This window comes from Martes martes (assembly GCF_963455335.1).
Source record: "Martes martes genome assembly, chromosome: 10".
Classification (NCBI taxonomy): Eukaryota; Metazoa; Chordata; class Mammalia; order Carnivora; family Mustelidae; genus Martes; species Martes martes.
This window is the reverse complement of record NC_137898.1, coordinates 91,107,742-91,177,826: the sequence shown is the minus strand read 5'-3', so window position 1 is coordinate 91,177,826 and position 70,085 is coordinate 91,107,742. Positions and strand designations below refer to the sequence as shown.

At 48.6% G+C, this 70,085-nt stretch overlaps 2 protein-coding genes and 2 pseudogenes across 4 annotated transcripts in view; 1 reads left to right on the top strand and 3 right to left on the bottom strand.

Annotated features, from left to right (window-relative positions):
• The window catches only part of ADAMTS8 (ADAM metallopeptidase with thrombospondin type 1 motif 8), a gene marked incomplete at its 5' end in the record, with an annotated part of 20,648 nt that extends 11,477 nt beyond the window's left edge, over positions 1 to 9,171 (bottom strand). The window contains 2 exons of the mRNA XM_080817729.1: positions 492 to 731; positions 8,374 to 9,171. Of these exons, the coding sequence (XP_080673855.1) occupies positions 492 to 731; positions 8,374 to 9,171 (1,038 nt within the window). The remainder of the gene's footprint in view (positions 1 to 491; positions 732 to 8,373) is intronic.
• Positions 9,172 to 16,147: 6,976 nt separating this feature from the next.
• Positions 16,148 to 18,183, bottom strand: LOC308350931 (small ribosomal subunit protein eS24-like; annotated as a pseudogene). Its single transcript has 2 exons — positions 18,162 to 18,183; positions 16,148 to 16,548 (listed from the first exon to the last, which is right to left on the bottom strand). The product of its transcript is annotated as a small ribosomal subunit protein eS24-like (transcript).
• Positions 18,184 to 26,415: 8,232 nt separating this feature from the next.
• On the top strand, positions 26,416 to 51,550 carry ADAMTS15 (ADAM metallopeptidase with thrombospondin type 1 motif 15). The gene is made up of 8 exons (XM_080816929.1): positions 26,416 to 27,944; positions 39,107 to 39,239; positions 39,941 to 40,108; positions 40,345 to 40,628; positions 45,853 to 46,030; positions 47,048 to 47,229; positions 47,335 to 47,510; positions 49,385 to 51,550. The coding sequence occupies exons 1-8, from the start codon at positions 26,988 to 26,990 to the stop codon at positions 50,157 to 50,159; spliced, it is 2,853 nt and encodes a 950-aa protein (XP_080673055.1). The 5' UTR covers positions 26,416 to 26,987; the 3' UTR covers positions 50,160 to 51,550.
• An 8,409-nt stretch (positions 51,551 to 59,959) lies between these two features.
• Positions 59,960 to 60,714, bottom strand: LOC308351270 (large ribosomal subunit protein uL30-like; annotated as a pseudogene). The gene has a single exon. The product of its transcript is annotated as a large ribosomal subunit protein uL30-like (transcript).
• Between the last annotated feature and the right edge of the window lie 9,371 nt (positions 60,715 to 70,085).

Below are 70,085 nucleotides of genomic sequence, written 5' to 3'. Positions count from 1 at the left end.
GCTTGTTGTGAGGACTGAAGGCGTCAACAGGGCTTGGCACATGTTATTGGATTTTCCAGCCTTCGGGAAGCTATCTGTTTCAATTGCACAGCTAGGAGGACAAGCCTCCTTGTTTGGAGAAATCTCGAGGGTGACCCCCAGTTCCCTGCCTCTGTGTTTAACAATCATTGTGTTGGACCTCCTCTCTTCATTCCAACTCCAGATTTTTGCCTGGGCAGTTTGAGCCCATTTCCTCTTATTATGACCTCAGCAGACAGCTGGTCACAAACTTTTGGAAAAGAGCCCTTACGAGATTCCTCTCCTTCCCTTGCAAATACCTCACACTTGTCCTCATGACCTCCCCCTCATCATTCCACACACGAGGCTCCTGGCGTCCAGCTGGGGCCAGCAGGGAGACATTTCCCATGTTTGGGCAGGCCCTGTGGTCCTCCCTTTGATCCGCCCATCCCGCCTCCCTTCCTGCCTGGGCTCTCTGGAGCCAGCCCACGGACCTGTCTGGTGAGCAGAATGGCCGTGTCGAAGTGTTCTGGGTGCCGGTCACTGGGCTGGTTGAAACGCCGCTGCCAGCTGCAGAAGTTGCGCAGGGTGAGCCCCCCATTGTCAGACACTTCCGGGCCCCACTTTTCATCCTCCACGATCAGCACTTTTACCACCATGAGGTTGATGGCGTTTTTAATGCTGGGGTGCTTGTAGATACGGGCCGCCACGGACATCAGTGTCAGGATGTGGTTCTGTCGGAGAAGAGGGAGCAGGGGGAGGGAAGGGTCAGTCTCGCAGCCCATGGTCTTCAGCCTGTTGCCACTGCCCCTCAGTGTGCCAGGCTCTGTCCGGGGCACTGGATATACGGCGCTTGCTGAAGACTCACAAAACCCCAGAGGTCCTGGCCTGATTTCCCTTCATTTTACATATAAGAAAATTGGAGGCTCAGTAAGTGGCCCAAGATCACATAGCTAATGAGTGCACAGCCAACATCAGAACCCAGATGGCTGGGCTCCAAAGCCTGTGCCTTTAATGTCTCGACCAGCCACATGTGGCTGCGTAAAATGGAGTTAGTTAAAATTCAATAAAATTGAAATTACAGTGCCTCCACCACACTGGCCACGTTTCAAGTACATCAGTAGCCACCTATAGGTCAAGGCTTCTGTATTAAACTGAGCAGACAGGACATTTCTAGCATCACCAGAAGGTCCCATGGGACTGTACTCATTATTCTGCTTAACTCAGACACCCAGCGCCTCCCTGCCAAGCATCCCCATCCCCTCTCTGTTCTCAGCCCAGAAGCAATTACTGGAGTGTTCAGGATTAGTAGAATGTGTCCCTTGGAAGCCAGTGGAGCCTCTTCCTGGTGCCTGCTGGGGAAACTTCTCTTCAGGATGGGCCCTGTTAACCTGAAATCATTCCAACAGGCACCACTCACGGCGAGCCTGCCCCTGTCACCAGACCCACACCTCATTAAATGGGCACGCTCACTCTGTGAAGTAGGCATTGTCATCCCGGTTTTATAAATGAGGGAGTAGAGAGGTTCACACGAGTTAAATAAGCTGTCTAAGGTCACACAGCTCTGAAAGCCAGGACACCAGCCCAGGCACGTCTGTCTCTGAGGCCTACACTCTTCAAATGAAGTTTCCCAGCGCTTGACTGCTGGGTTTCTGGACAACCACGAAAGGTTTCTTCCTTTCTGCCAGGGGCTTGAGAGGAGGCAGTGGGCCTAATGAGAGCCAGGCGCTGAGGATCACACCTGCTTCCAGTTTTGCCCAGGCTGGCTGAAGGAGTTCACATCACTGTTTGGCCTCTGTCCTATCCTTGGCCTGCCAACTGCTCCCAAGGCTTTGGAGGCGGCCAGATGGAGCTCACTCTCCTGCCTCAGGGACCTCTAGAAATGAGTCCTCTTGGATTGTTTTGCAGAAGAGAAAGGGGCAGAGGCACGCATGCCTTCAGCCGGGAGTGTGGCCAACCGAGCTGCCATTCATTTGCCGTGCTCCCCGTTCCCTAGGGCACCATCTCCCGTAAGCTTTTTTTTTTTTTTTTTTTTTCCCTCCTGTGGTCTGGAAGGTAGGAGAGGAAGGAGGGGCAAAGAGGGTGAAAGGCTAAAGAGGGACACTCCGTCGGTTGAGGCCACGTGTGGGAGTTCCAGACGAATCCTATTATTTGTGAATGGGATCTGTCTGTTCACCTCACGGGCAACAAGCCAGGTATTTTGTAAGCCCTACAAACAGGGGTTGGCAGGTTTCTTAGCGTGTCAAGCACTCTCGCTATGTTTAGGCTGATGTAAACATCTTATCAGCAAAGCTGAAACTTGGCGCTTGCTCCTGGAGCTGGATTCCTGAGGGAGAAAAGCAATCACATCATTATGCAACTGGGGGTGAGGGCTGAGGAGTGGGAGCTTGCTGAGGCTGCTTCCTGGCCAGACCTTCACTGCTTCCAGGGGGCAGACAGAGTCTCCTGCTCTCTTGCCCCAGGAGAGGTCGAGTCTGATGGGCCAGCGACCACGCCCTGGAATTTCTTCAGAGATAACCTGCACCTCTCCGCACAAGATCTCTTCGCTTTGAGTCTCAGTTTCACAATTTCAGAATTGGGAAGATGATGTTTTACCAAGAAGTTGTTAACCCAAGAGATGCCGGGTGCTCAGCATCAGTCCTGGAAGGTTTGGGTTTAAGAGGACTCAGCGTTCTCAAGTGACCAGACCAGACTGAGGTTCTGGGGCAACGTGGCTGAGTGGGGACCATGCACCCCAGTGCCACAAAGGGTGTCAATTTCTGCACAAAGGATAAGGTGAGGCATCAGGGGATGTTTCCCGACACTCAGATTTTCAGGGAGTCTCCTCTGCAGGTCAGGGAGCTCAGAGCATCTTCTTGACACTAAATAACCATCAGGCGAGTGGGCTTCAGAGCCATTTCCTGTCAAGGCAGTGGGTTAGAGTTGGGAGCATGTGGATGTCCTCTGGTTGCTATTTCAGAAGACAATTTTCATTGCAAGAGAACTGCAAGGACTTCGCAGTCCCAGTGTTTCTGTTAAAATCCCCAATCCTGGTTCTACTCACCTCCCCTTTTGTCTTGCCTTGCTGAGATTTTGGAGGTGGGAGGTACTACCATCCCCACTGTTAGCTCCTCTAAGAAACCATGGCAGGGATGCCTGATATTTGCAGAGCATCTTATAGTTACCTAGGGGGAAGGACACGGGGAGGGGGGCAGTGGCTGAGGGTCTGTGAGCCTCGGAGTCTTGGCCAGTACCCTGGGCCAAAAGGCCAAGCCTGACTTAGAGATCCACGGAGAGAGGGCTCAGGAGCTAGTCAAGGAGAGGGTCAGATGGTCCACTCCACCACCTGGTGTCTATTTGTGCGTCTTTGTGCACCACCCAGGTGTGGGCTGCTTGCTGAAGAATGTGAACAAGATGGCACCCCTAGTGGACCAGGGGCCCTACCATGGCAGACAGCCTCCAAGAATTATGTCGGGTTGGCGGGAGCCCATGACCAGGGGTGGTCAAACAACCCTGCTCTTGAATGACGTGGGGACCTCATGCTCCTGATTCTCATTAGGGAAAGACATGATATTATTTTAGGGAGTCTCCTTCTTCATTGGTGCCCCTACAACCTAAAGAAGAGAAAGAAATGGCCTAGGCAGCTGGGCTGGGACACAGCCTCTTTGATTCTTTGTGATACAACTCATGACATTCCTCTGCCAGAGCTCCCATGGCAGCCAAAGCCAATTGCTGTGGGAGTCTAGAAGTCTGGGCCTGGGCCAAATGCATTTCCAGCAGCTCCTCTACTCAGAGTGTCATCCCTATGCTTTGCTCATTTGCTCTTCATACCGTGGTTCTGTCACTTCTTGCAGCACTCCTGGGAGAGGCAAGGAGAGGAAGAGCAGCATCATGGAAACCCTCTGACCTCAGCCACTGGTGCCATACTTTTCCTACTGGGGGGTCTCTCTGGGGCCCGAGACTGCTGAGGAGGTGGTGGAGAAGCAAAGAAGGGCAAAGAGGCAGTTGGAGAAAAGAGAGGGTCCTGCACTGATGCCCTTCATCTCTCCTCCTCCTGAAAACAGCAGGGGGCAATGTCACCTCTCCAAAACTACACTTAGCACAAGGAGCCAAGCTTAAACACTCTGAGCGGAGCAAGCTGAAAAGGAAGGCCTCCCTGCCGCGTGGGAAAGCAGAGCTGACGTGGCAGTGGATTGACTGCGAAGGCACATCCTACCCTGACAAACACAATCACTAAAGGCAACTTCAGTATTAGCTATGCTTTGTTGAGCACCTACTATGCACCAGGCACTGGGTCAGGTGCTTTCCGTATTTTATTGTATCCTCAAGGCAATGCTGGGACATTGGTATAACTGTTCCTATTTTGCTGGGGAGGAAATCAAGGTCCAGAGAAATTGGTAACTTGTTCAAGGACACTCAGCTTATTTTGATGATCCTTCAAAGTATATGCTCTTCATGACCCCACCGACTGCCACCTCTCCTCGCTGCTACAAGGACAGCCACAGCATAGCCAAAACAAACCCAAAGCACGCCAGCAAGCAAGCCTACCCTGGCATTGTCTATACTTGCAGAGGCAGAAGTGGTCAGTCAAAGAACTTTGAATATTAAAGCACTTTCTTTGGGAAAGACTTCTTATTGTTACTCATTCTGACTGGAGCAGACAAAAGAGATGCAAAAGACTCATTCGCTTGCCAGGAGGGGAACACAGTTCACATGTGGACACAACACATGTCTCTCCCCCTTGAAGACGTAGGTAGCTACAGAGCAAAAGGGGCACGTGTCTGCTTCGGTTATTTTCCAAACCAGGATGCTTTTGAGAGTGAAGACGATGCTATTAATAATCATGCCAGAACAGGCCTACATGGGGACTGTGCTGGGATCTGTGATCACTTTAGTATTAGGGCTTGTGGAAGACATTTTCCCAGAGGTTATGGGTAAGGGGGAGAAGGAATGGCTGGATTTAACCCTCTCCTGAAATCACTTGCGGGTAGCCTGACATCTTGGGAATCCTATGGTTTCCTCTGGGGGTGAGGAGTGCCCCTCCTCAGACCCTCTCTGCTCAGCAGAGAATTTAGAACTCGGCTGGCAGGTGATACACTGGCCGGTCAGAGTTCCAGTCCGAGCGTGGGGCGCGGCTCTGCCCACCACACACTGCTTTCCCTGGGGCACGTTTGTCCAGGCAACGATCAGCGGCAGCCGGATGCAGACAGAGTTAATGGCCTCTTCTGAGGTGGTCCCTCCTTTCAGAAAGCCCCCTTTGTCTGAGCTCATTAACTCTGAAACCAGATAAGAAGGTGGGAGGCAGGGGCCCCTTCTGTCAAGGGATTAAGTGAACTCAAGTGTACAGAGTTCTGGAAAACTTCATTGTCGCTTCACAGTGTGACCAGCCCGGAGCTTGGCTAATTCTTTCTCTTGGCCTTGAAGGTGGTTTCTTCCCAGGATAGGGCCTCCCACTTTGGCTGGGCATCTTTGGACTGCTGGATTCCGTGACCCATTCCCACAATATAGACAAGTGTAGGGGGTAAGCTGAGCCACAGTCACAGGCCCTCCTTCGGCTAAAGAAACCTCACGGTACAATAAGAAAGAGCACTGCCCCCAGATTCAGGAGACTTGGGTCATGACCCAGCCCTGCCGCTTACCAGCTGTGTGACTTTGAGAAAGTCACAGATTCCCTGTGAGCTCTACCTTCCTCCTCTGCCTCTCTCACAGGTATATCTGCTGAGGTGATGCATGCAAACCATTGTACAAACTGAATGCTCTCAGAGAATGGCTTCCCCACCGAGTGCTAAACTTTCTAGAAGACTCAGCATGAAGTAGCCTCACTGATGCTTGCATTAGTCCTGATGACCTGGGTCTGGCTTCACAGATGAGGAAATGCACCCTCAAGGAGGTAAAGTCTCTTCATCCTTACCGAACACCTCAAGTTGCTAAGACATCCCCAAATTGCCTTTCATCCATGTCAATGAGGTCTCCAGGAGACTCCCTGAAGAATAAAGAACTGATTCTATTTCAGGGAGACGGGTCTGGGCAGGGAAGGTCTTGGGGAACTAGAACTTGACATTCATTCTTGTCTTGACTGAGCTCATGGACCTGTTTAGGAAGCTCAAGGGACTGAGTTGAGAAGTTCAAGTCTATTCTGTGGCATCTCCACAGCCGGTAAGCAGTCAAAGCAGAGGGGTCAGTGGGAGGTCATAGGAGCAGCCGTCCCCCAGCCCCCGCCCCATCCGAGCATGGTGACAGCAAGGGTGTGAATGGGCTGTGACATAATGAGACCAAGGAGGGGGGGTGATGGAGCTGGTCCAGCCGAGAGCACTTCTCCTTTGGGTGTAAGACCTGGAAGTTGGTACCCTATGGAAAGGACCTCAGCCTACACAGGGGCCTGATGTGCTTTTCTGACCTACGTAGGCTGGCTGGGTGCAAGGTGTGTGTCTGTGAATGGCCCAGAAATGGTGTATGTGGGGGGGAGGGGATGGGATAAGCATGCCCTGGGTCATCCAGCCAGAAATCTGGGAGTGCTCCTGGGTGTCTATGTGAAGAGAACCTGGGGCAGACCCAGCCCAGCCAAATACATTCTTGAGGCAAATACTCAGTATTTTAAGTTACTAGGTGATGGTGGGCTGAGAGAGCTAGATGGTAGGAAAGCACTAGAGAAAACATTTTGGCTCTGAAATCTGAAAAGCCATTACATTTTCTGATGCTTCTTTGTGTTCTTGTCATCTTTCCTATCTCCTGGTTCTTAGGCCGAAGTCAGAACCCGGTTCCTGCATAGGGACGGGCTCAAGCATCTCAGCTCTGGGATTGCAATGATTGTACTCTCAGCCTCTCTCTGGTAGAGCTGCCTAGTAGCCAGGTGTGGTCATCCTAACCTGTGATGGGAGAAGCCCCGCTAGCCACCCTCTTGAGGACTTGCTTGGGGAAAAGGAGTCAGAGGAGTCAGCTGGTGCCTGCCCCTGCTCTCAGGGTAGTCAGGGAAGTGGATATTCAATCCTCATAGTCCCGAAGTCCATTGGGAAGACCGCACTGATGGCTCAAAGCTGCCTTAACGGTGCTCTGGGAGAAGCGTGCAAAGGTGTGCAAAGGCGCCTGCTCCTGCAGGAGCCAGGGAAGCAGCCCATGGACCTCTCACCCCCAGCTCTCCCCAGCCTTCCATCTAGAAGCATTTCCCAGGGATTGCAGATTGATAAAGACGGCATGCATCATCTAGATTGTTCTGTACCATTGATGCAGAAGCACTCGGTACCCCCAACAGTCAGGCATAGGCTGAGCCTAGAAGAGGGCTACTGGCCAAAACTGCCATTATTGAAAAGGCATTAACTGAGCTGCAGCAATGGCCCGGATCCCTGTGGCAAGCATCTCCAACCTCTGGGCAGATCAGGTGTTCTCTACCTAGCACACCTCTGGTTTTGTGCTCCCCAGGGGAAGAGAAAGCTCAGCTCTCTCCCGGAACTCTTGTACTTTACCGGGTTCTTGGGGAAGGTGTTGGGACATGGGGTGACACAGACTCCTCCTGCCAGGGCTGCACCACCTCTGAGTCTAGTCAGACATGGTTTGGCTACCGGAGTTGTCCCCCGAATTCAATTTTCCTGCCCAAGCTCAGTAGAGAGCTGTGTCTGGGCTGAGAGCCGCTGGGGTGGACCAAGGAACATTAACTGAAAGAGCTCATATCCCATCCCCTCCTCCCCTCCCTTTTCCACTGAAGCTTCAGTTTCCCAGGCTGAGCCCCCAGGCAGAAATTCTGTTCCCCTCCCTTTTTTGTGCTGATGTGGGCACTGCCAAGTTCGGGCCAGGGCTGAGTGCCAGGTTGGCAAGGTAGTCCATGCCCCTTGATCAGAACCAGCTGGGCACACAGAAGTTGGGCAGCCCCTTTCCAGGTTCAACTCCCTCCAAACAATATCTTTTACTTATGGCAATCTCAGTTCTGTCTGCAAAGGGAATGAAATAGACCCATCTTTCTGTCCCAGCTGACTATCCTTGGGAACCTCTCAGGTCTGGAGACAGTGGAGGGCTGAGAAATGGAGGGTGGGGTGGATGCTCTTCCAAAATGTTCAATTTTCATCTCTGTTGGGAGAGGCAGGTGCCTGGGGGAGGGGGTGCGCTTTAAAACCCACTTTAGTTCAGTTTGCCAAGTGCTGAAGGAGATTCAGGATGGAGGGGTGAAGGTGGGCGGCAAAGGAGGAAGCACCAGGACCTCTACTCTAAACTGCAAGGGCCTGGGGCCGGGAGTTGGGGGGGTGGTGCTGTAGGTGGCCCAAGTGTCAGAGGTTAAGAAAAGAGTTTTCGCACTTTCTCAGGAAAGAACCTTGTTGGGGTCGGTCTTGGGAGGATGAGGAACTGTAAAGAGATGATCTGGGAGGCTCTAGGAGGTGGCTGGGGGCCTCCAGGCAAAGTGAGTCCTACCTGTAGGTCGGCTCCATAGAAGGCAGCCATGGACGCATCGGCCACCAGCAGCGTTTCCACGAAGCGAGCCTCAGACACAAACCGCTTGGTCCTACTCGCGGCCCCCAGGGGTGGAGGTGGCTCGCCGGCGCCTTCTGCCTCCTCTTCTTTGCCCCCTGCCTCCTCCTCCTCCATCTCCTCCTCCTCCTCCTGCACCTCTTCACTGTCCCGCTCCTCGTCTCCTCTCTCCTGCCTCTGATCCTCTCCCTTCACCTCCCACTCAGGTCCTGCGGGGAGGGGGTGGGCTTCAGAGGCGGCGAGCCCGGGGGTCTCACGGCGCGCCCCATGCCCCCAGCGCTGCAGGCGGTGCGGCTGGCGCAGGGAGCTCCCTGCGCCCTGCGGCTGGATGGTGAACTCCTCGCCGTCCAGCAGGAAGGAGCCGCTCAGCCCGCGGCACAGGCTGACCGCCGCCAGCGACTCGGGCTCCCCATTCACCGTGCCAGAGAAGAAGCAGTCGCGCAGCTCCCGCTCGCCCCCGGCCGCTGGGCCGGAGCCCCCGAGGCGCTCGATCTTGAACTCGGGCGCCAGGAAGCTGGCGTCGGGCTCCAGGCGCAGCACGAAGCCCTTGCCGAAGGCGGACAGGTGGAACGCGAGCTCGCCCGCGCTGCCCGGCAACCGCGTGGGCTCCACCAGCTCCGAGGCCTGCCCCCGGGCGCCGGGCCGGGCCGGGGCGCCGCGGGCGAGCGGCGGCGGCGGCGGCAGCAGCAAGAGCAGCAGCAGCGGCAGGAGCGGCGGCCACCGGGGGGCGGCGCGGGGCATGGGGGCTCCGGCTGCGGCGCGGGAGAGGGAAGAAGGCGACCCGGCGCGGGCAGGTGTTGGCCGCGCGAGCGCAGCCCGGCCGCTCTCTCCAGGAAAAAGCAAATCAATCAGCTCGCTGGCCGACTCGGCCCGCGGGGGCCTGGCGACGGCGGTGACGGCGACAGCGGCGGTCCCCAAGCGGCCCCTCTGGCTGGCGCAGGCCGCTCCTCCAGCGCCCGCCCGCCGAGCCGAGCGCGAGCAACTGGCGCCCCGGCCCGCGTGCGCCGGTCCTCCGCCCCTGCCCCGCGCGCGGTCCCCGCGCAGCCGCCTCCTGCCTCCTCCCCACCCCGGGAAGCACCGAGTGGGCTGCCGAGCCCTTCGTATTTATACTTCCTTCCCGGCTTTGACATAAGAGGTTTATTTTTGATCTCTCACTATTCCCGTTTCCCCTCCCCTGGGATCAGAGAGAGAAACTGAAAAGAGGGAGCAAGAGAGGAGAGAAAAAAATTTTTGGATGAAATGTAAAACCAATCAGGAGTCAGCAAGACTCGCCCCCCCCCCCCCCGCAAGTGTCAACTCCAACTTTTTTCCCCTTCCCTTTACGCGAGGTCCCACATTAACTCCTCCAATGCTGGACTGGCTCTTCAGGCAGAGTCCTTCGGGAGGCCCCAGTCGCTATCTCCTTTAAGGCCAAGTGCCCAGAAAACAGCCTCCAAGAGGCTTCTGCACTGCCCCCAGAGACAGTGTTCCATCCCTGCAGAGTCACTCTGGGGATCTGACTGTCGTAGATCTGGTGCTGGGGATCCGATGTGTAGAAGAGGCGTCTCCGGAGAGGTTCCAGAGATTTTCATTGTAAAGCAAAGGATGGAGGTAGGAAAGGTCATACTAAAATCCTGCTCCCCACGAAAACCCACATTGTCACCACCAGCTGCCGTTGAGAAAAAATACCACCAGGTTAACACAACCAAGGACTCAGTTATTTGCTTTATCCAGCAGCTGCAGGGCAGAGCCCAGCACAGTGGTTAATTACCAGAGGTGTGGCTGGCAGCAAAGCAGAATCCGGAGGAATTCCCAGAGGGAAGGTGAGCAGTTCCCTACGAGGGCAGCAGATCTTCAGCAACTGCCCGTTGGGCCCTGAACTTGATCTGAGTGCTGCTCTGTTCCCTGGGGGGCTTCCTGAAAGGTGGCAAGCTCCCTCTCATGGCACTGCCCACAGCTGTGGGTGCAGATGTGTGAGAATTGATTCTTTCTGTCCCACCCTGTCATCTCCTCCTAGGACGATAGGGGACTGCATCCCAGAGAGAGAGCGGAGTGGCATGAGCTACAGTCTCCACGAAGGACCACAAAGCCCAGCCGTTCGTGGCACCGCCATCTTAATGGCACAGCTCTGAATCCGATTCAGTGTCCTGTTCTCTCTAGGTATAGGCTTTAGAGTCGCCCCTCTCTGCCCTTGTTCTGAGTTGTCAGTGCGGGAGATTCACAGGGACTGGGACCTTTAAGTTCTTAGCCAGCTCCCCTATACCCAGCTACCCAGTTCTTCTGCCTGTGTTGGGAGTACTGAGGGTTGAGATCCTTCTTGCTTTTTAGCCCATGAACTGATGGCTATTCAACAAGCATGTGAGACCCTCAGCACTTTGTCATCTCCAAAGAGGAGGCTCTCACGAATGCAAAAATACTTCTGTGACTACAGAACCGGGAGGAAACCCTGCCAAATTCCCTCCAAGGGTCCCCTCTGTCTACCTTCTGGGAAACACAGAAGGATGGCTTTCAGTTAGATGCAAGGATGAGCTAGCAGCTGTAGGATTGTTTTTTTCCCGGACAATTTACAAGACATGAATAACTTGAGTCTTGGATGTTTCGGGGAAACACTTCTGGAGAGAGGGATATGGAAAGAATTGCACCTACAATCCTTTTCCAAAAATGAGCAAAACACTGCATCCCAGCACAATGGCATGATAGTCCTGGGAGAGTCTGACCTGGACAGGCAATGAGCAATCCTATTTACTTCAAGCCTGTTGTAACTTTTCCGTCATTGGCCTTTGCTTCTTAAAGCCCCTTATCACCATCTCCCAAGAGTAAAACTCCTGATTTTCAGTAGCAGTTATATGCTACACATTTCCCTTCTTTTTCCTTTGTAAGCATCTGAAAGGAGAGGGATGGGGCCGTTGTGTTCCATACCCCGTTCTCTCCTACAGAATGTATTAATAACTGCAGGCGGAGACTTATCCAGACCAGGGAAAGTCTTGCATGTCCTTGGAGCCTTCTGGTCTCATTTGGGAAGGCTCTGGAAGTTATTTATTTTTTCAATAGTATGAAATGCCCCTAAAGACAGCCCTTTGGAGAGTGAAGTCAGACAGTGATCTGTGGACTTTATCCTGCCCCATTTCAACAATAACAACAGCTGCTGAGTGGAGTCTGCAAGGCTGCCACCTCCTGGATTCATTACTTCCCAGAAGATGCTCCTTGCTAGTCAATTTCGGGGGGGGGGGGGCACCTGCCACTTGCAGAGCGACCTCAAGGTGTCAGGCTTGCCTTACTTATGCTTAAATCCAGTGCGTGCCCTTGCCCTAGGACTGAGAGGTCCCTGGTTTGTGGTGAAAACCCTTAGGAAAATAGTAGATGAAAACAGTACAACAAAACAAACACCGATCAACCAACCAGTGCAAATCCTAAAGGGGTATTCTGCTAATTCTGGATTTCCTATATTATCACATTCTTTCCCAAAGTATGTAATCACAGCAGGGGATGGCAAACTTGGGCCCATCAGCTAAATTCTATACTCCCCGTTTTTGTATAGTCCACAAGCTAAGAATGGTGTTGACGTTTTTTAAATGGTTGAAAAAATGAAAAAAAATCATGACACTTAAAAACAGTACGAAATTCAAATGTCAGTGTCCACGATTACTGATTTATTGGAATGTAGTCACAACCATTCATGTACACATGGGCTGTTCTTGTACTGTAAGGGCAGGGTTGAGTGAGCCTAAAATATATTTACTGTCTGGTCCTTTGCAGGAAATGTTTGCTGACTCCTCATTTACAGTAAAGCAACATTAGTTTGGAGTCCTCACATTTGGAATATGGGATTATTTAAATTCACTACGTGACTTTTACAGAATGAGAGGCTCAAAATAATTTCTTGGTTTTAACTTTAAAGGCAATTATATGAAAATTGAAATTAAAATATCCATGTTTGTGCTTGATTCTGTATCTAGCAATTATTCATTATTTAATCAGCTCTTAAATAAATAAATAAAGACTTTTATGTCTATGGTACTTTATACTGTAGGTCTATTGTGAATTTTAAGTTTTTAATTGTACTGTTGGTCACTAGTTATTTCTTAGGTCACAACTGGAGTTTTACAGAGTGTATATTATACACTTATTGTGTATACTTAGCTCCGGTATTGTCTAGAACCTCCTTCTAGAACCAAATTGGAAAACACGTGAGTCGTCATCTAATCCACTTTACACCCATTTTGCAGAGAAGAAACAGAAATGCAGAGGTTTCAATGACTTGCCCAAAGACGCATGGTTAGTGGTGAATTTTTTCCCAAGATAACTATGATACCCCCTGTATGAAGGCAAAGAAACTGCATTACTGTCAAATTTCATTTGCAATTCCTACCTTTTATTAAAATTGAGTGCTTTCTCTGGGTCAGGCATTGTTCTAAAGGCTCATTTTAAATTTAATTTTCATTTACTCCTCAGTAAATGAGAGCTTCCATCTTTTAAGAGTGCTTGCTGGGGGCGAGGCACTGTGCTGAACAGCTCACAAGCATTATTCCACTCTGTCATTAGGTTAGACCTCTGAAAAAGGCATCTGACAGATAAATAGATTGAGAGAAGTGAAGTAACTTGCTTAGGGTGGCTCAGTTAATAAGTAGTGGAGACATTCACTGGTCACATTCATAAACTACCAATTAAACATATTATTTTCTGGTGACAGTGTCCTGCACTGAATTAGTGTTCCTTTGTTTGCTTAGAACCAAGGATTAAATCATGGCATTACAGAGCTGGAAGGGATTCTAGGATTCATTTTTAGAGATCCCAGAGAAGGGAATAAACAGATTTTCTCAAAAGACTGTTATAGCACTTAAATATAACAGAGTTCTTTCTTTCTAAACAAAATAATACTCTTTTTGCCATAATTTGTGTTTGTTTTCTATAATTTTGGCTATTGTGTAATGGCCATAACCCTGCATTGCCTATAACAGAGAGACAATTCCCTGGTTTTTATCTGTCATACTACTGAGCACCTATCACAGGGAGGTTATGTTTGGCTCCTGACATCACATTTGTGGTGACATTCACCTTATTTTCCCCTTGACGTGCAAGTTTTTGTGATTGTCACCTGTCAAGTACCCAAGTATTCCTATGTATTTTTAATCTGCCTAATTCTTTCTTAGTTCTAAATGCTCTATCTTTTGGAACCTTTGGAACTTCATCCAGTATTTGGGAAAACACTAATTCATACTCTTGAGGCTACTTTTAAAGATTTATTTATTTATTTATTTGACAGACAGAGATCACAAGTAGGCAGAGAGGCAGGCAGAGAGAGAGAAGGAAGCAGGCTCCCTGCTGAGCAGAGATGTGGGGCTCCATCCCACGATGCTGGGATAGTTACCTGAGCCGAAGGCAGAGGCTTTAACCCACTGAGCCACCCAGGAGCCCCTGAGGCTACTTTTAAAGTTCAAGGGCCTAACTTCTGTAAAGCGCTAGCTACTTAGAATGCGTTTCTTACCTTCATCAGGTCATTCTGGTGCTTACAGACACCCGTTCGATGGATGTGCTCCCAATCCTATTATCTCTACCTTTGAGAACCAGATCTAGCACAAACTTTAGTGTAATGGTGACACTGACTTGCTTGCTGACCAGATTGTAATGGATTTTAATACACCAAGAAGCACACAAATAAGCCTTTTTATTCCCGCTGTTTGTATTTTCAGTGACTTACTTGCCAAGTTATTGGGTTCAGTGTTGGGCACCCCACATATAAAGTTGCTCAAGATTCCATGTGCTGTGCGTTAGTGAATATTACCCTCTTACAGGAATATCAAAGGACGTTGTGATACTAAGTTAAGGTCATACTTGCTTTACCACATGATGGCCAGCAGGTGGCATTGTTGCAATTTGATATTTATCCTCTTACAGCTCTCAGAGCAACCTTTTCAAAACGGTTTCCAAAGTTAGAAATCTCTATCATGCCATAGAAAGTCTGAGACAGCAATTATTCAAAACTGTACAAAAAAGAAGCTGAGTGTTTATTACGTTTCTTATACCCCGTCACTGGGGAAGGTTGGAGGAGGTGTCGTGCGGTTGTCTTGTTTATCATAACGTGTGCTTCTCTTTCCTACTGTCCTTTTCTCACCTTGATTTCCGGTCTTCATCAGTCCAGTGTCTCTCAACTCAGATTACAGGCAGTCTTGGAGAGCTGGCCAAGTTGAGATGTCTCCAAGGCCTGGATGGCTTGGTCTCTGCACATCCAGTTAATTATTAATGCAAATATTAGGTTGCCCCCAAATCTTCATTATTGATTCTAACCACTAGATGGAAGTCTTGTCACATATATCTTTTATAGCTGCTCCTAGGAGGTTCTAAAATCTCTAGTAACAATGGGTTTATTTAACCGCATCTGATAACACACACATAGACACAGACACACACACAAATAGATTTATAGTTATTAACTTGCAAAGCTGCACCCTTTCTCCCTGTTTTAGAGGGAAGGAAAGACGGACGAAAGAAAGGAACTAGGATCTTTGGATGGAGGGTAATTTCTCAGAGAGGTAAGGTACTTACTCAAGGTCTTTATTTCAAGAGACTTGCTGTAAAAAGGATCTGCTTTGTAGAAATGTGTTCACAACAAGTTGGAATGTGAAGCCCTAAGAAGAGCGGCTAGCACATACGAAGCACACATCAATGTTAATTTTTATCATCGTCATCACCATGCATTCCGACCTGCCCTTGCAGAATAATTGTCAAATATCTGGAGTTTGTCTCGGCATTGTTTCCCCTCATCCTCAGTGTCTCCCTTCTTTTAGAATTGCCCAGGGTGCTCACCTGACCTTCTGCTCTCATGAACAGAAGGGGATTCTCTAAATCATGAACACTTTGGTTTGATAGCAAGTACGACCAAGAGTGTCTGAATTTTAGGAGACCAACAGAGATAAACAACTCATGGTACAATTTCAGACACTGTGGTTCTACCATGAGAGGGAAAGGTCAGGGACACATGCCAGGGCTCCCAAGTAATTGCCCTGTCACCTCTTCCCGTGTGCATCTCTGCAAGACTTTGCCAAGGTAAAAGCTTTTTGATCTTTGGATTTGTTCCAGCAACAATAGAGGGTACCTGCAGGAGTGTTACAAGAGGATTCTTGAATTGGGTGGGAGAGGAGAACTTTAAGGCCTCATTCATTTTATTTTTCAAGTGTTCTTGAGTAGCGGAGGCAATGGGCATCCTTTCGATTCTGGATTTTAAAAAAACCCAGTTTTTTTTTTTTTTTTAAAAGACATCTCGGCCTAGAGCAGATTGTGCAGCTGTCCACTGAGGCCCCTTCCTGAAGTTAGGTGAGTCCGTCCTTCCTTCCTTCCTACCTGCCTTCCTAGAACATTCTTCCTTACAGTCTTCTCTGTCTGGAGTTTTATCAAAGTCATTGGCACTGCAGGATTTTGAAGGGACACAGACGTCAGAGGCGGAGAGTGGGAGATCCTTTTTCTAACTTCTCACTTTACAGATGGGGACATTGAGACCTGCGACGCGAGCATTTTCCCAGAGATTCAGGACTAGAATGAGGATTCTCAGCCCAGTGTCACATCTAATCCCACTGTTCCCCTGCAGAGCAGAACCTGAGCTCATACGGTTTATGTGACATCTGTCACCCACTCCCAGCCAAGTTCTCTCTCCCTCTTTTTTAAAGTTCTTAGTTTATTAATCCTCTAATGAAAAATCTGCACAATCACCACAGATAAAGTCCCTGAAGAACCTTGACTCCTGCTATCCAATCTCCAGCTCACTTTCTGCCAGCACCCACATTGGCTTTTGCAGTCCCTCTGAAGAATAACCTCTTCATTCTGTTCTTGTGTTCCTTTTGCTGTTTTCCTGATATCTTTTTTCTTCTCATCCAGGCCATGTCTTGCAAGTCTATGTTTGGGTTCATTTTTTTCACATACTCCAAGGACTCCTGAATCATGCCAGGACCAGGTGTCTTGCCATTGCCAAAATGGGCTCCGAATCCAAATACAAAGATGGTATCTGGGTGGTCTTGTACATTTTGGCTGGTTTGCCCCAAATTTCTGTCCTAGGTACTGTTGCTTTTCCGGGGTGATGAACCCCAGTGAGCATTTGTTTCTGCTGAAGTAGTCAGTTGGCTATGAACTTCCTGGTCTGGATTGTTACTTTGTTGTTTACAATGGCGGCCGAGCTTCAAGCCATGCTGTCTTTCTCTAAACACACACACACACACACACACACACACACACACACACGCACAGGTAATTTCACATTTGGGAAAGTGAGTCTTGCAGGTTTGTAGTGTAAGGTGCTGCCCAGGAGTGGCAGGCAACGAAGCTGGAAGAATCAGCTGGGCTGGCGTGAGGAGGGTGTGTGTTTGTCCCCCTGGGGGGCGAGAGCTTTTTCCCAGAGGTGATGAAGACTCCCTAAAGACTTAAAGCAGGGAAGTAGCACGATTCCATTTATCTTCTAGAAGAGCCGCTCTAACAATTATGTAGACTGAGGACTACATGAAGAGAGGGATTGGAAAGATGGAGACCCATTGGGACAAGCTTTCCAGAAATGGTGTGGGTCTGGACTAAGGAAGTGGTGGTGAAGGAGAGGAACACATGGGGACCTCTCTGAGTTTGCCCTGGGGGAGTAGTGGGGGGGTGCAGACGCCAGGGTGGGGAGAAGATAAGGCTGACTAGTTGAGGGGTGAGATGGACAGACATGCCTTTGGCCAAGTTGGGGAAAACAGGAAGAAGAAGGTGTGCACGTACGTGTATGTTGTGTAGGACATTTGGAAAGGAGGGGTTAATCAGTTTAGTTTTAGGCCTGCTGGAGCCTCACTGAGATATCACGGAAGCTCAGCAGTGACGGGGATGAGGAGTTGCCAGTTGGGAGTCAATTACTGAGACGTGTAGTTGACGCCGTAAGAATGCACTCAGCTGGGTGAATGTATGTGAAATTAGCGGTTTTCTTTCAAATTTCTACTCTTCAGTTTCCCCACTCCTCCACTCCTTTCTTTTCACGCTTCCAAGAGCCCAGTGAAATCTGCCTGTCCAATCGCTAATCTTGCTTCCTCCTCTCCCACATCTGGGACCCTTCCAGAAGCAATAAGCCCTCTTGGTTTTCCTTTACAAAAGGCGGTGATTCCCACCCAGTGGCGCTCTGTGTCTGCAAGTGTCTTCCAGTTGGTCTGTTGGCTGATTCGCAGTGTCAGGATGGGGTGTTCTGAGGGGAAGGAGGAGATTCCTGGGTAGCTGGGAGAGAAGGAGGGGAAAAAGGGAGAAATCTTTACTTGGAGTAACTTGATATTTGAAGTCTCGTCAACCACAGCTTGAAAGTATTGGACAAACTGAGGGGCTGCTTCCGTCAGGTTGGCTAGGAAATGACATCACCATGTCCCTTCACCTCTTGGTGATGTCCGCAGTGATGAGGGAGGCTGCATGGAGGTGCGGGAAGGAGGAAGCAAGGGCAGGTGAAGAACAGTGAACGTTCATGAAGGAGATAACATCTGGCTTCTCAGCAGAGCATTGGCACCCAAAGTGGGAGAAGAGTGGGGTCTGCTGGATGCCTTGGGCTCTGCTCTTAGACCCACACGCAGGTGGGAGGTGGGTCTGAGCCCAGAGAGCTGGAAGCAGCTTTTCTTCTCCCACTAATCTGGGTTAAGGTCTAGTTTTATGTTCTACTGTAGTTAAATACCAGAGTTTTCTGCCCTTTAGTTTCTGATGTTCTTGAGGATCAGAGAAAACTGGCACCTATAAACCTCATGCATATTAGGTTGTGGACTCACAGTTGGAAATCTTCTCTGCCATTCTGGGCTGACTGCTCTCACCTTGGTGAGAGAGCTGCCCATGGTGACATCCATTGCTCATTACCCATTGTCTGCTCACTGCACTTCCAGAGTGAAACAGAAACATGACATGAGGCAGTGAGCATTGACTAGCTTAATAAGAGATAGGGAGAGATGAGGTAGCAATTCCACAAAGCATTTGTAAATGAAAAGCCAGATGAAAAATTTGAGGGCAGTAGCTTACTAAGTGGAAGTCCTCCCATCCTGGGAGATTTAGTAAGAACCCTTCCAACCTGTTGGGTCCAGCAATAAGTATGATGAGTGAGTGTAAGGTGAAGAAATGGAATCCATTTCTATGCAGGTGGTTTGTTTCTTGTATATGAGAATTGTGCCCCCTAGTGCTGGGCTATGTACAACCCTCAAAACCTTAATGGTGACCTTGCCTGGGAAGGTCTTTGTGAGACTCCTTTCTTCCTTTACCCCTCTTCAAGACCCTGCCTTGTTGGTCCTGTCTGAAATTCCACCATCAGAACTGTGTTTTGAGAAAGACTCTGATGATTTTTAAGTGTAAATATATGTGAATGGGGAGCATTTAAAAGCTGTTATCAGCTGTGTTTCACCTGAGCGTAAATTAAGCCGCAGGCAGCAACAAATTTTGAGGAAGGGAAGTGAGGATCTATGAGAAGAATTAGAGAGAGAGCAGAAAGCAGGGTGGGGGCTGGGGTGGGGTAGGGAAGAAAGGGAGTGTAGCAGGAGGAGGGGACGGGGCAAGAATGCTTGGAGGAGACAAGAGTGGAGGACCCTGGTGCCGACAGGAAGGGTTGGTTGCCGTGGATTTCCACAGGCTATGTGCCTACCCCCTAATTTTACCTACACGCAGGGAGCAAGAGCCTGCAGCTCACCTCAGTATTTTCTTTTTTTTTTTGGCAGAACAAATCAAATAAATTGCAAACTCTGGAAGTGAGAACTGTATCATACTTTTTAATTACAAGAGTCCCAAGTAATGCTACTTACTCTGTGGGCTCATTGTGTTCTTACTGATGATAATAGGAATATTCTTGCTCTTTCATGAGTGAGGAATTCGAAGTTCCCAGAGACCGGGTCATTTACCAGCATCCCCAAATAATCCAACATCAGACAGAGCTGGGGCTGAGCCCTGGCTTGAAGATCTGCAATTTTGGGCAGCCGGCTTGACTGTTCCATGCTCCTGATCTCTCAGTGGTAGAAGGGCTGGTGTTTTAGGCTCAGGTCCTGGAGAGCCATGTCTGATTTTCAAGTATTTTAACAACATGTGTAAGGACAGGCTTCTTTCTGTTTGGGCATGGGTGGGACTTGGGCTGGGGAATGGGCTTCTGGGAGTACAGATCTCCCAAAGTTATGGGCCAAATTTTGAGTGTATGTACATGCCTGGGTATTTTTCACAGATGAGGTTTCACAGTATTTATGATGTCTCCACAGCCTCCAAATGGTTAAGTATCACATTAGAGCAAACTATGATGTCTGCTGACTTCCAGTGAATTGAATCTCCTTCGTACCGTAGTGTGGAGGGAGGAAGTGAAGATGAATGAATGCAAGAGAAAAAAAAATGTTCTCGTAAGACAAATTAAATAATGCTCCTCTGTTATGAGAGTTCGCTGTGGCTTTTCATAAAGGTTCCAAAGACAGTAGACCAGTCACACTGGGGCCATCAAGTCAGTTGTTGATCCAGAGTAGGGCTCAGCTTCCAGGCAAGTCACTGTGTTCTAGTAAATCCCATTTAAACTAGCTTGTGAGCATGTGTCCCAGGAGTGTGAGGAGTGTGTATATGCAAGGAAGATGCGGGGAGAGCTGCGCATGGTGGGAGTCTATGACGGGACAGCAGGGCTGTGGCCGCGATGGGGGCGAAGAGGGTCCTAGGCACACACGCAGATGGCAGGTCTTGCTGGAAGAGAGACAGCTGACTGAGGTACAGAATAAACAGCCTGGGCTGGGACTTAAAACCAGATGAGTGTTTCAGCCTTCCTTTGTCTAGTCACTAACGAGATGACCTTTGCCTATTCCCTTAACCCTTTTAAAATCTCCCTTTTACTTGCCCAAAGAAGAGATGTTAATAATTCCTGTACTACCATTCTCTCTCCCCAAGTGTTTCTGTGAGGATAAAGTCAGACAATATATAGGAACTCATTTTACAAACCATACACTCTTTCGTGTATGTCAAGTATTTTTATTTTTAAAAGATTTATTTATTTAATTTTATTATTTATTAATGTATATATTTTTGAGAGAGAGATGGAGAGAGAGAGAATGAGATGGAGAGAGAGAGCACGAGCAGGGGGAGGGGCAGAGGGAGAGGGAGAGAGAATCCTATGCATGCTCCATGCTTAGCACGTAGCCTGTTGTGGGGCTCCTGAGCCAAAATCCAAAGTTGGAGGCTCAACAGACTGAGCCACCCAGATACCCCTAGATTTGTTTATTTATTTGAGGTGGAGGGGAGGGGCAGAGAGAGAGAGAATCTCAAACAGACTCTGCGCTGAGCGTATACCCCGTCTCAGGGCTTGATCTCTCGATCCTGAGATCATGACCTGAGCTGAAAGCAAGAGTTCTATGCTCAACCAACTGAGCCACCTAGGCGCCCCTCAGGTACTTTTATTAAAAAGAACACACGGATGGACGAAAACACAGCCTCCTGGAGGAATGATGCGTTTTATTTTGGAGACTTGTCTGACACTCTGAAGGGTGGAGGGGATGCTTTACTACAGATGCTGGTACATGGCCTGAGGCTCGAGTTCAAGCTCACATCTTGAAGCTACTATTCCGCATGCTGATGGTGATGGGAAAAGGGTGTACTGGGAGGAGCAAAGGGGATAGAAGACTGGCAGATAAAACTGCTCTCTAAACCCCAGACAGGAGTGAAGGATTTAGTGTTCATTTCCTCTCCCCTAGTCCAGATATTCTTCCTCCACCAACCTGAATGCTAGCTCTGTCCTCAAGACCCAAAAACTCCAAAGTAATTTATATACGCGCGTGTGTGTGTGTGTTTAAATCTATAGAATGAATTGTTAAATTGGGAAGTCTGGGATCTAAGGGTAGTGTCTATTATTTAAAATTGTATAAGGAGGGATTCAGGGTATAAGCAGGAGGCAAACTGGAACTATGATTTGATGCGTTTCCCCAAGCCAAGTCAGGACCCTTTGTTCTAACTTCCTAGTGTCCAAGAGAACAAATACAGGACTTAAGTACCAGAGGGCCTTCCATGAAATACTTGGCTCCAGAGAACAAATCAGAGTGGGTGGCTGAGAGGGGAAAAATAGAGTTAAACATTTCCTCTGAGCAAAGAAGAATGGACCCAGGCCCAGGGTTGTAATTCATGGGGCCTCAGATGAATCTCCAGCTGCTTCAGCTGTCTCCACATCTGGGAGAAGACTGGCCAAGGAATTCAGCACTGGTGGAAGCCCATGGATGATGCAGCTCAGTAGGTCAACACTCCCCGAGTCTTCCAAGAAGCTTCCTTGAACCCATGCCTTTTCTAGATGTGGTATGCTTTGCCCATCTCTGTGGCACAGTTTCCACAAAGAGCACTCCAACACGTCGGGGGCTTTTAGAGATCTGTGACAAAGAATGCTAAAGACATAAAGCATCCCAAATAGTAAGTTCTTAAATTTATTTTCTGTGACAACCTAATCTGAATCCTAACATGATAAACCAATGAATTAATACTGTCTGATCTGGGGAATGGGAAGACTTCCTTCAGTCCCTTCCCTCCCCATTAAAATATTGCCTAGACCATAGAGCTTGTTTCTTATTTCTTTGACTACCCACTCTCTTTCTCCTTGATTTTTTTCACCCATTTGGAGAGATAGTCCAGGATGCTTGGTTTTCCAGGTAGTCCAGGACCTTGACTGAATTATTCAGGTCCTCACACTGAATAATCACAATCTGAAAGAAGTGAAGTCTAAGTCTCCAAAACGAATCCTTGTAGATGCGTCCATGCCTCCTCCCTTTGGGCTGATTTTCTTACTGGAACCTTCTGCACCCACTTGACTCAGCCAAGCAGTCAACACCTTTTCTGGGGACTGTCATGGAGGCTGACATAAAAGTAAAGGAAGCCCTGGTTTTGGTGAGTTTCTAGTCTAGTCCTGTGTGGCCATAGCCCAGTCCAAGAAAAGGGTTTAACATTTGATTAGCAAAAGACAAGTTCGAATAGAAATTCTTATGCTAGAAATGGAATAAGCATACACTGTAGGAATTGAGAAACAAGGAGCAAAACTGTGTGGTTTGAGTTAAATTAAGTGGTTTCCTGGACGAGGTGAGAGTGAAATACACAGGCTCCAAAGAGACTGAGAGGACATCCTAGATGGAAGAAGTTATGCATGAAGTTATGCATGTTGAAACCACAGCTTCTGGTCAGAAGAAGGCAAGCTAGGGGCGCCTGGGTGGCTCAGTGGGTTAAAGCCTCTGCCTTCGGCTCAGGTCATGATCCCAGTATCCTGAGATCGAGCCCCACATTGGGCTCTCTGCTCAGCAGGGAGCCTGCTTCCCTTCCTCTCTCTGCCTGCCTCTCTGCCGACCTGTGATCTCTGTCTGTCAAATAAATAAATAAAAAATTAAAAAAAAAAAAAAGAAGAAGAAGGCAAACTAGCTAATTTAGCTAGAGCCATATTTTTGTGTAAGGGGTGAAGAGAAACGAGTTTATGACCTGAGCAAAGCAGCTGGCCAGGTAGCCTTAGACAAGTAACTATCTCTCTCGCCCTCATCTGCCTCAACCAGGAAATGAGTGGGTTAGGTGACTAGGGCACTGGGTGAAGGTTTCCATCAGAGGTGAAGAGAGTTAATAATTATGGGAACAGTGTGTCAGGTACTCTAAACCCTCCTAAAATTTCGTCTTACCCTCCCCATTTCAGAGACAAAGTATCTCATCCAGAGTTTCGTAGACTGTGAGTGACCAAGCAGGGACTAGGGTTGAGTCAATTTCTTTATCCACGATAAATGAATAGCTTCCATTTGCCAAGAACTGAACCAGGCCCTGGGAGACATAACAGTGAGTGGGACAAATACAGTTTCGCTCTCATTCTACTTAGGGTGTGGGGGGGAGGACAGTCAATAAAAAAAGTAAATATCCAAGTGAATAAAGCAGGTTTAAATAGAAGTACACGCTATGGAGAAAATAAAATATGGAATCATGGTCATGATTTGGGGCCTCTTAGGTCAGGTGGCCTAGGAAGGTCTCTCTGAGGAGGTGGCAAACCTGGGTGGAGACTGGAAGGGCACAAAGAGGTCTGCCTAGTTGGCAAAGGGCAGAACTGGCCAAGCTGAAGTATTCATATTTGACAGTATGGATGAGGTCCCCAGTCTTTCTTCTGGAGAAGGAGTTGAAATTATTTTCCAAAGATCTTAAGATGGTGGAGGACAGGGAAAAGCAAGAGGGTGGCAGCATCAGAGTCCTAATATGGAAGTGGGGTGGCCAAAGTGACATCGGAAATTTCTGAGCAGGGTTGGGAAAGGTTGTTTCCATTCACTTCCTTCCCTTCCCATTAGCAATACCAGAAGGCTTCAGAAAGTGATGATGACAGTCATCTTGGAGGGCCAAGTAAGGCTTGGTAATAATATTAATATTTATAATAATAATAGTTAATAAGAATATTAAATATTAGATAACATTTAAGGAACTTTTTTAAAAAAGATTTTATTTATTTATTTGACAGAGAGAGGTCACAAGTAGGCAGAGAGAGAGATAGGGAAGCAGGATCCCTGCTGAGCAGAGAGCCTGATGCGGGGCTTGATCCCAGGACCCTGGGATCATGACCTGAGCTGAAGGCAGAGGCTTTAACCCACTGAGCCACCCAGGCACCCCATTTAAGGAACAATTTAAAACAGATTTATTTATTTTGGAGATAGAGTGCATGAACGGGGGGGAATGGCAGAGGGAGAAAGAGAGGGGAAGCAGACTTCCTGCTGAGCATGGAGCCCATGTGGGGCTCAATCCCAGGACACTCAGTTCATGATCTGAGCTGAAACCAAGAGTCAGACGCTCAAGCAACTGAGCCATCCACATGCTCCAAGAAACACTTTTTATGTACTAAGCATGTCTGAGCACTTTTAAAGCATTAACTTATTTAATCTCCATAGTAACTATAGGAGAAATATAGTATTATTATCCTAATTGTAATAAAGATGCTGAGGTTTAGGGAGGTACGTCACTTACCCAAGATTGCACAACTGAGATGGGTAGAGCAAGGATGCACATCTGGGTCCTCTGAGCCTAGGCCCTTGATCATCCATAGGCTTCAAACAGTCATGTAATATTTGATCTGGAAGTGATCTTAGATATCATAGAGACAAGAAATTTGTAATTTGGTTCTCTGAGAGAAGACCTCTGATTTAGGATAATCCCTCCTCTTTTGACAGAGGAGAAAATTAAGAGTATCAGATTAGTGATGGAAATGGAGGGTTGATGCTGAGATCTGACTTCTGCTTGAATGCTCTTTGTAATCTGCTCCACCGTACCCCTAGTTACGCAGATCCTGGTTAGGAACCCTGACAGAAGTGATTGCACAGAGTCATAGCCTCCAAGAGGGGAGAGACAAGCATGAAATAAGATAATGCACATAAAATTCTTGTTTTGGGCCCAGCACAGAGTAAGGGCTCAGTGCATGCCCATGCCTTTGAGAAAGTCCACATGGCTGGTTTCTGTGCCCAGTGGCAAGAAAAGCTGGGCCATGAATGGGGAAGGGGAAGCAAGAACACAGGTGGAGAAGGGCTTCCTCTCCCTGAGCCTGCCATCTTGATTGATGTGCCACAGTCCTTACCAAACCCCATCCACCACAGTGAAAGTAAAATGTCTTTAGAAACCTTGTAACCTATCATTAAAACTGCTGGGTGTACGAAAGCAATTGCTTGCCCTAAATAAGTGACTTATGATTGCCCTTGGTTTGTCTGAGTTTTCCTTTAATTATAGGCCCTCTTGAAACACTCAAACACACAGGGCCTTTGTAAATTTGTATCCCCTCTCTCTCACATACAATCCTCCCAAATGCACACACTCCCTTGCTTTTATAGAGCATAAACACCATCTCTTACTCATTCACATAATGAATTTCGGCCCCATGCATCTCAATTGAAGAGGGGCCCAGGAGGATTATGGGTATCTGAGCAGTTTTCCTGTTCCAAGGCACCACAGGGCTCTTGGAAGAGCGGGTCCTTTGTGGGGAGAAGATAATGGTCAGAAAGTGCTCTTGACTGATAGACCAGTCCGAGCATTCTCTTTCCTATAATAATAGAGTTGTTTGCTTGAGCCATTCCCTAACCAAATTTCAAGTTTCTTCCACCCCACTCCACTCTAGGCTTCGAATTATTGCACACCCCACCCATCCTCTTTCCTTGCGAACTCAACTTGATGCCTTTTGGTTTTGGAAAGACTTTGTAGGTATTAGGAGAGACTAGGAAAGCCTTCCTTCCCCTACTTGGATTTCTTCCTTGTCAGAAGAAAGAAGTGGATTTTACGGAGAGGTACAAAGTGTCTTGAAGACCAGTGCCTGAAACAGAACTCCTCAGAAATAATGGGAACTCATAGCTTGATGGTCTTGTCCCCACCGACCCACACTCAGCCTTCCCTTCCAGTGTCCTAGATGACACCTGGTCAAGGATTTGATGAGAGAAACTCTTGGAGGAAGTACTGGTAGATTTCCCTGTTGCCCACCCTCACTCAGTCTCTCTCCAGCAGGAGGACAACCTCTTTCCTTACATCCCCTCCAGGCATTGGTGCTGGTCCTGTGGTCTCTTTCCTTCCCCAAGCCCTGGGTGATAGTGGTTACCCCTTTGGTGGTGTAAGAACTACCACTGGGACCTGTTTCAAGGTCCTGTTGTGATGTCCCTGAATGGGGAGGGACTGATTGTCCAAATCCCTGAAAATTTAAACTCTGCACCAGCTATCAGCACACCATTGCCCCAGGGAAGATGGTGGGCCCACAGGGCCCTGGGTTTGAGACAGGTTCTCCATGTTCCTGGGAATTTGCCTCCTAACGACAGGACATTTACAGGGACAGTTCTTGGTTCTGGGTCTTTTAGGGGACACTATGATTAAGAAACAGCAGGGATGTTACAAGGGGTGGGGAGGATGAAGCCGGCCTGGGCGGTGGTCTGTGGGGAGTCTTCATTCCCAACTCCTGACTCCTGACCCTGACTGCCTTGAGAGAAAGGCTTGGACCCAGGGAGCAGACAGTTGTCGGTCGGGACAGAAGTAACTGATGTGTGGGGGCACTGGGGCATAACGCGAGGGCAAAATGCGAACCGAGACGCTAAGGCTGGTTTCTCTAGCCAGCCCACGCCTCCTGCCTGGGCTCAAGGCCACTCCCTCCCCGCCAAGTGGCTCTCGGTTCTGGAGGCGGGACTGAGTTCTCCGGTGGCCCCTGGAGGCTCGGGGCTGCAAGCTTTGGGAGGCTGGGAGGGGAGAAAGGGAGGGGCGCTGACTGGGCAGTCCAAAGAGGAGGGGGCCTTTAATAGGCTCGCCCAGCGCCTGGTTTGCGGCGCCGCGAGAGGCTGCGGCTCGAAGAAGCGGCCCGGCACCTCCCTCTAGTTCTCGGCTGCAAATCTCCGTCCTTGCACTTGACAGCGATTGTACTTAAGCTCCCAGAGCGCGCTTTGCTGTGGAAAGGCACAGGTAGGAGGCGCGGGCTGCTCGGTGCACGCTCACTGCTCTGGGAGGAGTTTCCCTCCCTTCGCTCTGCTTTCCGGGAGCTACTGACTGCCCCGGAGCGTTGGTGGTTCCCCTGTGCCGGCTGCAAGGAGACTCGCCGGCGGGGGAGCGGGGCCGAGCCCTTCGGAGAGCGCGGCCGTGCGCTGCCCGGCGCCATGCTTCTGCTGGGTATCTTAACCCTGGCTCTCGCCGGGGTACCCGCAGGCGGGTCAGAGCCAGACCAGGAGGTGGTGGTCCCCATCCGACTGGACCCAGACATCAACGGCCGCCACTACTACCGGAGGGGTCCCGAGGACTCCGGCGATCAGGGACTTATTTTTCAGATCACAGCATTTCAGGAGGACTTTTACCTACACCTGACTCTGGATGCTCAGTTCCTGGCGCCCGCCTTCGCCACAGAGCATCTGGGCGTCCGCCTCCCGGCACTCACCGGGAGCTCTCCAGACTTGCGACGTTGCTTCTACTCTGGGGACGTGAACGCGGAGCCAGATTCCTTCGCCGCTATGAGCCTGTGCGGGGGTCTACGCGGAGCTTTTGGGTACAGAGGCGCCGAGTATGTCATTAGTCCGCTCCCCAACGCCAGCGCGCAGGCGGCACAGCGCAACAGCCAGGGCGCACACCTCCTCCAGCGCCGGGGCGCCCCCGGCGGGCCTCCCGGAGATCCCACCTCACGCTGCGGGGTGGCCTCAGGCTGGAACCCTGCCATTCTGCGGGCGCTGGACCCTTACAAGCCGCGGGAGGCCGGCTTAGGAGAGAGTCGCAGTCGGCGGAGGTCTGGGCGCGCCAAGCGCTTCGTGTCTATCCCGCGTTACGTGGAGACTCTGGTGGTGGCGGACGAATCAATGGTCAAGTTCCACGGCGCGGACTTGGAGCATTATCTGCTAACGCTGCTGGCCACGGCGGCACGACTCTACCGCCATCCTAGCATCCTCAACCCCATCAACATCGTCGTGGTCAAGGTGCTGCTTCTCGGAGACCGCGACACAGGGCCCAAGGTCACGGGCAACGCGGCCTTGACGCTGCGCAACTTCTGTGCCTGGCAGAAGAAGCTGAATAAAGTGAGTGACAAACACCCAGAGTACTGGGACACAGCCATCCTCTTCACCAGGCAGGTGAGTTGATCTGTCACCTTTTTGGACCCCAGTAGCCTCATTTTCTTAGGGTCACCGCCCTTAGCTCTCCAAATGCCCTTTGTGCCTAACAGGTGAGCCGGGTTAAAGTTTTGTTGCTATCTTCCGACTCCCACTTTGGATATTCCAGGGACAGGCCGCTCCTAGGTTCCGTGGAGCTTCGGCTCGCTTGCATCTGGAAGCACGTGGGCGGTCGGAGGAGCGCCAGCTGCTTCTGAAGGTGTTGGCCTGGAGTGGCCAATCAGCGCCTCCTAGATCAGGCGTCGAGGGGTTGGAACCCAGGAAGTTGCCGCCCCAGAGCCGCAGTGTGTCTGCATGGCAGATAGGAGGCGCTCTGAGGATGGTGTTGGAGGGGTCGGGAAAGGTCCGCCCCCCGTTCAACCGGGGCGTCTAAATCCTTTCAGATGTCTCTTCCGAGGCTTCTCTGCTTTGCTTGTAAAACTGGAAGGTGATGCATGCATCCCAGGTCAGGTCCTGGGTTCATTTCTTCTGAGCATGTTCAGTTATCCTCTGTCCTGGGCCTGGAAAACCTGGACTGGGATGGAGGGAATCACTTGGGATATTTTGTGGTTGAAATGGAAAGGACAGACTCAAGTACGGGGAGCATTCCGTCCTTTGTTGCTGCTTGTCCTGTACCCTCCTGTGCTGGGCCCGCCTTCTCCTTGAGGGATCCCAGTCCATTCAGAGCTGGCAATCTAGTTAGAGCACCTGTTTGGAGTCAGAATTTCTAGTGGTGTTTCACTTGGAGCTGAATTGGGGAAAATCTCTCAATTTTCCCATTTCCCTGCTGGCCCAGGGTGATCCGTTTGCCCTGATGTGAGCTGTGGAGCAGAACAGGCAAGGTGGCTCATGACACCGACTCACTGAGACTTCCGATGACCACACTTGACCGTGGGGCTCCAGCTTCCACCTCTGGCCGTGGGCAAGTGCTGTGAGCTCGGTAAAGAGCATCTGGAGACCCCAGGTGTGGGACTGGAAAGATAACGAGTATGGGGCTAAGAAAGATGGTCAGGTCACAGAAGCAGCTCTGCCTTCTGCTGAGTTTATGAACATTTATGGTTATAGATGTTGGAACAATGGGGTACCGTGAAGTTTTTGGAGTTGTGCAATATCTTCGATTCATGAATGGGACTGGGAGGAAGATGGGTGTCCAAGTGACCCGCCTCCTCCGATTTTGGGGGCTTAGCTCGAATCTGTGCCATGCTCTTGTTTTGTTATTATTGCAACCACGTCATTCCGGGGATGGCCCAGAATCCTTGGTTGCCTGTGGGGCTCTGACTCTCCACTGTTTCCAATGGCCACTTAGAGCTGTGCTGGCACACACGGGGCTGGAGCTAACGTCTTCCACACTAACCCATTTGGCACTGCTTGTCCCCTCCTGGAATTGAACTTCCTCCTTTCCCAGCCTTCTCCTCCCACCACCTGGTTTCTCTAGGGAGGTCTTTGGCCTGAGTCTGCTTCCTCGCACTCATTCTTCCAACTGAGGAGTGTGGAGCTGCCACTGCCCGGCCCCTACACACACTGCCTGAGTCATGGGGAAACTGCAGAGGAGGTGGCTTCCACCTTTGCACATAGACCAACTCGGCAGATTGCTGGGGGGAAAAAAGCAATGGCCAAGAACAGGATATCTTAATGGGCAAAGCAGCTGTTGGCCCATCTGCTACCTGGGATGCCCCTGTGGAGGTCACTCTCGGCTTCTAAAGTAACAGACCTCAGTCTCCGCTGCTAAGTGGCTAGGCTGACTTTTGGAACCAGCCATAGAAAGAGGACTCCTGCTGGGAAAATGGGCCACACCAGCGGAAGGATTCGCCTTTTGAAGAAGCAATCAAGCAGCGTGACAGCTTCTGTCTGTCAGTGGTGTGTGCTGGACCCAGGGGCTGTGTTAACCATGCATAATGGGGACAAGATGCACAAGCACTTGGGTCAGAAGCAGTGATGGGCAAGATGTGACTTTTAGAAGCTGTCTTTTTCTTGGGCGGCTAGAGGGCGAAACCAGAAAGTGGGGAGGCTGTGTTGGCTGGACCAACATCCAGGTAAGTGCTTAATGCTTTAGAATGAACATGTCTCTTTCTCTCGCCTCCTTGCCAGTGCAGACTTTAGGGCCTGCCACGTTCTCAGGGTCTTAGGAACGGCTCATTCCTCAGCTCCCCTGGGGAAGGTACAGTATGTGATGAAAACAGAACACGCAGCTGCTCTTTGTAGACTGAGGCAGATGTGGTCTTGGGGAACCTGGAAAAGTCTCCTGCTGTCCTCCTTTGTACTTTGTAAGGGTTAGCAGTAACCCTTTAACTCTGATATGAACTTCCCTGATTATTATTATGTTGGTGTAATCCATGCTTTTTCAAACTAGAATTGAAATATACATATATACACACATATACGTACTTATTTCTATGAAGATAAATATATACAGTTGATCCTTGAACAACATGGGTTTGAACTGCATGGGTCCACTTGTGTGTGGACTTTTTTCAATGCAGCACGGTACTCTAAGTGTATTTTCTCTTTTGATTGTCTTCATAACATCTTATTTTCTCTAGCTTACTTTATTGTAAGAACACAGTACATAGTACATCCAACATACGAAAATACGTGTTAATCAACTGTTATCGGTAAGGCTTCCGGTCAACAGTAGGGTATCCGTTGTTTAAGTTTTGCGGAGTCAAAAGTTGTATGTGGATTTTCGACTACATGGGGGGCCAGTGCCCCTAACCCTTATATTGTTCAAGGGTCAACTGTATGTAGTTTGTTTGGCTAAGAAGTTTTTAGAAATGTGCTTATTTTGTTAATTGCCTTTTGCCTAGAATGGATGTCGAGCTGTCAGATGTCACAGTCACATCCTTGGGTCCCCCCCCCCCAATCTCTGAAAAATGGCCAATGACTCTGACTGATAGTACTCTAGCCATGGTTTTCACAGGGAGGAGGCAGGAAAGGGTCAGGCTTGTCAGACTGTATTTCTTCCCATGAAGTAGAGGTGAGCCCAGTTCCTGGAGAGCTCCAGGTGCCGGGTACTTGAAGGGGGGACAGCAGGGACATCGGGACTGGCCAGCACCAGGGCTCCCCCTTCCATCCACCATCATTGGACTTGCTGTGTGTGTGAAAACAAGGCTGGGCCAGGCTATGGGAAGATGCTGCTTTCCTCTTGGCAGGGAGAGGGAGGGATGTGGGGTGTTGAAATCAAAACACTAGGAAGACATGACCCAGGGAGGAGACTTTGCTGTGTGCAAAGGAGAAAAAAAAATTGATCATACAACAAGTATTTTGACAATTTGAGGAGTTTACTTAAAGATTCAGAGTAAGTTCATGTTCCTGGAGAAGGAGCACACATCTGATTTTGCAAAGCAGTCAGTCTCCAGACTCATAACAGCAGGGTGAGGTCAGCACGGGATTGGAACCAGGATTGGCGGAGAACTAGAGCCAGTCTTTCAGGGTGGACATGCATTTCTTTTTTGTTTGTTTTTTTTTTTTTTAATTTTAATTTTTATTTATTTGACAGAGTGAGATATCACAAGTAGGCAGAGAGGCAGGCAGAGAGAGGAGGAAACAGGCTCCCTGCCGAGCAGAGAGCCCGATGCAGGACTCGATCCGAGGACCCCGAGATCATGACCCGAGCCAAAGGCAGAGGCTTAACCCACTGAGCCACCCAGGCGTCCCTGGACATTCATTTCTATGAGAAGAAACGTTTCTATGGCTTCTTGTTGCTGTGGGCAGCAGGAACAGGGTATTTGGTGCTGGGATGTAGTAGGTCTGCATGTCTCTCTGTCTTCTCTCTCTTTACGTCTGATGCCTCTGCTTTTGGGTTAACTTTGTGGTAGACCAGCCTTCATGAATTTGTTCTACATTTTAAAAACACTCATTGAGCATCTGTTATTTCCAGATACTGTCCTGGGCTGTGGAGGTACGGATATTAAGATGTGACCTCTGGCTCTCAGGAATTCACTGAATATCAGGGAGCCTGACAAGGAAATAGCTTGGTATACTAGGGCATGTTCAGTGCCATGAGGGAGGCATGGGCCCTCTGTCCAAAGTCCAGTGGGGAGGCATTCTCCTTGTGGCTGGAGCCAGGGAAGCCCTCCGAGTTGGGGTGGGGGCGTGGGGCGAGGGACAGGTGGCAAGAAGGCACCGGGATCAGAGCTGGTGGTGATGGGAAAGGACGCTTGTCTCCTGTGCTGCAGGAGGTCCTCTCTTCCATCCCACCATCTGTTTTGCTATTTGTAACATTTTCTCCTTTACACCGACTTTGTCTTGTGGGATTTATAGTTTTTCTGTGGTTTTTCTGCCCGTTTATTTCTTCTTTTGTGTTATTTATTCTGTTGTGCTTAGTACCACTGTGGGCCGTTCCCCGGTTCCCTCCTCCCCTCCCCATTTCTTCTGTGCTCTCTTTCTCCTCTTTTGAGATTCTCCAGGGCTGTTCTTTGTCATCTTTCTCTTCTCTTTTGTTTCCTTCATCCAATGTCCTCACCTCTCTGCCTTTCAGTCCCAAGCTTGGCGCATTCCTTCTTGTTCTGGCCTTGAGTCGTACTACGTGTTGTGGGACTGGTAGGTGGGGACGTACCTGTATTCTATACTGTGCAGAGTGAAACGGCAGCCTGGAACCTCATTTGACATAGAGGTCAGTTCTTTCTGTAATAAACGGCTTGTCATATGGCAGTGAAGTTTAGTGTTCAATGAAAATGTTAATAAAATGATAGTATGTATTTTATACATATCTTCTAATACAATAAAGAGAATCATAATTGTGTCAGGATCTTTTTTGAAGTCAGGCCTTGGAAATTATTAGCAGAGAGTGGCATCTGTAGTGTCGGTATTTAAGAGTTTGTAAATCTTTATCACTGAATGGAAACTCAACGCTGCTTCTAGGCAGGAGGAGAAAGAGAGAGGAAGGATTGCAATACTGTTGCTCCCTGACTTGGAAGATAATTGCTCTTGTCTCTCCTTCTTTGACTTGCCCCAAATAAGAAAGCCTATATTAATAGTGGAAGATGGGGGAGGAAGTTTGGAGGAAGGAACGGGCACCTGAATCTCTCTGTGTCTCTTCTTTAGTTTTTTATTTACATTCCAATTAGTTCACATACTGTGTGATATTAGTTTCAGGTGCAGTTTTTTTTTTTTTTTTAGATTTTATTTGTTTGTCAGAGAGAGGCGGGGAGCACAAGCAGGGGGAGCAGCAGGCAGAGGGAGAAGCAGGCCTCCCGCTGAGCAGGGATTCTGATGTGGGACTCAATCCCAGGACCCTGGGATCATGACATGCGCTGAAGGCAGACGCTTAACTGACTGAGCCACTGAAGCTTTCCTCAAGTGTACAATTTAGTGATTCAACACTTCCATACAACACCTGGTACTCATCACCGTAAGTGCACTCCTTAAATCCCCTCCCCTCTGGTCACCACTGGTTTGTTCGCTATAGTTCAGAGTCAAGAGTTTCTTGATTTGCCTTTCTCTCTTTCCCCCCATGATCATTTTGTTTTGTTTCCCAAATTCCACATATGAGTGAAATCATATGGTATTTGTCTTTCTCTGATTGACCTATCTCACTTAGCATAACGTTCTCTAGCTGCATCCATGTAGTTGCAACTAGCAAGATACCATTCTTTTGATGGCTGAGTAATATTCCACTGTGTGTACACCACAGCTTCTTTATCCATTCTTCAGTCAGTGGATGTCTGGACTCCTTCCATAATTTGGCTCTTGTAGATAATGCTGCTATAAACATTCGGGAGGAATGTGCACCAGAATAATTTTCTCTCTTTTTCTTAAACACGGGGTTGAGTCCGGAAGGCAAATGAGGTTTTCCCCCCTCCTTTGGTCCTGCTCTTGTCCTACCTTTGAACTTCTTGGTAGATGTTCGTATCACTCTTGGTGCATACCCTCGGCCCCCCACACCTTGCCTAGATGCCTGTCCTTGGTTGTGTGGCACAGTGGAAAGAACACAGGCTTGGAGTCAGGCAGAGCTGAGTTTCAGTCCTGGCACTTGACTTTCAGCAATGGACATTGAATGAATCAGCCACTTGAACTTCACTTTCCTCATCCATAGAAGGACAATGACGATGACAATGGTACTGAGCTTAAAGGCAGTATCAAGGACAAGTTAGCAAATGTTCCAGAACAGCCACCCAGTTAATGGCATCTACTGTCATTGTTACTTTCGTGGTCACTCAGCACGTGTTTGTTGTTTTGAATAATTACCTACAGGTCCCTTGCCAGAACTTACATTTGGGACAGCCCTGTTTTGAACTATTCTGTTGCATTGCACTTGTAAGTATACTTAATATTTGTCTGTTTTTGTGTGGAAACCATGGCCCCAGCATTTGCCATTCCCACTGACTTGTAAGCTCCTTTAAGCAAGACCTTTTTACATTTTTGTGGCCGCTCCAGTGGGCCCCTGCATGCTGCCACTCTCCAGTATGTATTCATGGGAGGAAGGCACCGATGCCAGTGAAAAGACTGTGTGTGGCTATGCGTGCTTAGGTGGTTCACCTCCCTTACTGGGGATCATTATTCCAGTCTTTGCAACTGTCAGGCTGCAGGGTTGGGAGAGGGAGTCTCAGGTTCTTCTGGCATTTCTTCTTGGCTCTTTGCCATCAGTTTTTGCCTTAGAGAAAGGAGAGGCCCCAGCAAGGAGCCAGCAGACGTGGTCAGTGTGTCAGTGCAGGTGTGGGGCAAGGACTTAGGAGCTTCCTCAACCAGGAAGGGGGGACAGGCATTGTGCTAAGAGCACTCTTGGCACTTAATCCTGCCATTTCCCTCTCCATTGGCCTCTCCCGGGCCTCTCTCCGCTTCGTGGCCCACATGCACTTCGGGGGCTTGAGGGTATAGCTCAAGACAGCCTTGCTATCTTGAGAGTTCCTGGTCTCTTCATGTGTGGGGTGCATCTGTACCAGAAACAGTACCAATGCAAGGGAAGCATTCAGCTCTGAGGCTGCACTTTTGGATTTCAACCTTCACTCTGCCTCTCCTTTCCTGTCTAACCTTGGGCTCACTGACCCTGTGCTAGTAACTTACCTTCTCTGAGCCTCATCTGTAAAATGGGCCTAATAATGACATCTCCCCCATAAAGCCATTGTGAAGATGTAATGAGTTAATACAGAAAAGCTCTTAGAACAGTGTCTGGTTCACAGGAGCAACTCAGTAAGTGCTCACCACAACATTGCGTTAGGTGTGCACCCTCACGTGAACTGATGATTTCCGAGAGAAAGCTTGGTCTTCCCGCAAGCTTCAGATTTCTCTGCTTCCTCATTGAGGCAGTTCTTGTCTTGGTTATCTCAGTCTCCTGCTGTAATGCCATTTTGCACACCTTGAGGAATTTATATTCCAGCGAAACCGAACCTGGGTGGACGTGACCAGGGTGCATTCTCTTCTTCATCAGGCATCCTTAGCCACATTGCCCGGACACCTAGAATTGGTAGAATTTTTTTTCTTCTAGCAAAACAAGGCTCTCCCATGTTTGGGGATCACAAACAGCCATGGATTTGGGGTTGGACAAGGAAATACAGTGATGCATGGAAGAGATTCAGATGGAAACAAGTTCAAGGCACAATATTAATTAATACCTGTGTGGGTGGTTTTCAGCAGTAATTACGATATCCTGACTAGCATGCTGTGGTTCAGACCCAAGACCACTACCGGCCTTGGTGTCAAAAGGCATGGGGTTCAGTTCCCGTGTTAAAAGCTGCGTGGCCTTGGGTGAGAAATCTTAGTCCACCGAGCCTTAGTGTCCCCATCTGCAGAATGAGAGAATGGCTCTGAAGTTGTGTGAGTGCGAGTCTTGGATGTCATGGTGTGGTCATGAAGACGAACCCTGCCCTTCCATGAAGAGGAAGTTGGTTACATGACAACATGTATTTTCTGCTACATTAAAAAAAAAAAGTTAACATGCTTGATTTTTGTAGGTCCTCCACCCTGTATGGCTGGAAAATATGAGCATCTCAGTGCACGGCAGGGGAAAGGAGAGATGCTGAAAGGAGGGCCGTGGGGAGTTGTGGTGGGAGGTAGAGGGAGCGCGCGTGGGAAATGTGGACTGAGCCACTGCAAGGTGCTTGCTTGTTTGCCTTCTCTCAAACTGTGGTTCCAATCTTAAATTATTCTGTGAAGAAGGACAGTTAGAAAACAATAATCTGGGAGGACTAGGTTCTTGGCCAAGATGATTCTTGGGGTATCTGGAAAAGCAGCTGCAGCTTCAAGGAGAAATGGCAAATTACCAGAAATAGTGAGGTAGATAGGGGTTGGGTGGGAAGTGCCTACACCCTCCAGGCGGAAGGGACCAGAACAGTTTCTATTGCTGGAGACAAGTGCCTGAGCTGAAGAGGTTAAAGCAGCTTGAGTGCATCTGAGTTCATTCCAGAAGGGTGGAGATCTTCAGTGCCACAAATGAGGCACTGCTGAGCCTTGCGCACCGCCTGTGGGCGTTCAAAGAACTAAGGTCCAGCGGTTCTTCACTGGAGTCTCTGACTGGGGGAAGAGGGACAGGCAGAGCCCGTGACCCCAAACAGCTGCATCTTCCCACAGTGAATACACTGGTTCCTGCAGGCTGGCTGCTCTCGGCTACACCCTGACCCTCAGGAAATGTGCCGGCTCCTTCCTTGTCCCTCTTGTTTGATCCAGGGAAACTGGGATTTCTTGATGGAAAGAACAGGTTGCTCCTGGCCGGAAAGGGCCTGCAGCTGCCTGTCTTCACTCCAGAGGGAACCCACCCTCCCAGGGAGGAAGGAGGCTCTTGACTTTAAGGACCTGCCAGGGGCAGAGGCAGGCTGCCGGACAGTGGAGGTCCAGCGGCTTCTTGGAGCCCTGTCTGAGCTGTCAGTCTGGCGTCCTCATTTCTGCTGAGCAGCACAGGGGCTAGGACTCTGAATGTCCGCATGGGTGACCTTCCCTTTTCTGGGAGTTAGTTTTGTGGGTTAGTAGACAAGATCAGGGTTCTTGCCATTTTAAAGTATATCATTCTTTGTGTTCCTTTTATAACCTAGAGAGGGCCAGAAGGGGCTGAGCACCCTGGGATCGGGGCAGGAACAGAGGCTTAATTAAGGCACTGGTCCAGTCTGGGTTCTAGTTGAGAACGGGCCCTTCTTCTGGAGGAGGAAACGCTGAGGAAAGAAGTAACCTGCCCAAAGTCACACATCTACTTCGTGGTGGGGCCGGGATCAGAATCTAGCCTTCTTGGTTCTTCCTCCTGTGCCCTTTCTCTTACACAAAGCCAGCAGTGAGCGTGCATGGTGGCCCTGGGGCAGTGTCCTGTTTGTCCTACAGGTTCTCCCTAGGGGCTGTGACCACCAGACAAGAGTTTTCAGAGACTCCTGTCCAACCTCTTCTAGGTTTCAGAACTCTAGGGGAAGGAGAACTTTCTGGAAGGGTGAGCCTTTGGAGAAGGAAGACTATTTGGAAGAGGGGGAATTTGAGGTTCTCCCCGAGGGCTCCCCGAAGTGGCAGGCTTGCCATGTGTGAGCCCAGGAGAGCAGATTGGGGTTGGGCACTTATCGCTCAGTTTTGACCCGTGTACTCTGGAGTCTGATCGCCTTCTCTGTTCTTTGGCCAGAGAAACTGTTAACTCATTATTAGGAGGTGTGACCATCACCTGACCGTGGGAAGCCAAGTTTGACTGCTCAGCTGGTAAACTTCTGAGCACTCTGGGTTAAATTTTGCTGATTTTCTGTACTATGACCACTTTCCTCCTATGCCCCCTGGCCCCACCAACTCTGCTGCCCACCTTTCCCCCCCATGTCAGCATGTGCCTGCACTCGCACGTGCGCATAGCCGTAAAGAGAATGAAGATTGAGAACAATTCTGGGGGGTGTTTCTGCGGACACCTTGGCTCCCACGGAGAACACGTGCAGCTCTTTCTCTGGAGAGTTAACTTAGGGGTCACTGAGCAATCAGTTTTGACGTGGTGGAAAGAGTGCTGATGGCATCCAATCATACAGACCCCAGTGCACATTTCTGCTCTGGGACTTGGACCTCTCTGAGCTTTGGCTTCCTTGTCTGCGGAAGGTGATAATAGCTGTCATTCTTCCAGTGGGATGTTTCGAGGATGAAATATGGTCACGCGTGTGAAGTGCACACACGATGTCAGCATTTAATAAATCATCGCCATGATTAGCTATGAGCATGAGCCTCAGTTTTCACCTTTGACAAATAGATATAATAATGTATCTGCCTCCTAACGCTATTGGGGATGAAGCGAGATGATGCGTGGAATAGTTTCTTGTCAACTGTAAAGAAAGGCAAGGATGTAATGAAGAGAATCCTAGTATCACTGATTCAACAGGGTATTTTCTGTTAAGTGATAAGTATCTTATCCTATTTCCAACTCCTTGGCTCTTAAGGTATGTGGGTGCCTTGCTGGCCCATAATGCTTGATAAATTCATTGAGCTATCTGCCCTGCCGCCCCATTTTGCCCTTCCACATCCCTGGAAGTCCTTCGCATCGGGGTTGTTGCAGGAAGTCCTAGCTTCTGCTGCAAGTTAAGTTTCATTACAAAAAGAGGAACTGTCTTAGGTGGCGATCCATTGATTTTTTTCCCGAGCTTCTGCAGCCAGTTGAGCAGTGTCTGGATAGCCGCTCGTATCCACCTCAGTCCGCCTCCTCCCAGCCCAAGGAAGCCAAATCTCTGGCTTGGGCGGGTCCTTGGCCCGTGACCCTTTGGCTGAGAATCTGAGCTTAATTCATGGTTGTCCAAAGGCAATCGCTCAGCGAGGACTGAAACGCTCAGGGCTGACTCCAGATGAGGAACACACTTGTCTTCCGCCCCCACCTGCCTCCGTTAGCCATAACCAGGGCCTCGCCTGGCTGTGGAACTCACCGTTTTCTGGTTTGGAAATCTGTCTCTATATACAGCAATGGTCTTGTGGTTTAATTTTGTACCTCCTAATTTCCTCCCACAGGATGTCCCTGAGTAGGATTTGGGTAGAATCTTCTTAGAGACCCACAGAGCTTTCCTCCTGAAGCCTCCTCCCTCAGCCTGGGGTTGATTGCATGAATAACCCTGAAATGCCTTGGGAGAAAGGGGCTGGCTAGGAAGGTGCTGGGCTTGGTTGGGCTGGGAGCGGGGATGAGCTGGAACATCCCGTATGATGCCTTTTCTTCCCATCAGGTCCCTTCTGTAGCTGTCACTAATTTCTGGCTGGTTTCTGCTTCTCCCCTCACCTGGCAGGACCTGTGTGGGGCCACCACCTGTGACACGTTGGGCATGGCTGATGTGGGCACTATGTGCGACCCCAAGAGAAGTTGTTCTGTGATCGAGGATGATGGGCTACCATCAGCCTTCACCACTGCCCATGAGCTGGGTAAGGCTAGAGGGGGGCTCTTGAGTGGAGAGGGGAGAACTCCCCTCTGGGGCCTTTCTGGGTTTGTCCTGGGTGCTTTGGGCAGGAGGTAGACATTTATCTTTGCTTCTCCATGTCCTGAAGCCTTAGGAATCCTTTCTTAGGGCCAGAGTCTGCCTTAGCAATGGCTTGGTTTTATTTTTTCCGGTTGCCCCAGCCCAGTTGGCCAGCCATATTGTCTGATTCAGCATTCAGAGTATCTCATCAATCATGCACTAAGGGGAGAATATTTTAAATACACTGCTGTCCCCACTGAGCCCACAGCCCAATGGACAGGACCGAGAACACAAGAACACCATCTTGACATTTGCAAAGCAGTCTATCTCTAGGTTGAAATGACCAGCCTGAGAATTGCTGACACGGGCTCTCTAGCTTCCCCAGCTGATCCCCTCTCCTTTTAAAACTGCAGAGCCGGGGCACCTGGGTGGCTCAGTGGGTTAAAGTCTCTGCCTTCAGCTTGGGTCATGATCCCAGAGTCCTGGCATCGAGCCCCATATCGGGCTCTTTGCTCACCAGGGAGCCTGCTTCTCCCCTGCCACCGCCTGCCCCTCTACCTACTTGTGATCTGTCTGTCAAATAAATAAATTAATCTTAAAAAAAAACCCAAAAAACTGCAGAACCACCTCCTTCTACCCTCTGAGTCCTCTTGCCTCACCCCACAGGCCACGTGTTCAACATGCCCCATGACAATGTGAAAGTGTGTGAGGAGGTGTTTGGGAAACTCCGAGCCAACCACATGATGTCCCCAACACTCATCCAGATCGACCGTGCCAACCCCTGGTCTGCCTGCAGCGCTGCCATCATCACCGACTTCCTGGACAGTGGGCATGGTAAGCCAGGAGGACAGAGGAGGGATTTTGCTGCTGTCCCTGGAGAGAGTGCTCAGCACCTCTCTGGACCTGTCTTCTATGACCTGAGGCATGCGTGACCCCCGAAGAGGTGGGCTCTCAAAGGGGGTCCATTGCACTGGCCCTTGCTTCATTGTCTCCCTACCGTTTAGACTCTGGGCTCACCACGTCCCACCTTTCTCAACTCATCTCTCATGAATGCCCTTGGCTCCCGACAGGCGACTGCCTCCTGGACCCACCCAGCAAGCCCATCTCCCTGCCCGAGGACCTGCCTGGTGCCAGCTACACCCTGAGCCAGCAGTGTGAGCTGGCCTTTGGCGTGGGCTCGAAGCCCTGTCCCTACATGCAGTACTGCACCAAGCTGTGGTGCACCGGCAAGGCGAAGGGGCACATGGTGTGCCAGACCCGCCACTTCCCCTGGGCAGATGGCACCGGCTGCGGCGAGGGCAAGTTCTGCCTCAAGGGGACCTGTGTGGAGAGACATAACCTCAACAAGTACAAGGTGAGTGTGCGGGAGCTGTGCAGCAGCTCCTGGGGCTCCTGGGGGGCCGGGGGTGGACTTGGAGGCCTCTGGGGGGAATGGCTTTGCTGCGTGGCTGGAACTGTAGCACATCGTAGCTCGGTGTCTCTGTCTTCCTGTCTGGGTTCCTCTTCCTGTCTTGATTCTGAGACTGGAGACAAGACATACGGTAGGTCAGAGAACTTGCTGAAGCCTTCCTTAGACATGGGGGAGAAGGCTCGCCCCAGGCGCCAGGAGGCCCAGCCCTGAGCTCTGGGCCTCATCCTACCTGGGGAGGAGCCCTGAACCCAAAGCCCAACACTAGATCTTTGACATTCCTCACTTGTTGGCTCCTTCCAGCCCCCACTCCTCCTTTTATCAGCTATTTCTGAGTGTGTTTTGTTTCCAGGGAGCTCTGGGCCAGAGGGGAGCCAGGCTCAGCTCTGAAAGGAACCAGATCCCTGGGCAGGCTCCAGTAATTTCCTATATCCCGAACCCAGCTTCGCTTTTTGTCAAGATTGGTTTTTGAAGCTGAAACAAAAAGAGAAAAGGTTTTTCTTTCTTTTTTTTCTGGTAGAAAAGACTATCAGTTGAATAGGAACAAATCCCAGACCCCACATGTTCTCTGAATATAATCAAAACTTCAGGTTAGGGGTTGGGGTCACACAGGGATTGGGACTTTGTCAGCCAGGAATAAGATGTCCCTCCTCTCCCTTGATCCTGGTGATGGTCCCTTCCCCAACCCTGCCTCTGCCGCAGACCACTGGGGGTTTAGTACGCGGAGACCATAACGTAAAAAAGCGTTCGCCAGCATTTCATCGGCTGCCCTGAGCTGGGTTTGGTACACAATTATGTAAGATCTTTTTCTGTGTTTTGGAAACATATATTTAATTAAGCCGTTAGCCCTTTATTGGGCACCAGCCCGCTGTATTTAGAGAACTGTGTGAGGTACTGCGGTCGTCAGCAAAAGAAATAAAACCTGGGTCGTGTCTCAGTGGGCTCACAGTCTAGTGGGGAAGCTAGAAATGTTCCTATGATCCCAGACACAGAGAAGGTGTGTTCTGTGTTAAGACCGAAGTGTGAAACGTGTCCTGGGAGAATAAGCGATGAAAGACTGATGACTAGAGAGGTCTGAACAAACTTTGGTGAGGAGGTCAGGTTTGGAGAGAGCCTTGAGGGTCTCAACAGGCAGAGATGGACCAAAATCAGAGAGGTGGGGCAAGCTGGAGGGGTAGGCGGGCTGGGGCTCTATGGGAAGATCTTTGGGGGCATGGCTTAGGGCTAGTCTGGGCTTGCCTTGACCACCAGGCTGTGGGTTTAAACTAGACGGTCCTGAGGACAGGCCAGCTGTGGCCAGCTCCTTCTCTTGGGAAGATGAGTCTAGTGGATAAAGACATCGCCCAAGAGGATATTGGATATGGGAAACAGGAAATGTGACCTGAGAAGCCTGTGGAAAGATGATCCATCAGCAGCAAAATCCACTACGTCCCCAATCTCTTTTCTGGACGGTCCCTTCTCCGCCCTGGCCCTTCATGGAGGATACTGCCCTGATCAGCAGAGGTCAAAGCACAAAGCTTATCTTCCTAATCACACAGCTTCCCTGTGCCCACCTGCTCCCCCCCGCCCCTCCCCCTCTGCCGGCCGGAATCTCAGGTGCCATAATCGCACTCTGACCACCAAGGCCCTGTTGTCCAGCCCTTTCGTCTGGACTCCAGCGATTCTTAGTTCCACTTGCTCTTCTCATGCCTTCATCCACCTTCTTCTTGAGATTCCACGGACCACGGTTACAACCACTCCTTCAAGTATGCTCACGGCTCCCATGTTCCTGCCTCTCCTTCTTGGCTATACTCACTTGGATGAGCTACCGTCCTGGTGAAATCCAGCTCCCACCTGTTCAGCTGGGCCAGTGTGGGTGAGTGTGGCTGGAGAGAGACACGGAACCGTGCTCAGCAGTCTCAGTTTAAACTAATGACCTGACAAGTAGGTGGGCCCGGAATGCCGCTCAGCAGGCATCTCGTATTTTATTGGCTTTACTGCACTCACTCTCCCAGTGTCCTGCACGATCATGTCACACCTTTGCCTCTCTCCTCCATTACCAATTCTTTCTCCTCATTTCCACTCTGGCCAGCGACCTTTCTTCCTATCTCATTAAGAAAAAAGAAGCAATCAGTAATCCCATGAGAACGTCCACCAGCTCCCACCTCCACATCTGCTGTCTGCCCACTTCTGTGCCTGTAATCTCTACCTTTCCTCCTTTGTGATGGATGAGCTATCCACACTCTCACTGGAGGCCTGGCACTGTGCTTTGCACTTAGGATACTATCCCTTCTATTCAAGGAAAGCACTCCTTTAATTCTTCTGTCTCTCTCCTGCAGTGTCCGATTTCCCCTCTCTCGAGCTGAATCATTCCTATCAGGATACAGACTTGCTGTAATTCCTCCCACCTTAAACAAAACTTCTCCTAATCCTACTTCCTCTCCATAAATCACAGTCTCTCTCTCTCTGACTCCCTTTACCACAAAGTTCCTGGAAAGAGTGGTATGAAATTGCTCTCTCCAGTTCCCGTCTTACCATTTTTTCTCTGGAGTCCATTCCAGTCTGGCTTTCAGTCCTACTCTTCCTCTAAAAATAACTCTCACTACAGTCGCCAAATGGCCTCTACACTGCTGAAGTCCGTGATTGATTATCGTTCCTCATATTGCCTGACCTGTTAGAGGCATTTGACACAGCTGATTACCCTCTCCCCTGGGAACACGGGCTCCACTGTGTCTCCCCCCTTACTGGCTGCCCCTTCTGGTCCCCTTCACTGGGTCTTCCTCATACTCTCGTTTTTCCAATGTTGGGCATTCTAGCGCTGCCCTTAGCCCTCCTCCCTATCACACTGACCTCTTTGGTGGTGTAGGCCAAAGACTTTAAGTATCACTTACATTTATACATTGAAGTCCCCCAGATTTGTATCTCCATCCCAGACCTCTGTCCTGAACTACAGATTGGCACAAATCTTGACACCTCTATCTGGAAAACCGATAAGCATCCTAAACACGACATGTGTAAGACTGAGCTCCCATCCGCCCATTGCTCAGGCCAACCCTCTTTTCTCTCGCATCCATCCCTCTGATATTTCAGTAACTCCTGTTGACTCTATCTTCAAAACAGAGCCAGAATTGAGTCTTTTTTTTTTTTTTTAACCACCTTGTCTGCAGTCACTCTGCTCCAAGCTACTTTGGATTATTGGTCTTGTACCCTAAATGATCTCCTTGCTGCTGGTCTTACTTCTTACAGATTGTTCCCACCATAGCAGCCAGAGGGATCCTTCACAGTGTAGCTCAGGCATGCCCCATGCTCAGAACTCTTCAGGGGCTCTCCTCTCCGCTCAGGATGGTGAGCCCTATCTCTGCCTTCATCTCCTGCTTTTCTTCCTCTTGTGAGGCTGGAGTACTCTAGGCTTATCCCTCCTCAGGGTCTTTGCACTGCTCCTTCTGTCTGGAATGTTCTTGCCCTCATATCTGCGCAACTCCCTTTTGTACTTCCTTCAGGCCTTTTCACTACGGTCACCTCTGCAGGGAAGCCTCCGTGACCCCCTGTAATATAGAGCAGCTCACCTCCCCCTCTCCCACCTGCATTTAACCCCTCCTGACCCTCTATAAGCACAGGCTTATCTTTAGTTTCTTCTGCTGGATTGCAGTCACTTGGAGGGCAGGGATTTTCTGCACACGGTGCCCGGCATTAGTGAGAACGCAACAAATATTTGGTGAATGAATGGCACATGGCAGGGCAGGAGTGTTTTCTGGGGTATGAATGTTTTCTGTAGGAACAGGTGACACCAGGGTAAAAACAATAGTAACAACCACCACCACCACCACCACCACACAGCATCATCTCAGAAGCTACAGAGACAACGTGAAGAACTGAAGGAAAACTGGAGACAGCGAGGTCTAAGCACAGACTCTTTTAGTCTATGGAGGGTCATCTCAGACCTTTGAAAGAGCAGCTTCCCTGGTGTGATGGGGACCAAGCCCATGGTGCAAGGCACTGAGGAGGGAGGAGGCGTGAGGAGCAGATGTAGACACTCCTAGGGAATGGAAGCCTGGAATGAGGTGGGGCGCTGGTTGGAGGAGGAAGCAGGGCTATGGGCCAGTGTTTCTCTCACAGGAGGAGAGACATGTTGACACAGTGACGCAAGAGCTATCTGACCAGGCGGATGGGCTATGCTGCATGTGTGCATAAGCTAATGTATTTACGTGACATGTGGCCAGTTCCTGATCAGCTCCACGCGGGTTAGTCTCTTTGGAGGATGCATGACAGCATTTTAATCCCAGGCTTGTACAACTGGGCTGCTTCTCTTGTTGCCCGACTAATGTGCGTTCAGGGGATGAAAACTCGCTTTGCTGGCATCCTAAGAAAAACATAATGAAGATACATTTTCGACCCCTTCCCCACCCTCTTAAAAAATGAAACAACACTGCATCATTCACCTCGAAGCCAAAGAGTTTTAGGATTGCTTTGTAGTTTCCTATCTTCGTCTCCTCCGAGCACAAACATTAGAACCTCTTCGAGTGAAACTTTCTCAGATTCAGCCCCTGATTGAGCTGAACATCTGGTTAAGTCTGGTTGGGAGAGAAGTCAGAATTATGGAACACTGACAAAGAAAAATATCCAGATATCTAGGGCAACAAGGTTTCCTGGCAAGGCTGGGGGCTGCCGCTGCCTCAGATTTAGAGACTCGTGTCTCCAACGGTAGGTACGGAGAAACTCTGAACTCTTGTTCCGTGGCAAGCACAGTGCTAGGAATTTTCATACACGTTGCATCATTTAAAGTTCTGTCTGATCTCACACCTGAGTATTATTGGCCCCATTTTTGCAGATGAAGCCCTTGAAATTTAAAGAGGTTTTACTATTTGCTCAAGACCACCCGTATGGTGAGGACAGAGGCAATGATAGAACTTCGCCATCTGACTCCAGAGCCCAAAGGGGCCTTTCTTCTGAGCAGCCTCATTTATAACTGGGTGCAGTTGGCACTTGTTAATTACCATGTTGAAGTGTTGCCTGGGCACTGTGTATGCTGACCATTGGCTTGCTATTTTCCCATTTTCCCCATGTGTTACACAGTGGATTTCCTTCCGGTGGGATGGGACCACGAGACTGTAGCCGTGTAACCCTTCTGCAGGGTCAGGGTGTGGATGTGCAGCTCAACCCCTGCATGAGTATGACGGACTCTTTCTTATAGGTGGACGGCTCCTGGGCCAAGTGGGAGCCCTATGGCACCTGCTCGCGCACCTGTGGCGGGGGCGTGCAGCTGGCCCAGAGGCAGTGCAGCAACCCTACCCCTGCCAATGGGGGCAAGTACTGCGAGGGAGTGAGAGTGAAATACCGATCCTGCAACCTGGAGCCCTGCCCCAGCTCAGGTGAGGAGGGGAGGGTCCCTCTCCCTGCCCCCCTTCCCCCACTTCCTGGCTGCAGATTATTGCAGTCAAGATTCTTTCCCCTAGGGCCAAGTCTGGAAGTGCAGAAGAACAGATTCCTCTTGGGATCACTTCTTTGCCCACTCCCCTTGGGCAGGGGTGTTTTATTCTTGATGCTTAGGCTGGGAACCTAAGTGCCCCAAGGGAATGATGCACTAGATCTCCCCTTAGTTAAGAACTCACAAGCCCGTCTTCATGAGCAGGAATTCTTTATCCAGGGTCCATGAAGTTGGGTGGGAAGGAAATTACATGTCTATTTTTACTAGCCTTTTTTAATTTAAATTTTTTATTTTCTTCCATTAGAGTTTAATATTATTTTGCTGCTCTTTCTATCTAAAATTTATGATGTCTTTTAATTAGGCAACAAACTGTAATACTACTAGCAGTACCCATGATTCTGTCACTAATAGAAATCATGGATATTTCTATATGACATTTCAGTTGGTGGGATTTCTCAGAATGTCATTTATTCTCATCACGACTTGAAAATGACAGTGGTTATTAGAGTCGTTGTATCTTATGAAATGGATTAACAAGTACAAATATCACAAATATGTTTCAATATATATTGATAGTTGTCTATCAGTATAATTGGTATTGTTTGTAACCTATGTATTTTATTTTATCCATTTAATAACATCCTGAAAATAGTTTCAAAAGACCCCTGAAGGGTTTGATAGCCCCAAACTCTCTGGGGTACCTGTTATCCCAGATGGGGAATTGGAGGTCAGATTACTGGGGAAGTTGGCAGAGCGCCTGGAGGATGCATGATTGTCTGCGACCCGCATCCTTTGGTCCTAGTGTACTTTAGTTCTTTGAGATGGGGTGGCGTCAGTGATGAGGGTAACTTGGCTGAGGGGAAGGGCTGTTGAGAGCCACAGGCAGCTGAGCATCCTGGCGAGGGCTCTCCCAGCACTGTGCCTCCCTTTAGCTTCCTGCCTGTGCTTCCTCCCTCCTCAGCTTCTGGCAAGAGTTTCCGGGAGGAGCAGTGTGAGGCTTTCAACGGCTATAACCATAGCACCAACCGGCTTACCCTTGCCGTGGCATGGGTGCCCAAGTACTCCGGTGTTTCTCCCCGGGACAAGTGCAAACTCATCTGCCGAGCCAATGGCACCGGCTACTTCTATGTGTTGGCACCGAAGGTGAGTGGGTGTGGGGCAGGAGACCAAAGTGGAGAGAAAGTCTCTGGAGAGGCATCTGGCTGAGCTGCCCCTCTCTCCTTTTCTCCCCCGCTGGGGTCACTGCAGGTGGTGGATGGTACACCGTGTACTCCTGACTCCACCTCGGTCTGTGTCCAAGGCAAGTGCATCAAGGCTGGCTGTGATGGGAACCTGGGCTCCAAGAAGAAATTCGACAAGTGTGGGGTGTGTGGGGGCGACAATAAGAGCTGTAAGAAGGTGACAGGCCTCTTCACCAAGCCCATGTGAGTTCTGGGTCCTGGAGCAGGGGGAGGAGGGCTGAGGGCAGCAGTCCCAGGTGATGAAAGCTTGGGTCAGACGGGGGTAAACCGGCAGTGCCCTTACTGGAGAGGCCACTCGGACTTTTCCTCTGAGAGTATGACGTTCATTCATTCATTCATTCATTCATTTCTTTATCCACTCATCCATCAAGCAGAAATGAATGCTTGTTAAGTCCACCACTGAACAGGAGATGCTAGTTAAGGAGATGGCAGAGGGTCATTATGGTCTGTCTAGAATTCTAGAGTGAGACTCACCTGTGTTCAAATCTCAGTTCCCCATTTTCTGGATGACCTTGAGCATGTGACACAATCTTTGGAATTCTGGATTTGCTCATTTATACAGTGGGTATGACATGAATATATTTCCTGTTGTGCTGTTGTGAAGATTAAGGTGTTAACCCAAGTAAAATGCTTAGCATTATACTTGGTGTGTAATAAATGCTCACTAAGCGTTCATGATGACGATCACAAAACAAAACAAGCCTAGTGACAAATGTGACAGCCTCCCCATCTCACAGAGGCTGAGGCCCTGTCCTCAGGGGTGAGACTGAGCTGAGAACGGCAATAAACAGCCGAGCAGGGGGCTAAGACCAAAGGATTCCCTCTTCCTGGGAGATGTGTGTAGGGTCAGCTGAAGAAATGTCTATAGGTCTCTCCAATTCCTACCTCCAGAGCTTGGGTTCCTGGCTTTCTGAAGTCCAGCATATTCCCTTGTATTTTCAAGGGGAATGTGCTCCTTGGAAAGTTCTGACCCATGGTCTGGAAGAATCTAGGGGAAGCAGAGCCCCCAAGGTCTCAGTTGAGCAGGGATATGGTGGGCTCAGAAAACTTGGGAGTCTAAGGTCTAGATGGCTGTCCAGGAGTCTCTGCTGCCCCCTCTGGACACAGTGCGCTCTGCTGGGCCCCTCGCTGGGCAGCTTTTCTGGGAACTGGGGGCACTACAAGTGGATGGCATTCACAGGGATCTGGGGGGGAGGCCAAGTGGAGGATTAGAGGTAAATATTCCCAGACTGCTTCGCTGGCTAAATGGCAGGTGCGCCCTTTGTAGACTAGTAGGGCTGGTAGGAGCCTTAGAAAGCGTCTAGTTTGACCTCCTCATTGTTTAGGTGAGGACACCGGAACCCAGAGAGATGGATATGCTTGAGCCACCAGGGAGTTGGTATCCAAGGCTTGATCTGGGGGCCCGACTCCAGGGCCAGTGTGTCTCAGTAGGGTGTCTGGCCCCAGCCTTGGACTCAGGGACTGTAGACTTATCTTCTTCCCCTCCTCTCCTCCTTCTCACAGTTAATACATCTTTAGTACTTACTGGGTGGCAGGCACTAGGCCATAGGCTTTATGGGCTTTAATGAGGTATATGTGATTATGATCTCCATTTTCCAGGTAGGGCACTGAGAAGCTTAGAGACTTATTCAAGGCCAAGAGCTAAGCCAGTGGTAGGGATGGGTCTGGCTCCAAAACCTTGGCATTACTTTGCCTTAGGATTTACCACAGTACAGAGGCCCCTGGGCGGACAGTCGGTTGAGCGTCGGACTCTTGGTTTTGGCTCAGGTCATGATCTCATAATCTCATGATTATGACAGTCATAATTATGATTATGACCTGAATAAAAAAGGTAACACACAGCCAGAGTGTGTAGCTCTAGATGATGTGGTGACAATCTCATACCGTCTTTCAGTTTGTGTGCCTTCGACCTCCCGCGGGGCAGATGAAGCCATCTGCTTAGTCTTTGTTCTCTGACTTCTTGGGTTTCTGAAAGGGGAATCAGCTGTGACTTTTTTGGGAAAGAGGGCCTTATGTCCAGGCATCTGTCTAAGGCACAATCCCCTTTTCCACCACAGGCACGGCTACAATTTTGTGGTGGCCATCCCTGCGGGTGCCTCGAGCATTGACATCCGCCAGCGTGGCTACAAGGGGCTGGTTGGAGATGACAACTACCTGGCCCTGAAGAACAGCCAAGGCAAGTACCTGCTCAACGGGCACTTCGTGGTGTCGGCCGTGGAGCGGGACCTGGTGGTGAAGGGCAGCCTACTGCGCTACAGTGGCACGGGGACGGCGGTGGAGAGCCTGCAGGCCTCCCGGCCCATCCTGGAGCCCCTGACCGTGGAGGTCCTCTCCGTGGGCAAGATGACGCCACCCCGGGTCCGCTATTCCTTCTACCTTCCCAAAGAGCCTTGGGAGGACAAGGCCTCCCACCCCAAGGACCCCCGGGGCTCCTCGGTGCACCACAACAGCGTCCTCAGCCTCTCCAATCAAGTGGAACAGCAGGACGACAGGCCCCTGGCACGTTGGGTGGCAGGCAGCTGGGGGCCTTGCTCTGTGAGCTGTGGCAGTGGCCTGCAGAAGCGGGCGGTCGACTGTCGTGGGCCCCCAGGGCCACGCTCCACGTCTGCCTGTGATGCAGCCCGTCGGCCGGTGGAGATGAGAGCCTGTGGGGAACCCTGCCCGACCTGGGAGCTCGGCGCCTGGTCGCCCTGCTCCAAGAGCTGTGGCCGGGGATTTAAGAGGCGTCCGCTCAAGTGTTTGGGCCCCGGAGGGCGGCTGCTGGCCCGGGACCAGTGCAACCTGCGCCGGAAGCCCCAGGAGCTGGACTTCTGTGTCTTGAGGCCGTGCTGAGTGGGACTGTCCTTTTCTCCTCCTCACTCTCCGCCCCATTGGTGCTGCCAGGGCTCTGGCCAGCTGGAGCCATGGGCAGAGGGCGGTGGCCGGGTGTCAAGGCCATAACGTCACTCACTTCCAGGGACAAGGACCATGGGCAGGGCTAAGAGGTCCCTTCCTCCTCCCTGGCCTGGGCGGGGGAAGCCAAGTGACTGACGCACAGTCTACCTCACGCCCGCTCTTCCAGGGCCCAGTATCTGGGAGAGGTTGAGAGGTGCGGGCACTGGGCAGAGGTGCTGGGGCCCAGTTTCCGAGGGACCTGGAGGATGGGCACCTCCCAGGCAGAACTTCAGGGACCTTGGCCCCCGTAAGGGAGGCCACAGGCTGCTGGAAGAGCCATGGCCCAGCAGCTTGGCACCCTCAGGTGGCCCTGGGGGCTCTAAGCCGTTTCTGAACAAGGCAGGTTTCTATGGTGCTGTCAGCCCGCCTTTCCTTTCTGACTGACCGGGACTGAATAATGAAAAAAATAATGGCTGGTGTGGGCAGAAACTGGTAGGAGAGTGGGGTGAGGGATAACTGGAGTCTGGGAAGAGGTTTATGTGTAGGGGGAGTCCGGAGCTTTCTCATCTTCCTTCTACTCCTGACCCTCCGTCAAGAGCGGCCTCTTCATCTGTGTTGTCCAGGACGTCAGGCTGGGCGGGGGACTTCCACATACGTGCCCTCTGAGGCTTTGCGATTAGGTACAGGAAGTCAATAGGGAGTCTATTGCCTTCTTCAGGAGGGATTGGACCATTGAAAAAAGATGGAAGGGATGATGGATTCTGTGGTGAAACAGGGAGTTTGAGCAGTGGCCTAGAATGTTCCGTGTCACTGGGACTGGGCTTGAGGTTTGGGGCAATGTCACCCTGGGATGGGGAGGAGTCCTCAGTTTCAATGACTCCTTCCTCCAGAGAGGTAGGTATAAATAGGGCTGCTGCCTTGGGCTCTGTGTTGCCTCAGAGAACCTTCAGGGTGGCCACTAAGAGGGACGTGGGAGATGCCCAGGAGGGCTAGGTGCTGAACATCCACATGCCTGGAGGTGGGTCCTTCATCTGGACAGCTACATGTGGTCTGGCTTTGGGCACATCACATGGCATTGCAGTTGGATAACGGGGTTCACTGTTTGCTACCTCAGGCTATGCTCTTTGGGTACCCACACCTGTCCCTTCCCTGGGGCGGTGGTGACCCTGGTGCTTCCAGCGGACCTGGCTGTCGTCCTCTGCAGACTGAGCTGCCCGGACACAAAGATAAGTGTGTGGTACATGGCTTCCTGCCCCCAGAGCCTGGCCACCCACTGGGGCTCCAAATATGAAAGCAGGATCTCAGGTGCCTTGGGGATAGGCTTCAGGAGACACAAAAATCAATGGCCTAAAAAGAAAGAAAGAAAGAAAAAGAAAATCAATGACCTGACCCAGAGGCATTTGGCAGCTACCAACGGGAACTCCTGTCTATCCTAGAGATGTGTTGGGACTGTAGAAACCAGGGTGTTTCCTGGAGCTCCAAGTGGGAAGATGTTCTGGGGTGAGAGCAGGGTATTTTTTCAGGTTGCAGCTGCTCCCGCATGAACGTGGGAGATTCTGCTTCTGAGTTAGGTAATATGTCCTGGACTTTAGTGAGGTGATATCAGAGCAAGTGTCTTCCCTGAGAAAGGGCCTCAGTCCTTTTATTTGGCTTCCCCTAATAGGCAGACTCCACAAACCAGCCATTCAGGTAAACCTCTGGGATGGTGCTCCAATCCCAGCCCAGCCCTGGGCTGAGCCCCACAGCAGGGTAGAGGGCGTGTGGATCTCTGAGGCAGAGCTGCCGCCACTCCTGGAGAATGAATCGAGGAGGAATCTTCCTCCCTGTATAGAGAAACCGTGGGGCTGCGACCATCAAAAGGACGCAGGGCACCAGGGCAGATGTGGACCCCCACTAGCCGACGATAGCACTGATCTCCGTGCTTGGTGCACCCCTCCTTGGTGAGGAGAGGGTGGCGCGGGGGCTGTGCAGAACGGGCAGGGGAATGGGGAGGGTGGGAAGGGTGCTGCCATCAATGGGGGTGACTGGTCCCCTAGCAGAGCAGCTTTAGAAATCATTTCGAGGAGAGACGACCTATCTTGTTCCTGACACAAGCTGGGCCTCAAATGATCTTTTCTGTCATGATGTTTGTTTTTTTTTTTCCTTTTTAAAAGAAGTATGACCAAGACAACTTGGGAGGTTTGTCTTATCTTTGACCATTTTGCTAATCCAACCATGTTCTCCAAGGCTGAGCAGAGACAAGCCTCAAGGTACAGGTTTCTGGTGATGGAATGAGAAGTTAAGGTGGTATCTCATGTCTATAGAAGAGGAGGAAGATTCTGGGGGTTCCAGAAACTTCTTCCATGGGGTGTGGACCAGTAAGGATCTGGGCTCAGGAGTCCCCTGCCTCCTCTGCCCTTTGTGTGCACTGATCGGAGGAGTCCAACCTTGTGAGCCTGGCCGTGTTGGAGTAGGGGGCTTGGTTGTTCCCAGCCTGGGAGTTGGCTCCCGAAGGCACTAGACACTGTCACTTACAGAGCCCCCCTTTTGTGTTTGGTTCTTTCGCATTCCATGTGCAGCAGATGGATGGAAGGACCTAGGTCCTGGCTGGGCTGTGTATACTGTGTATACATGGGAGCTGGCTGCTGCAGGGACAACAGCCTGCTCCTAATAAAGTTGTAAGTATTTAACATCTGTGTCCTGTTTCCGTGACTTCATCTCATTTGCGCAGACGTCCCCCAGATCTGCTGAACTGGCACAGGTGCCAGCCATGTGCCAGGGACAAGGACAGGCACTGTCTCTGTCCCATGCAGCTGGGGGAGGTAGGGCAATCAGTTGGGAAGCAAAGACCCAGAATAGTGGCAGATGTGGGAGGTGCAAGGATCTGCGTATGGATTGTGTATGGGGTGGAGTGACCAGGAAAGCCCGGCGGAGGATGGGACATGGCCCTGTTGAGAGGGGTGGGAGTCTTTCTGCGAGGGACAGCATGCTAGGGCTTGGTGACCAGAAGGAGCAGGTGTGTGTGCAGGAGGGTCTGAAAGAAGGCGCCTGGGTCGGGACCGTGGTGAAGGGGGCAAGGCACAAGAGGAGGCTGGAGGGTCCCTTCAGTGGGGTCTCCCAGGCACCTTCCTTAGAAGGAAATCCTGTTTCCTGAGGGAAAGTATCCTCTTGTTTGGTGAACGTTTCCCTCTTCTTAGCTCTGTTTTGGTCTGACAATGTTAGCAAATACCTAGGCAGGGGAATGGTGTGACACATTTTAAAGAACATCCGACGAGGAGTCCAGAAACTCGCCTTGGTCTTAGATCGGAGATCCTCTCCCTGGACCCCATTTTCTATCTGCAAAGTGAGAAAGGTAGATTTAATGTTTTAGGGTGCTTCCAACTGTAACAGTCAGCGTTTCTAGGCACGGTGATGGTTTACACTTTGGCAGATGATTGTTTGGTTTTAGTTTGGGATTCATAGGAGAATGGGCTTCTTCTCATGCCTTCCCTGCAGGGCAAGGCCATGGGGTAAATAACTTCTTTACGGGCTGATTGTAGACCTGGGGCCCAGGGCAAGGGTGCCTGAGTAGGAACTTGGACAAAGCTTCGGCACTTGGTAGAAGGTTCTGGTGGAAGGAGAAACTAGTCAGAAAAGCCCACTTGACACGATGACCTAGTTGGAGGCCTGGAAGGGACCAGGAGTGTTGATGTCTAAGCTAGAAGTCAGCAGCTTCAAAGTATTTGTAAAACATCTCAAGACATTTGGCATATTTGGGCTTATTATTTTATTTTTGTTACCCCTTCTGTTTTGTATTGTAGCGACTGCCAGGAAAACCTTTCTAAGGAAAATTCCCACGGGTTGGTCTCTGGGTAAAGGAAAATGGTTTCTCTACTTACAGTGCTTCTGACACCAAATGTGTGTGTCTGTGTTTCCCACGCCAACCAATTTTCCAACTCTCCAGACACCAATTGAGTGTCCTAGAATTTAAATCATTTCTGATGGTAACTAGTTGGAATTAGAATCAGGTTTAAGGGCTCAGTCCCAAGAGATTGCCTTCACTTCGGACACTAGTTACAAGCAGTGGGTCCCCAGGGTACCCACAGTTCTGATGGACATAGCTACAAAGTTGAGTTTTCCCACGGTCCCTGGGGAGAGGTTTTTTTTTTTTTTTTTTTAAAGATTTAATTTATTTATTTGACACAGAGATCACAAGTAGGCAGAGAGGCAGACAGAGAGAGAGAGAGAGAGAGAGAGAGAGAGAGAGAGGGAGAATCTGGCTCCCTGCTGAAAAGAGAGCCCGATGTGGGGCTTGATCCTAGGACCCTAAGATCATGACCTGAGGTGAAGGCAGAGGCTTAACCCACTGAACCACCCAGGTGCCCCGGGGAAGGTTTGATAATTTGCTGGGTTGGCTCACAAAACATTTACTTATGTTCAGTGTTTTATTATTTAGGATATCATAAAAGATACAGATGAAGAGCCCAGTGAAACAGTACATAGGGTAAGGTCAGGAAGGGTCCCAGAGTGAAGGAGTTTCTGTCCCCGTGCAGTTGGGCTGTGTCACCCTCCCGGTGTGTTCATCAAAGCAAAAGCTCTCCAAACCCTGTGGTTTAAGGATTTTGGGGAAGGCTTTCTCATATAGGCATATTCATTTTTAATGCAATTTCCATTCCCTCTCCTCTCCCTGGGGGATGGAGGTTGGCCTGAAAGTTCTCAGCTTCTAATCAGGGGTTTGTCTTTCTAGCAACAAGTCCCCATCCTGAAGCTATCCAGAAGCCCACCCAGAGTCACCTTACTAGAAAAAAACCACTCCTGTCACTCAGGAAACCCAGGCATTTAGGAGCCCTGTGTTAGGAACCAGGGTCAAATACCAAACAGAACAAAAAATGCTGCTTGTTCCCTTATTACTCAGGAAATTTAAGAGGTTTTAGAAGTTCAGTGTCAGGAACTAGGCGCAGAGACAAATGTGTATTTCTTATGTTGTAGCAGCTTAGCAAATGAAAGAGGAAGGAGAGTAGTCTGAGTCCCACCCTGCAGCCAGTTGGGCGGTCCTGGAGAACCAAATAAGGTAAGGGGACAGCATTTCACCCTGGAACCATCTGGAGCAGACCACTCTGCCTGGATTTTCAGGCTTTCTGGAGAAAGAAGGAGTGGTTTCCTAATGTTCTTGGCCTTTGGAGAGAGGCAGGAACCATTTGCTTTGTCATCCATCCTCAGGAGAGGAATGCTCTTTTGCCCAAGTGGAGAAATAACCTCCATAATTGCAAAAAGGTCTTGACTCCCTGGGCCTCACTCCCCTTGCCCAATGAGCCCTGGCTGGTCCCCAGCAGGCTGAGCTGGCATGCCAAGGGCAGCGCGTGTGACCCTGAGAGTCTTTCCGTGACTTCTTGGCTTGCAGCCATCACTGTTGAGTGAGTCAGCCCCGAAGACTGCTATCCAAGCAACAAATCCCAGAAAAGCAGAAGATCTCTCTTCAGTCTCTCCAGAAACCACCACATTTCCCCCAGTAATGGGGATTGTGGTGACATGTTGCCTGCTCCCCATTGTGTGCAGAAGGTTTGGGCAGTGGGGCAGACCCCTTGCTCCCCCAGAAACTCTGCGCTCACTCTTTCTCTCCCACCCCAGCACTTTCTGCCCTGCCCCCTTCATGCTCTACTGGGAAGCCCTTCCTTTGTTTTGTTCTCCTGTGCTGGTGGTGGTCAGTAATGTAAATCACATTCCAAGCATTGGCCAGAATGTTGTTGAGGGAGATAAGAGTTCCTGGCTTCCAGAGGCATTCCAAAGAAGAAACAGAACTATTTGTTCCCAAAGGAGAGCTATTTTGGCAGAAAGGGCAAGATAGAGAGAAAGACAGAGGGAATCTCCTCATGAAGAATTAGATTTGGGAAAATGGTGAAAATATGGTCACGTGAGTAGTTGGAGGTTGAAATTTCAGTTGCATCCCTAAGTTGTTACAAACAGTCTCCTTCTACCTACCCCCTTCCCCTGCCCCACCTGGACCACAGTCTTAGACTGTACACACAATAGTTTAAGCCACTATGTCTGGGACTTCTGACCAACTGTCCAGATGACCTTGTGGGACTGGGATTCTGCTGTCAGTAGAGAACACCTCTCTCCTCCATCATGGGTGATCTGGCAGGTACTCATGTTGTGGTGTTGGTGTTGAGGATTTTGAGGAAAGAGCCTTTGAGAAGCCTAAGGAGATGTATTCAGGAAGATGATGTGCCTCTTCAAGAACCCTTTATGGACTGGGTCTGCAATGCCAGGGGAGTCTGGTTCTGAGACAGATGGCAGAGTCCATCTCCTCTGGAACTATGCGGACCCTTCTCTGTGCAGGCACCGTTGGAGCCTGCAAACACATTTGGCCTTTGTGACCATCTAAGGGCAGACCAGTCCAGCCTTACAGACGCTGAAACCTGGCTTTCAAAACGTGAAGTACCCTGTGCAAAGCCAGCCTAGTGAGTGGGAGCCAGGTTGCAAGAGTGTGTTTGTTTCCTTCCAGAACCGGGCTCTTCACTCCTCTGCTGGACTCTCGGAGGCCTTGCCAGCCCCTCTTACAGCAGAGAGACAATCAACTGTTTCTTTTGCCCCGAAAGATTTCTTCAGATGACCTGGGAGCATGTTCTTGAGGCAAGGTTTTATGGTTTCTAAAGGACCTCTTAACCCAGACTTGCCCTGATCCCCATCAGCTCTTAATAGGAAGCCTATTCACTCAGTTGCTTATGTTTCCCAGTGGACCGTCTTCTGAGGTTTTTAGGGCCGATGTTTGGCTCTTGGAAGCACCCTGCCATGAAATGAGCCTAGAGTTCAAAGAAGCCCCAGAAACCTCCAAAGGTTTGAACTATTTAGAGTGTCAAGGAGGCAGAAAGGAATGACGAGGAGTAAAACTGGAGTCCAGGAATCCATGTCGCTCTTCATTTTCCCTGGAAACCTCCAGAAGGTTTTCTGTTTCCTCCCTTCACTTCCCAAAATGCTCATTAAGTATTTAAAACAAACAGAAGGAACAAAGAATAAGAAAATGAACCCAAGGGGTGCCTGGGTGGCTCAGTCGGTGAAGCCACTGCCATCAGCTCAGGTCATGATCCCAGTCCCGCATCGGGCTCCTTGCTCGTCAGGGAGCCTGCTTCTCTCTCTGCCTCTGCCTGCCACTCTGTCTACTTGTGCGTGTGCTCTCTCTCTCTCTCTTACAAATACATAAATAAATAAAATCTTAAAAAAAAAAAAAGAAAATGAAGCCCAGGTGCTAATCACTCAGTGTGAGAGTTAGAACATCATCGATACAGCTGAAGCTCCCAGAGGACGCCTGCCCTTCATGCCCCTCCCTTCTCTGCCAGAGTTAACCATTATCTTGAATTTGGTGTTTATTATCCCCAGCCATTACGTCATCTGTTCACTATGTATATCGGCATCCCTAAACAATGCACAGTTTGCTTTGCATGCTTTTCGACTGTACATGCAGGGTAGCACCTTCTGCAATTCACTCTCTCTGCTTCAGATGGTCTGTGGGAGGGGCGCCTGGGAGGATCACTGGGTTAAGCCTCTGCCTTGGAGCCTTTCTAGGCTAGTTCATGATCTCAGGCTCCTGGGATCGAGCCCCGCATGGGGCTCTCTGCTCAGCGGGGAGCCTGGTTCTCCTTCTCTCTCTGCCTGCCTCTCTGCCTGCTGTGATCTCTCTGCCAAATAAATAAATAAAATCTTAAAAAAAAAAGATGGTCTGTGGGAGTCATTCATAGGGATACATGTAGCTCTACCTCACTTGTTTTTCAGTCTGGTATATTACTTCATTATGTGGCTGTGAATGATAGGCATTTAGGTTATTTTCAGAATTTGCTAATACAAAAATTCTGCTGTGAAAATTCTTGTCAATGTTTCCCAGTACATGTAGTATATGAGAGCTTCTGGGTTGGAATTTCTGGGCCATGGGGTATGTTCTTCGTCAACTTTATCATGGGTTATTTCCAAATCAATCTCCCAAGTGGTTTTACCATGCTCAGGGTTTTGCCAATTTGCCTTTCTTTTTTTAGGGGCTACTTCTCCACCAACTGGGGTTGCTTCCTAATTCACCTTACTATTGGGTAGGATTTGCATTTTCTAGTCCTCCCCCAACTCCCTGTCGCAATCACCAGCTAAGATTCCAGCAGGAAGTAGATGGCACACTCCAATTAGGATGATCTGAGGAGACAGTAGAATAGAGAAACGTTTCCAAAGGTGTGTGTGTGTGATGGAAACCACAAGAGTTAGTGTAGAACCCCAGGCTAGTAACCGTGGGGCTCAGTTTCCACACTGGCCTTGAAGGGTGAAGGGAGCAATGGTTTTGAGGACCAGAGTTAGAAAAGTTTATGCAGATGGGGCTGCCCAAAGGAGCTGAGACTTTTGACTCAGTTGTTTCAGTTGCTTTAATCTATAAAAGGGAAAATAAGGGTACCTCTTTTTTTTTTTAAAGATTTTATTTATTTCTTTGACAGACAGAGATCACAAGTAGGTGGAGAGGCAGGCAGAGAGAGAGAGAGGAGGAAGCAGGCTCCCTGCTGAGCAGAGAGTCCGATGTGGGGCTCGATCCCAGGACCCTGGGATCATGACCCGAGCCAAAGGCAGAGGCTTCACCCACTGAGCCACCCAGGCACCCCAAGAATACCTAACTCTTACAGCTCTTGTGTGAATTCAAGTGTGTTGAATGTGCTCATTCAATGCCAGCTAGTTATACTCTAAACCGAGAGTTAGTTACATTGCATCAATAATTCTCAAAGAATTTTCATAGTTATTTCCCAATCTGTGTTGAAATATAAGTAGGTTAAGGATACTCTTCTCATAGTTGTTTCCTTAATGTTTAAAATAATACACGTGGTATCCCCCCCTTTTTTTTTGTACTTTTCTGGGACTCTGCCTCCTGCCTTTTATCTAGCTCCTCAGGAGTCAGGGGGGTTCCTGCTTCCTGGATGTTGCAGAATGGCTTTTGGGAGACGACTCTCCAAGGTTCTAGAGACTACATTTCTCATTCTTTTCCCAAATTTTTACCATGAAAAATATCAGACATATAAAACTTGAAAGAATAGAGTAATGGATAACCACATATCCTCTACTTAGAATCTACCATTATTATTTTACAGTATTTGCAGCAACTCTTTCCTAGAGAGACTTGTTTTTTGGTCAAACCATTTGGAAGTTGCATCTGACACTTCACTCCTAAATACTTTAGCATGCATTTCCTAAGAATAAAGCTAGTCCTTTTTTTTTTTTAAAGTTGGTTCCATGCCCAGTATGAAGCCCAACATGGGGCTCAACCTCATGACCCTTAGCTCAAGACCTGAACTGAAATCAAGAGTCCGACCCTTAACCAACAGAGCCATCCAGGTGCCTGAAAAGACAGTATTTTACATAAGCGTGATACCATTATCATACCTAATAACTCAACAAACCCATGATAGCACCAGATATCCAGTACATATTCAAATTTCCCCAATTGTCCCAAGAATGTCTTTGTTAGGATCCATCAAGGTTCTCATATTGAATTTCATTCTTTGTTTCCTCATGATGCCTTTTGAGTCGTCCGTTCTCCTCAGTATTTCTTGTGTGGCTCTCATGTTGCAGCTATTCCACTAGTGGTGAAGCTGTTGGATTACTTGGTTTCTCTGACCTTCTCTGGATGCTCTGGAGGACATTTGGGCTTTCTTCCCGCTGTTCTTTCATTTATGAGATGGACTTCAGCTAGCCTTTTTTTTTTTTTTTCAGTTGAGAGCAGTCCTCTATTAACTGGCCAGATTACAAAAATAATCATGGTAGATACCTTAGTTCATTCTTCAAATAAGCCTGTTGATCTGGTCTTCCCTGTTGCCAGCATCTCCACCTTCCACAAAATGGGTGGTCTTTTTCGTCATTCCCCCTCGTGGAGGAGATAATTTGAAGGGCCATAACAAGTTAGTTGTTCAGCTCTTTGAAACGTTTTCCAACAGTATAGACCTCATGAATCAGATCCTCCATGCAGATGACGCCATATTTACCAAGAAGTTGGGCAGTCAGTGTGTTATCTGTCAGGGCAATTCACTTCTTGTTGACTTTGCCACAACAATGCTTGTAGATCACTTCATTCACCGACTTCATGTTTGAGACCCCCAAATGCTATATATGGTTCCATAATCCTTAACATGTTAACTGAAGCCTTGTTGAGCTTAACAAAGGTGCCATTGAACATTTGATGAAGGCGAAGAAGCTGCAATGCCTTTCAAAACCTTTGGGCTCACACCATTGATACCTCTGATCCTGATGACAAATGCCAATGTGGGTTCCGAGGTACGTGGAAGTTGCCAGCTTTTCTTGCCATCCTTGCCATTCGAATCTCAGTTCTGTACATCTGTCTATATTCCTTGTGGTAATGCTTAGCTTTTTCATAGATAAGCTTCCTCCTTGCCTTTCGAAGCATCTTTTGAGTAAACTTCTTCTTCAGATGTTTGATCTTCAACTCTGCGAAATTCCTTTGCTTCTTTTTAAGGGTTTCTGGCACCACAGGAACCTTCTTTTTCTTCTCTTCTGCACCCTCCACGGTTTCAGCTGGAAAAAGAGGTTCCCCGAGACTTTCGTTTCCCTACTCTTCTACTGAATGCCAAGGTCCCTCTGTCCATGATCTTAAGTACCCCATAGACTATGAGGGTGAAATAATAGATAAGTTCTTATTCCTATGAAAGGAATTTCATGTGTCTTCAGCTTTAAGTGGGCCACTTAAATTCAGTGATTCAATCATTTATTCCACAAATACCTGTATATCTACCCGGTATCAGGCATGAAGAATATCAAGAACATTCTTTTCTCTGCTTCCTTGACTGCTTCTGTGCTGGGTTCCTTTTCTCTCTTTGGCTGTTCCCTCTCGGTGTCCCTCCCAGGCAAATTTTGCTCCTTTAGTCTTAAAGGGTGGTGCTTCTTGCAGGTCTCTGTTTTGCTCATATCATCCACTTTCCCTGGGTAAAAACATGCTTTCACATTGCTTCAGTTATAAACGAGCATATTGATGGCTCCTGAAAAAAACCCTACATACTTAAACTTCTCCTGAATCCGTGTACATTTTGAGTCCTCCCTTCCGGGGACCCCCACATCTCATCATTCAGTGAGTCACATGACTTGATTCCACTTCCTAAATGTCTTCCTAAATGCCCACTTTCTAAATGTTCCTTTCTACCTTAATGCAGGCCAGCCTCATGTCTCACCTGGAGGACATCATTAGCCTATCCTTGACATCTCTGGTCCCAGATTCAACCCTTGTCAGCCCTTCCTCCTAGAATGACTTCTAGGCTTAACAGTAGATGACCCATTTCATGTTTCCCTGGCATCTTCTGTGTCCTTCTAACATTGCACAAAATGTTATCTATCTCTGGGCTTATACTCTAAGGACCTTGAGAGTAGGCCTTAAGCGACCTTGCACTTAGTAAGTGCTTGACATACATGTAATAATAATAGCCATCACTTAGGATAACTATATACAAGTATTATGTTCGGGGTTTCACTTTTATCATCTTATTTATTCTTCATCACAGCATTATGGATTATATTAAATTATTGCACCCTTTTTTGTATGAGGAAGCTGAGGGCTAAAGATGTTAAGATCTAGCATGTGTTCTTTCAACTTGTAAGTGGCAGAGTTAGGACACTAAGCTCTGTATCTATTGAATGAGATATAGAATGAAACCACTTGTCCTGGGGTTCTCAAGAGGCTTACATTTTATAGGGGGATGGGCAGGTATAAGCAAATGATTCTGATACAGTATGGGAAGGGCTGTAATGGTTATATGCATATTGATCTATGGGATTATAGAAGAAGAAATTGTGGTAATAATGTTCAGTGGCTCTCAGAAGACCTCACAGAGAAAATGGTGTTGGCGCTGGCTCTTGAAGAATGAATAGAATTTGTTAGTAGATAGGAGGGAAGGCATTCCTCACAGTGGGGCCAGCATGTATGAAAGGGTGGGAATGTTAGGAATGGAGATAGTGTGGTATGGTATGGGTGAACTACAGAATGCAAGGAGCAGAGAGGTGGAAGAGGAAGCTTCAAGGTTGGGCTGGGGTCTCATCATGAAAGGTCTTCTATGCCATGTTAAGGAGTTTGTGCTTTGTTTTCTCGGCAATGGAGAGCCACGGAAGGATTTTAAATCAGATTTTAAAATCAGATTAGATTTTAATGATCTCACAACTCTGATGAGGTTATAGTAAGCTTGGATTGGAATAGGAAGACTGTTGGTAGAAAGACCAAGTAAGAGGCCCTTGCAATAATCCAGACTTAAGACCATGATAGCCTGGACTAGGGATGAAATGAATTGGAGAGGATGACATAAATTCTAGAAATATGCAGGGTCAAAAGCCAGTCTTCATAACTCTGTACAGGGCATGATGGTGAATGAATTAAAGGAAGCTGCAGATTAATGTTTTCCCTCTCAATGGCTTCCTCTCTTTAAAAGGAAGCATAAAATTAGACCATCCCTGGACACGTGGATGTGACCATGGAACAAAGGGAGAGGAAAGTGGATATTCTTGATCTCCTCTTTGGATTATGTTTCTAAAATTCAGTACTGCCAGGATTGGAAGGGATGGGATGACTGATACTTTTTTTTTTCCTGTTGCTCCTCACTTCCTATCATACCTCCTTACTGACTGCCTTAGTTTCTGGCAAAACATCACCCTACCTCTAACCTTATTATTTTGTGGTAACCTTGGTACCAAGAAAACATACAAGGAGACATACAAGATTGAAAGGAAAAGGACAGAGTGATCAGAGGAAAAGACAGAGATAGCCCCCATACATTAGTGTGGAAGCAACTGTATGTTATTTCAAATGTATTTAAACATAGGTCGTATAAACTGATTTATTTTTTAATATACCCCCTGTATCTTTCAATTAAGCATACATTGTGCATAATATATTTTAATACACATATCTCAGGATGGGAATAGCAGAACCATATGTTAACAGAGTTATATTAACTCTAGGGACAATTCCACTGGTTACAAGATATTATGGCTCCATATGTTACCCATAAAGAATCCTGTGGCTTTAATGTGTAACACACTCTATTTTGGATTGGCAAGTGGATTGGAGTCAGGCTGAGAAAAATGTGGATTTTCTGAATGAGAAGGTTTATGTACTGTCTCTGGGTAAGAAAACATTCTTAAAGTAACCTGGGTAAATCTCTTGGCTGCTTAATTTCTACCTGAAATGGAAATTGCATTGGTTAGGCCACTGCTATTCTCTCCACACCATCCTGGGAAAGTTTGACATGTACAAATTGCCTTCGAGATAATTAGATAGCTGCCTCATTGCTTAGTGGGAAAGTCTGTCCTATTCCACAAGGCCAGGGCACGATGTCTTAGTAAGTCATTTTGTTCTTATTTTTTCAAAAGCCACCTTTTTATATATGGGAAATCATGGCCGTGGGAGTCAGGGAGACCTAAATTTTTGTCTTGACTCTGCTAAAACTGGGCTCAGTGGCCTTCTACACATGACTCGTCTTTTCTCGGTGTCCCATTTTTTTCACTTGTTAGATGAGGTATTAATAGGACTTGATCATTAATGGCATGGTTCATTTCAAGCCCTAAGACTCATCAATCCCATAGATTGAAAAACCTAGTTCCAGGGGTATTTTCCAAAGGTTTTTGCCCATCATTTCTTCTGAAACAAAAGGAAATGTATCTTCCGGCTTTACACTTTGGAAATTTCCATGATTCTTCACTCCTTTTGGACCTTTCCCACCCAAAACATGCCTACCTGCTTTTCTATCTGTAGGCAGCCTTTGAAAGGAGTATAAATATTTGAGAAATCTCAGTACAGAGGCTTGTTATTGCTTTTGTGGTTTCCCTAGTCTTTCTTGACTTTGAAAGTAGTTTTGGATGTCAGGGGACAGGAAAATGGTACTGAAATACTTCTATTTCTTCCCTGTAATTATCCTGCCCATGTCTAGACACCAAACTCTGTTTTGAACCCTGCACTGCCGCCCAGTGGGTAGCTCTCATCATTGCATTCTCTTTGTACTGGGCCTTGGGGAAAGAAATCTGGATACCTTTTGGAAGGTGGGTAATAATAAGGCTGCTGTGGCTAATAATGGAGGGTTTTCTACACCCCACCCTGGTACTGTTAAGTCCTTATATGTTGTGTTTGTTATGTGTGTTTATAGGTTATGAGTATTTTCATGTTATATGTTGGCTTATCTTCAGAGTGACTTGATGAAGTGGGTTCCATTATTATTTCCATTTTGCAGATTAGAAAACCAACATTGGTAAGTGACAACCAGCTTGGTAGGTTTTAGGCCTAGAAACAGTGAGAATCATTCTTCTTGGGCCTCTGATTGCATAGAAATTCTCAACAACCAAGTTTCTGTCTTACCTGCTTTCCCAAGCATCAGAGGAGAATGGACTAATCATTGGACAGTGTTTTCAGTTCAGTCCAATATCTTTGTACTGCAGTGTGTGCTTGGAGCTGTGGTGTATAAAAAAGAAGCCCGAGGAATGGTCCTTCCCTTAAAGAGCCTATCTTCCAGTGCAGGGGGGTTATGTATATATTTAGGAAATAAATAAATAGTGCAGAGTAGTCCAGAAAGTTTTGTAGAAGAGGAGGAGTTGAGATGGACGAGGAGGGCACAGGCTGAATGTTGAGGTTGGAGACAGCTGGGAGATAGTGAGTGTGGGTGGATTGGAAGGTGGTCTTCTTTTTTTTTTTAAAGATTTTATTTATTTATTTGTCAGAGAGAGAGTACACACAAGTAGGCAGAGAGGCAGGCAGAGGCAGCGAGAGAGGCAGGCTCCCTGCTGAGCAAGGAGCCCAACGTGGGACTCGATCCCAGGACCCTGGGATCATGATCCGAGCCGAAGGCAGCGGCCCAACCAACCGAGCCACCCAGGCGTCCCGGAAGGTGGTCTTCTTGAGTAAGCACTATGTCCTTCCTATTCTTTTTCTCCTCCTCTTCCTTTTTCAATATTAATCATTTTTTTTTCACTTGATTCCAGGCATATTGAATGTGGAATATGGAATGCAAGACAGAGCTCAGAGTGTAATGGAGAGACTGTAAAATTAACCTGAGTATAGGTACCAGGCAGGGAGAACTTCACCACCTTCAGGGTGGTGAAGAAGCTGGCTTGAGGCAGGGGCACTGTGCCAGAAAGGTGTGGTGGCTAAAAGCAGATAAGAACCAGACTGTGGAGGGATTGAATTCCTGCCCAGAAAGTTGGGGATTTATGCCAAGCTATAGCAATGGTGAATATGGTTTCTAAACAGGGGAAATCATATGGGATTGACTTTTTTTTTTTTTTAATTAAGTAAGAGAAAGAGAAGAAGATAGAAGAAGGAAATGGGTGAACTCTTTGAAACCAACTATGGAGAATTCTCCAGCACCACCACTGCCTTTCTCTACCCACGACCATTCCTGGAGGGATTTAGCAAGGGCAACCATATTGGCCATTAGGGTCACGTGGCTTCCCAGATGGTTTAATGTGTTTTTTGTAAGTTTAAGAACGAAGAGATGAAGAGACCCAAATAGAAACTAGAGATAGAACAGGCTGTTTGTTTTCTATAAGGTTGAGGGGTTTTGTCATTTTCTGAAGCTAAGCATGTGACTGGTTCTTTTTTCTTTACTTTCTTAGCTCTCTCTCTATGATAAAGGTCAAAAATTCAAAAAATGAAACAGGCGGCAGGGAAGGGAGAGCAGGAAGCCAGTTTAGTACAGAAAAAGAACTATGGGGCGTTATTTAACAAACTGTGTGCATGCAAAACTCAAAGCCTCCTGGCAATATGTACTGACTTATAAAATACGCTTCTTATTTGATATGGGAACTCTTTTTGGTTGAATTTAACCTATAGAAATACACATTGATCAGTGCACAAGAGTATATGTAGATGTGTTAATTACAGCACTATTTGTAATTAAAAAGGAAAAAAGAGGAAAGAAAAGAAGGAAGGAAGGGAGGGAGAGAAAGAGGAAGGAAGAAAGGTAGGCAGGCAGGCAGGCCTTGAATGCCTATCAAAAAGGGAACTATTTAAATCAATTAAGATAAATTTATAAAATGGAAATCTGATCATGGGGCACCTGGCTGGCACAGTAGGGAGTCCTTCTCTTGGTATTGACTCAAGTTGTAATCTCAGAGTTGAGAGCTGGAGCTCCACACCAGGCTCTGTGTTCAGCTTGGAGCCTGCTTGGGGTTCTCTCTCCCTCTGCTGCTCCCTCACCTCAAATAAATAAATAAATCTTTTGAAAAAAGTGAATTCTATGTGGCAGTTTTTAACTGTGGTAAAATTATGTATTAGTTTCCGAGAGCTGCCTTAACAAATACTACAGACTGAGTGTCTTAAGAAATTTTCTCACAGTTTTTAGAGGCTAAAAGTTCAAGATCAAGGAGTCGGAGGGTTTGGTTTCTTCTGAGGCTTCTCTCCAGTGCTTAGAGCTGTTTCTCCCTGTGTCTTCACAAGGTCCTCCCTCTGTACAAGGCTGTGCCCTATTCTCTTCTTTTCATAAGGACACTTGGCATATTGGAGTAGGGACCCTAATGACCACGTTTTAACTTAATCACTCCCATCTCTAAATACAGTCACATTCTGAGGTACTGGGGGTTAAGACTTCAACATATGAATTTTTGGAGAAACAATCCAAATAATATATATTATTATATATATAACATATATATAATACATTATATGGAAAAGCCTCTAGTATTGTCAAAAGTAAAAAATTGAAGATCAGTATAGTCAGTATGATTCCATTTTGAAAACATAATATGTATGTAATGTATATGTGCACATGTATACCAAAAAACATTTGGAAGGGTATTCATCATATGTTTAACCGGATATTTGTGAGAAAGAGGTAGACATTGTAGGGAAGGAGATGTGGCTTCTCAGGAATGGATTATGGGAGAATTTTTTCCCATTTATTATTGGTTGAATTTCATTTTTAATTTGTTTTATTTTTGGTATTAGCTTAGATATAAAGAACACGCACTCTAGAGTCAGATGCTTTGATTCATGATTTGAATATAGGGCTCAAATTCTGGCTTTGCTCCTTTGTAACTGCTTCTCTACACCTTCACAGTATCATTTTTAAAGGGGAAATAGTAAGATTTTTATGACACACATTCGATAATGAATATAAAACTCTAGTCACAGTATTTGGCATCTACTAAGACCAATAAATATTGGCTATTTTTATTACTCTGGTAAAAAAAAAAAAAAAAGCTCTCATTTGAAACTTGGAGTAAAGAGGTGTGTTATTAATCCCAGAGTGTTGTTAATTGAATCTGGTTCAAATGAACAAATAATTTTAGGGTCTACTATGTATGCAAGGTGTCATGCTAAACTCTGCAGAGGAACAAAGGTCGTTAGGTCAATGCCTGCCTGTAGTAACCTAATGATAGGCAGACATGGCTTCATCTGCAAAACAACCCTCCAACACAGGAGTCTTGTGACTGCCTAAGGAGGGAATACCTAGAAAACACTTCGTAAGAATTCAGTATGTGACAATAATTCTTGTTATTTTTTACCTCTCTTTTGTAACAAAATCTATTTAGGAAAGTAAATTTAGAAGGCAGCTCTGGAAGAATAAATTTGGGGAAAATTACCTAAGAGAAGTGTCACTAAGTCATGCATATTCCAGCTCATTCTGGACATCTCTAGAATTAGAAATACCTCTGATAGCTGGGTGTCATCTCCCCAACACTGGGCAGTGGCAGGGGAGGTAGAGTGAGGAAGGGGGATCTGACAAATTTTCTTTTCAATATTCCTTTTTGGTCATCAAGATCTTCTTTGAATATAGCTGTACCATGGAGATAAATTATAGTTTCTTAGGTCATTGTTCCAACCTATCAGATTGGCTTTTGGCACTTCCTCTGCAGAAAATGGATTATTTCTGAAGGTTTCCTGCCAATTCTTGTCCCTTGCCCCAGTTTTGTTGGTCCCCTATTAGCCAGTCCATGGTCAAGTCCACTGTGGTCATTTTCAGTTAGTGGTGACAGTGATGTTCTGGTGCTGGAGCTTTGCTATCTTGGTCTTAAGATACCCCAGGTTCTTTGTACTCAGGGTGTGTGTCCATCCTGATCCCATCTGCTTACTGCATGTAGCCCAGAGCGCGTTCCTATCAGGCCCTGCCACTTAATCCTAAAAGATTGGCTTATCAAGGCCAACTTGACAAAAAATAAAAATATTTGGGCTAGAAAGAGGGAACAGCTGATTTCTTCTTTTTCCCTGTTCTTTCTTTTGAGGGAAGTCGTGTGGAATTGGCTTTTTAGTGAGAGAGAAGGATATGTACTTGTAGGCTTTGTGTCAGAAGCTCTGGATTAGCAGTGAATACGGTCTGATGGCTATATAGCAAGAAGCCCACAGAGCTAAGCCGGGTGGGCTGGGAGACAGGGGCATGTGAACATTGTTTGTAGGTATAACACTACTCATCCATGGAAACAAGCCACCGGAAGTCCAGGTGAGCGGCTTGAGGGTGGGAATCACACCTGGGGGTGGGGAGGTACAAGAGGGCCTGTGGGAAGCCCTGCAACCAGGAGGGGTAGAGAGAGCTGAGGCACAATGGTCTGGCTCAGGCTCCAGAACCACGGATCCAGGTTCAAACCTCAGTTTACCCCCTATGAACTTTGTGTGACCTTGGCAATGGTTGCTCTTCCCTGTGCTTTGGCGTCTTCATCTGTAAGGATGATATATGGCAGTACATGTCTGGTGGGTCTGCTGGGCAGACTAAGTGATACAACATACGAGAAACACTTAGAACACCGAGCGCCTGGCTGTTCCTACTGTCACCCCAAGAAGGCACAGAGATGTGAATGCAGAGAGCAGTTAGGAGCACTTAGCTATGGGAGGAGGGGAAGTCCTCCTGCGGCCCTCAAGCTGCACATGTTTCTTCCTGCCTTTCCCATCTTGTGTTACTCAGACAAATTCTCCATGGACCAACAAGGTCACTTTTCCAACTCGCCAGGGTTGGGAGGTGGCCCCTCCTTGACCATTAGCCACCAAGGTCCCTTTGGGGGCAGATCTGGTTCTTGCCTTGTTAGATCTGATTGGTCTGGATCTTCAGGCCCGCCAGCCAGAGAAATGTGCCCTCAGTTTCCCCCACTGCTGGATCATGGCAGACTCCCCCTTGGCTTGACAGGCCTCTCTCTTAGGAAGAAAAGGGGGGCCAGCGGCCTCTCCAGCTTTCAGCCTGTACAAAGCCCAGCCCTTCTTGGGCTTTCATGTTGGAAATATGAAGTGTGACTTCCCTTGCACAGGGGAGTCTGAGCCAACCCAAGGCTGGGCTTATCTCTTTGCTCAACATAGTGTTTGTTTTAGGAAAATCAAAGAACTTTCTTTTTCTGCTTTCTTCAAAGGGAGGAAGAGCAAAGCTGGCTGCTGCTTGGGAGCAGAGGTTGCTGAGGTCAGAGGGGTCAGATCTGAACTTCCCTCTTAGCTGCCTGCCCTCTGTTCTTCAGCATGCCCCCCTTTGGGCCAATCTGTAGGCAGTAGACTATATCAGAGTACCCAGACTCGGGGCTTGGCATCAGCCTCTGCAAGAGGATGCCGCCCAGGGTTCATCTGCTTCTACGATCTTCTCACTCCCAGGTCACAACCGTCTACAACCTGCACTGCAGAAGCCTCCTCTCCGATCCAGGCTCTGTGGCTCGAGGCACCTTCTTTCTGGGCCACTCCTCTAGATTCTGTAGTTACTGCAGCTTCGGACGTCTGCAGGTGGAGAGGCCTTGAGTTGACAGGAAAGTTATCCCACCCCTCCCCAGGTCTCAGCTCCTTTCCTTTTCTTCTTCCCATCCTACATCTACCAGCCCCTAGGGCTAGGGCTATATTCTGCCCCCACCACCTTCAGGGAGGGCCAGAGCCCCTCTTCTCCCCTAGCATCCATGGAGGGTCAGAGTTTCTTGTTGTCAGCATTGAGGGAGCTGAGACCAGTTCTCCAAGGCCCAGCCACT

Excerpts from the sequence above, each read along its gene's own strand:
- ADAMTS15 (XM_080816929.1), top strand. The coding sequence starts at position 26,988 with ATGCTTCTGCTGGGTATCTTAACCCTGGCTCTCGCCGGGGTACCCGCA. Across the intron at positions 40,109-40,344 it reads CTTCCTGGACAGTGGGCATG|GCGACTGCCTCCTGGACCCA; the intron begins GTAAGCCAGGAG and ends GGCTCCCGACAG. Across the intron at positions 46,031-47,047 it reads GGAGCCCTGCCCCAGCTCAG|CTTCTGGCAAGAGTTTCCGG; the intron begins GTGAGGAGGGGA and ends CTCCCTCCTCAG.